Source organism: Urocitellus parryii, chromosome X (genome assembly GCF_045843805.1).
Source record: "Urocitellus parryii isolate mUroPar1 chromosome X, mUroPar1.hap1, whole genome shotgun sequence".
Lineage (NCBI taxonomy): Eukaryota > Metazoa > Chordata > Mammalia > Rodentia > Sciuridae > Urocitellus > Urocitellus parryii.
Window position 1 is genome coordinate 27,208,698 of NC_135547.1, and position 72,089 is coordinate 27,280,786.

At 37.8% G+C, this 72,089-nt stretch overlaps 1 protein-coding gene and 1 pseudogene across 5 annotated transcripts; one reads left to right on the forward strand and one right to left on the reverse strand.

Annotated features, from left to right (window-relative positions):
* Window positions 1–584: 584 nt before the first annotated feature.
* Window positions 585–45,298, reverse strand: Xiap (X-linked inhibitor of apoptosis). Of its 5 annotated transcripts, XM_077793797.1 has the most exons (8): window positions 45,154–45,298; window positions 32,039–32,115; window positions 21,284–22,192; window positions 19,459–19,558; window positions 18,049–18,127; window positions 16,956–16,998; window positions 13,110–13,310; window positions 585–5,065 (listed from the first exon to the last, which is right to left on the reverse strand). In XM_077793797.1, the coding sequence occupies exons 3-8, from the start codon at window positions 22,158–22,160 to the stop codon at window positions 4,872–4,874; spliced, it is 1,494 nt and encodes a 497-aa protein (XP_077649923.1). In that variant the 5' UTR covers window positions 22,161–22,192; window positions 32,039–32,115; window positions 45,154–45,298; the 3' UTR covers window positions 585–4,871. The 5 variants fall into 5 exon arrangements, with proteins under 5 accessions (XP_077649923.1, XP_077649921.1, XP_077649922.1 ...); XM_077793795.1 differs by lacking the exon at window positions 32,039–32,115; XM_077793796.1 differs by lacking the exons at window positions 32,039–32,115; window positions 45,154–45,298 and adding an exon at window positions 44,903–45,047.
* LOC113199640 (partitioning defective 6 homolog beta pseudogene) lies at window positions 26,168–29,492 on the forward strand (annotated as a pseudogene).
* Window positions 45,299–72,089: the final 26,791 nt, after the last annotated feature.

Consider the following 72,089-nt stretch of genomic DNA (forward strand, 5'->3'; position numbering starts at 1 on the left):
ACAAAAAATCCTTCTTTGCTCAATGCTTCAAAAGAGTAATTATTTTTTAGGTTCATTGCTATTCACTTTGTTGGAGCTTTGTTATAGTGACTATCCTACCTCTTGCAATAACCAGACTAATCTTTGTATGGAGAGGGGTGCTAAATATTGCTCTTATTTTTATAGATCTTTTTTTTGTTTTGGTGTTGGGGATTGAACCCAGTGCCTCACACATGCCAGGTGTACATTCTACCAATAAGCTACACTCTAGCACCCACTTTAGCAAAGGTGAGAGGGCCATTTTCTTTTCTTTCTTTCTTTCTTCTTTTTTTGGTAGTACCAGGGATTGAACCTAGGGGTGATTTACCACTGAGCCACACTCCCAGCCATTTTTATGTTTTATTTTGAGACAGGATCTTGCTAAATTGCTTAGGATCTCAATAAGTTGCTAAGACTGGCTTTGAACTCTCGATCCTCCTGCCTCAGCCTCATGGCGTGAGCCACCATGCCCAGCTTATTTTATTTTTTTTCTAAGACAGTACAACAAATGCAAAGTAATATCATTTTAAAGAATAGTACTTTATTGAATAAGTTTTATTCACAGAAAAATAAGCTTTAATCTACAACAAATGCCAGATTATACAGCAAAAAGCAATTTTCTTAGTTTTCCATACTGATGGAAAGGTTCCTACTAAGTGAAAAAAAAAAAGCCATAAAATTATATTCACAAATATAGTACTCTGTCTCAAAACATTTCACATGATTATTCACAATACTAATACAATATGAATCAGTCATTCTTGAGGTTAAGTATAACAGTAATAAAAAATGCAGAATCTAACAGAAATTATATCAAAGCCTTTGTTACATCAAATCAAAAATGCAAATTTGTTACTAAGGACAGACAAAATGGCAAAATATACTTGTACATTAATTTTAAATGTTACATTAACGATACATAATAAACGTAGTAAATGCCAAAAATCTGTATGCATATCTGCAAACGTCAGGCTTCAACATACAATTTTACCATCCAAACATTAATGTAGTATTGTCTAATTTGAAGACATATATATTTAAGATTGTCCTATGTATCAGTTATAAAGTGTCAATTAACATTTAGTGAAAATTAGGGCATAGCAGAAAGAATAGTTTGAAAAATAAACATTTGAGACCTCCCATCCCAGGACAAGTAGCTTTGGTGAATTTTCTCACCTTCAAACTATGTCCCAGTCAGGGCTCTGCCACTGATTAACTATGTAGCTTTGAACAAATTACCTCTCCTCTGAGTCTCAGTTGCTTCACCTGCAAAGTGAGGGGGACCTCTCTAAAATCACTTCCAACCCTGACATTATGAATTTATTATACCAAGAAAGAAATCTACATTGTGTTAAGCGTATAAGGTTCAAATTGAAATGGATTATTAGGGTGAGAATAAGTCAATTGTTTCTACTAGAAAAGCTCAACTGAATTTAATATTTTTTTTCAAAATACTTTAAAATAATTTAGATATTTAAATGGTTTGACCTATTATTTCAGTTTACATCTACATTATGAGAAACAAAAAAAGGACAAGAAACAGTTACTGAAGTTTTTTTCTAAATTTTAGTTCAAATATCTTATTCAGGGCAAACCTGCAGAGGGGTAAAAGGGTGTTAGGACAGGAATTAATGTAGCAGATGCTTTTACAGATATGGTCTCCTTGAACTCTCATGACCTTAGAAGATAGGTATTATTCTCATTTTATAGATGAAGAAATGGCTACCTTTAAAAAAAAAAAAAGACCAATTTGACTAAAAAGAGCTATATCTACCAAACAATTCCTTCCCATTCAAATGGCAAGGACACAACTTATCCAATTTATTCCACCCTCATTCTACCCCCTTCTCATTTGACATGTAAGAAATCAGAAATAAAACCATAATTTGGATCTAAAGGGAACAATGTATACAACTAATGCTGGGGTGGTATAGTTTCCTTTCAGAGGGTTCAAAACACATATTTTATCCACTAAAATGGAAACAGAAAAAAAACTATTAAAATTTAAATAACAACAAAAACAACAAAATATATCAAAATACACATGGCCAAATAATATCATATACACTCACTACACTCACCCCACCCAATCTCAGTCCCTAACCAAAGGGAGGGGGAAAAAAACAAATCTAGCAGGAAAGGTAATATAAAGCCACTAATTAATAAACTGGAATTTATTTTACAAATGTTAAACTCATTTCTTAGAAATTAAGCCAAGTTTTTGATCAGCACACTAAATTATTACAAATGAAGATGCCTATTTATTACAAATAACTTCAACCTTCACATGACTAAAATGTAGTAAAATAGGTGGTGACTTGAAAAATCTCAGAGTATATGTTGCACAGAAAACAAACATCTACATGTAGATACTGAGAACTGTGTGTGTGTGTCGGGGGGGGGGGATATTTAGATCTGGTTGTATTTTTGACCTTGCAAGTGACAAGTTTTTGTACAATTAGATGGAAAGGATCCAGTGCTTTTTTGTGATGCGGATAGAGACAAACTCTGGTAAGTCTCCAAAAATTTGATTAGAAGCTGGAGTGCTGAGTGATTTTAAGAACCTGAAGGAACAGCATTTCTAAACAATTCTTAAAATAAACTTGTTAGCCACCTCAGCTTCATGCATTAAATTTTACAACTCATGGAGAGAGAGGAAAAAAAATAAGAGGTCTTGCTTAACTCTAAACACAAATTTTAAAAGCAGAGTTATAATGAACTGAGGCTCCTAGAACAGGAAAAGCCTTATGTTAAAACAATTTAGTCCTTGGCTAACATCTAGATTGAGCTACCTACATGAATTGGAGCTTAAGTGTCCTGGAAAACATGTTTTAAAAACTTTAACACTTTTCTCCCCTGTTGAATGCCTTAAATGTACATTTAAATTCAAAGCTTAGACTATACAGATCTAATTTAACTTAATGACTATATCATCAAACCTAAGTAGAAGATAGTACAAAGGAGAATAACTGAGAATTTATATAATAAAACAGAAATAGGGCAGTCATTACTTAATTTTTAAAGTTCTTATTTTAATTTTCAATGCTTTAAATGAATATCACTTAACATAGTAGTGAACAGAGGTTTGGAGACTATAACAATACTTTCTCTTAGAAAATACAATGAAAATATATATCTTTAATAGTTTTACTCTCAAACTAATCTCTGCAGTAAAATGCCTCACTTGCCTCTATAATAGGTCTGTCATGATCATCTTATAATGTAAATCCTGGGTGTTCTATGAAGATTTTTAAAACTTTCATTTTTCACCTGTACCGACTCTTATTCAAGTTCTTAAAAATATTTTTAAACAACTATTCTTCTCTTGTCAGTATTTTATAATTTCCAAGAGTTAGAATTTCAAGAACATTTTTTAAGAAGAAACATTTACTACTATTACTAGTCAAGAAAACAAAAAAAATTAGGTAAAGACTAACATTTTGTCCTATATACATCTTAATCATCCTAACAGTAAAAACTCACATGAAACTTTAAGATACAAGATGATATGGAAACCTCAACATGGAAAGCTGTCACTATAACTACAAGCAGTGTACAAACATGCTTCTACCTTTACCTACAAAAGCTGACAGATGTTTAAAATACTGGGTTAACAAAGAATCTTTTAGTAAAGTGACTTAGGCAGGCTTAAACTAGCAAGGATTAAGGATGAATCCTTACTAATTAATTGGAAGATCTGAGACATATTTTATATTTCATTTTACAAAATCAGAAATATTTATTTTGAAACAAGATAAGAAGACATGGTCTGCCTGTCAGAAAACTACCACTCAGAAATATTTTTCATCCACAAGGCAGGTAAAACATAAAAACATTTAAATTTCACATTGGCACCAAAATGGTTAACTGCTCCGCCTTCTTGGATTAGAAAAACTAAAGCTGAGTGATAAGTAGTTTTGCAGGCGTTTGAACATGCCTAAGCCTTTAAATCAGTAAAATACTTTCTAAAAATTCTGATTACAAAAGTAATACATACTTATAAAAATTCAAACAGAACAAAATGAAAAAAAAAATAGAAAGTGAAGGGCCCCTAAAAACCCCTTTCGGACCCAACCCCCCACCCCTCAAGAAAAAAACACATTTAACAGTTTGGTACATCTTTCCAAATCTTTTGTTCTGTACAGATACAAAATATGCACACCTTGATTTGGCTCAGACTATACATAGTGTTTTGCCATGTGCATTTTATACTTAATATATCTTTGACATCTTTCCATGTCAGTACATGTTGGTTAGATGGTATTCTGTTATTAAACAACCTTTTAGAAATGGCAAAACCACTTTTTAAAAAAAAACATTCACATAAATGTTATAATTTTAAAAGAAAATGGACAGAATCCTAAAACACAAAGACAAACATCTAAATATAATCTCTATCTTTCCACCAGTGTGGAACAGCTCATTCCTTTTTCACACAAAACAAATTATGTGATTGGGGAGATTAACTCTAATCTCCACATTTATACAGAATGCTCCATTTGTTAAGCCTATCTGAAAAGAATGAAAAATTTGGATGATTAATTCACTTACACTTAGAAACTAAGTCAGTGTACTACAAATATACATTGTGATAAGTTTTAATATAATGCTCCTTAGTCTAGGGTTTCAATTGAATAACAATTTAAAAAAACTGGACAAATCATACAGCTAATAACCTGAAAGATCCAGATATTCAAAGTTTAGGTTGCCAACTAAAACACTGCTGTTAACATTTTTTCTTACTTGGTAAGCAGATGCTAATGGAATTCAATGCTGATTACCTAAAGTTCCTTCACATCACATATTCAATCAGGGTAATAAGAAGAACATAACATGCCCACTTCGGAGTTAGATTAAGACATAAAAATCTTTTGCTTGAAAGTAATGACTGTGTAGCACATGGGACATTTGTCAACAGCTTCAGCACACTGTTTACAAGTGACCAGATGTCCGCAAGGAATAAAAACTACAGCAATATTTCTATCCATACAGATTTTGCAAAGCTTCTCCTCTTGCAGGCGCCTTAGCTGCTCTTCAGTACTAATGTCTGCACAAAGAGAAAATAAATATACAAATTTTAGACTTTCTTAGTTGTTTAAATTCAGTGAACATTTATTGAACCCCTACTGTGTTCTAGACACGCAAGTGCTGAGAGATATCAGGATGACTCACACACGGCATGTGTTCTTAAATAGCTTGCATGCTAGTGGGAGAGGATGTGAGATGAGCTATAGAGGTAAGCACAAAGTACAAAGTGATAAGTGCTATAATAAAGTTACGTACAAAGTGCTCTGGGACAAGATGAACAAGTTCTATTCAGGCTAGTTGGCACAGGATTCATGGGAGGCGGGGCGGGGGGGGAGAGCAGAGGAATGCCATTTATGCATGGGCAGCAATTTGCCATGCAGAAAAGAAAGAGTTAGGTAAAAGTAGCAGCATGTGATAAGGCCATAGCATCCCAGAAAGGAATGGATTTGAGGGACACTTCTGCAGTGGGAATTCCAACTACTCCATAGGTTGAGGCAGGAGGACCTCAAGTTTGAAGCCAGCCTAAGCCAGCCTTGGCAGTTTACTGAGATCCTGTCTCAAAATAAAATAAAAAAGGGTGAGGCATGGAAATCAGTCATAGAGTATCCCTAGGTTCGACCTCCAGTATGAGAAAAACACAAAAAAAGAGGCATGAGTTTGGGATTTTCTGATATTTTTGAGGTGTTTATAGTACAAATAAAGAGTCAAAAACTTTGTGTGTGTGTGTGGTACTGGGGATTGAACCCAGGGGTACTAAACCACTGAGCCATATTCCCCAGCACTTTGGTTTTTATTTTGAGACAGGGTTTCGCTAAGTTTCTTTGGGCCTTGCTAATTTGCTGAGGCTAGCATTAAACTTGCAGTCTTCCTGCCTCAGCCTCCAGAGATGCTGTAATTATGGGCATGCACCACCATGCCCAGCAGAGAGTCAAATCTTGAAATCAGGGCCACACTGAGATCTGGGTGTCATCAGCATAAGTGAAGTACTTGCTTAATTTAGCTTTTCTCAAAATAGGTTTTGTGAAATGCTAACAAATATGCCACAAAAATGCATTTTGTGGTTATATATAATTATAACAGCAGCAGCAGCAGTCAACAGTAATAGAGCATAAATACTATGCACTAGGCAGTATTCCAAATGCATTACATATTTTAACTATCTTTTAATCACTGTATACAAATGGTTTCCAAATCTGACCTCAAATGAGAATTACTTGGGGCTTTTTTCTTTTTTGTGGTGCTGGAAATCAACCCAGGGCCTGTGCATGCTAGACAAGTATTCTACCATTGAGCCACATACCCAGTCCCTGAGGCATTTTTGAAATTTATTTATTGATTGATGGATTGATTGATTGATTGATTGTACTGAGGATTGAACTCAGGGGTACCTAACCACTGAGCCACACCCCTAATCCATTTTCTTTTTTATTATGACAGGGTCTTACTAAGTTGCTTAGGGCCTCACTAAATTGCTGAGGCTGACTTTGGACCCACAATCCTCTTGCCTCAACCTCCTGAGCTGCAGGGATTACAGGTGTGTGCCACTGTGCCCAGCCCCTGGGGCATTTTTAAATAACAGATTCCTGGGCTCCAATCACTGGGTCTACAATTCTTGGGGTTAGGCAAAACGGCATTTGAGAACCACTGTCATCAAGTGCAGTATAGTACAGAATAGTATATGACCCATCTTGGAAATATACAACACAATTCCTTATTTAAGGGAGCTTCTTTTTCATGACATCCCTTCTAACATCCTGTGAAACACTTTTGAAAACATGTTTGAAAACATATTAGTTAAATTTTATTCAACAAATACTTACTGAACACTTAATTAGCTTCTAGGCACTAGAGATACAATTAACAAATATACAGATTTCAGATCCCCCCAAGTTAATAGATCAGTCAGGAACACAAGTAAACAGGAAATTACAATTTGCCATGATAACAAAGGTAATTACAATGTGTTATGAAGAGCACAGGAAGGGTGTGTGCGCATGTGCGTGTATGCATGCACGCATAAAGGAAAGCCTCCTGGAGGAAATTATACTTAATCTAGGTCCTAAAGGATTAGCAAGAGAAGGTCTTGGAGGCCAGGGGCAGTGGGAGAATGGTGTTCTGGGCAAGAGAAATGGCAGAAGCAAGCTCAAGGGCAGAATAGAACATGGCCTATACGCTCACAGGTAAAGCATGAGCAAGGAACCAGAGGAGAAAATAGCATCAGATGAGGCTACAGAAGGTTAGAAATAGCTTGATCATGAAAGCTTTGGCAATCCATGTAAAGGAATTTGGACTTGATCCTGAGGGCCTTGGGAACTGGTGAAGGGTTTTAAACTGGAGAAACATTTATGCTTCAGAGAGATTTCTCTGACTAGAGGGTAGAGGAAAGGATTTAATATCCTTTTTTTTTTTGTTTGTTTGTTTTGGTGGGGAGTACTGGGGATTGAACCTAAGGTTGCTTTACTACTCAGCAACATACCCAGCCCTTTTCAATTTTTACTGCTAGGTTATTTTAGGGCTTTGCTAAAGTACTAAGGCTGGCCTTGAAGTTGTGATCCTCCTCCTTCAGCCTCCAAAGTCACTGTGATGATAGGCATGTGCCACCATACCTGGCTTAATATCCTTCTTAAAAAGCAACCTTTTGGGGGGCTAGGGTTGTGGCTCAGTGGTAAAGCGCTCACCTAGCACATGTGAGGCCCTGGGTTTAATCCTCAGCACCACATAAAAATAAATAAAATAAAAGTATTGACAACTACAACTAAAAAATAAATATTTTTTAAAAAGCAACCTTTTGGGCATAATGGATGACACAGTTCAGGAGTATTGGCATGTGGAAGCCCTGTATTCAATCCCCAGCACAAAGCCAAAAAGAAAAGTTTCTGGGGCTGAGGTTGTATCTCAGTGGTGGAGTGCTTGCCTTGCACATATGAGCCACTGGGTTTGATCCTCAGCACTACATAAAAATAAATAAAGGTACTGTGTCCATCCACAGCTAAAAATATTTTTTTTAAAAAAAAGTTTCTGGAGATTGGCTGCACAATGTGAATGCACTTAACACTACTGAACTATACATTTAAAATGGTTAAGATGGTAATTTTACAAATAAAAAAATAATACATTTAAAAAATTTAAAAAAGTTTAGAAATAAAAAAAGATGACAATTTTTTGGCAAAGTTGCAGTGGAATTCAGGATTGTGAATGCTATGCAAGTGCTCTATACTGTATTATATTCATAGATCTATGATGGTAAATTTTATGTATAACTTACCACAATTAAAAAACAAAACAAAACAAAACAACCCTCAAAAACATCAGACCAATCTGCATTCTACTCCCAACTATCTGCGTCATCTTCAGCAACAGCTCATCTGGCACTTCAAGTTTCTCACTTAAGTAATGAAAAATGTGACTTCTTCTTTTTTTTTTTTTTTTGTATTGGGGTTTGAACCTAGGGGTATTCTACCACTGAACTACATCCCCAGCCCTTTTTATTTTGAGACAGGGTCTAAGTTTTCCAGACTGGCCTTAAACAGCCCTTTTCTAGATCAGGAGGTTCCGGGTATAAGAGCAATAAAGTCAATATCTAGACAACTTTTGATGTTATTTGCTAATATGTTTACTACCTTATTTTATACCTCTTCTAAAATATATTAATGTTATTCATTTTATTATTAGAGCAGATCCATGTGGAAAGATAGGTAAGAAATGAATACAACTTGACTCTGATATTATGTATAGTAATACGTACATAGATAAGGATTAAAACAAGTGGGTTAGCGTACTAAGTGCTTTATCTCACACTGTGCAATTTATCTATCTATTTATTTATTTATTTATTTTTGATGCTGGGGATTTAACTCAGAGGCTCTTTACCATTGAGTCACATCCCCAGCCCTTTAAAAATTTTTTTTTAAATTTATTTTGAGCAGGATCTCACTGAGTTCCTGAGGCTGGGGGCCTCAAACTTGTGATCCTCCTGCCTCAGCCTTACAAGTTGCTGGAATTACACACTTGTGCCACCACACCTGGCATGATTTTTAAAAAAAGGCACTGACTTGGTACTATTTTTACATGATAGTTTAGTGGGGTATTCTCTGCCACACAGTCATTGTAGGAAAAGCTAGCACTGAATCTAGGATGTTTCAGTAAGAGACAGTATACACTTTTTATAATAACTTGCCTGCTTGACTTCAAATAGACCCATCCCTTTTTAAAAAAATAAAATAATTATCTGCCTCTCAATTTAGTGGACTAAGGAGAAATGGACCTAGGAATTCCAACCCTGCCTGCCCCCCAGAGCTGTCATTTGCTTAAGCCCTCCTTCCCACACCATCCTAGTTTGTAGTCTTAATGATAATAAGAACCCCACTGACTCCTGCTGGACAGAGAAAATACACTCCCCAATTCATTCTGACCCTTCTCTTCCAATTGCAACCCACTAAATACTTCTGTTGCAGACAATGTCTGCAACAGAGGTAAGTATAAATACTTATACTTACTTAAGCTTGAGTTGTATTTAAGATGTAGGGAGGTGCTGGGGTTGTGGCTCAGTGATAGAGTGGTTGCCTCACATGTATGAGGCACTGGGTTGGATCCTCAACACCATATAAAAATAAATAAAATGAAGATATTGTGTCCATCTACAACTAAAAATAGTTTTTAAAATGTAGGGGGAAATGACAATCGTTTGTAGTTCTATTACGGTAAAAAGATGACCAAGTAAATAGTTTATTTTACTATCACTGGAATAAGTGAAGCTTGTATAAGTTTAAATAAATGCATCTTCAAGGAAAAAGTAGTGGGATTTCTGTTAAATCTTTTATATCAACTGATATAATTTTATTTACATCATCATCATTAGTAGCAGTATTTGCAGTGCTAGGAACTGAACCTAGGGGTACTTTTACTACTGAGCTTTATCACTAGCCTTTTTTTTTTTTTCTTCAAATTTTATTTTGAGATAAAGCCTTGATCTTGCTATCCTCCTGCCTCAGCCTTCTAAATGACTGGGTTTAGTGTGCCCAACTGGCCATTAATGATATTTAAAACTATGTCAGTTAGTCCACTGTGGTGGTACACACTTGCAAGTTCAAGGCCAGCCTTAGCAATTTAGCAAGAGCCTCAGCAACTTAAAGGACTAGGGATGTAGCTCAGTGGTAAAGTACCCCTGGTGGTTCAATCCGCAATCCCCCCCCTCCAAAAATATATACATATATATACATAAAATATATATGTATATATATGATAAATGTTCATACTGCTTCATGACTCATGTAGTTATCTGAATAATGTTTCAAGAGCATTCAAAATAACAAAGATCAAAAAGTCTTTAACGTGTCAAAGTCAATTTTTAGGTTTATTAGAACTAAAAGAATTTTAATCTTTTGGAGGAAGATGGTCAAGAGCTTTATATACATGATTATAGATAAAGTACCTAAAAGTCCATTCAGTTTGAAACCTTTTCTTTAATCTTCACTGTTGCTGGCAAGTACTATAGTTTCCATCACCTTAAATGAAAACTAATATTTTTTTATCCTTTTCTTAAAAAGTAGGTTAAATGCATTTATTCTACATTATTTACTACACTTCCTATATATGATTTATAGTATTAGGGTGCCATTTATTCAAAGTTTATTTAATAAAATGACCCCTTCATATTTTCATATACAAAAGTTATAAAACAATCTAAAACCAAACTATTTCAACTACAAAACTTATAGATTCTACACACAATGATGTTAGACTCTGTTGTTCTTTGTCTCGAATAGAGTATAAATTCATTTTAATTAATAAATAAATGAATCTTATGGAGATTCTGATTAGAACAAGTCAATTGTGAAAATATTTAAAATGGGAATGGTTGGGGGTGTGGCTCACTGGTAGAGCACTTTACTATAGTGCCCAAGGTCCTGGGTTCAATCCCCAGCATCATGAAAAAAGGGGGTGGAGGGATAAAAACAACTGGTTTCAGATGATGTGATGAAATTACTGTTAATTTCATTTATTTATTTATTTATTTTTTTAAAGAGAGAGTGAGAGAAGGGGGGGGGAGAGAGAGAGAGAGAGAGAGAGAGAGAGAGAGAGAGAGAGAGAGAATATTTTTAATATTTATTTTTTAGTTCTCGGCAGACACAACATCTTTGTTGGTATGTGGTGCTGAGGATCGAACCCGGGCCGCACGCATGCCAGGCGAGCGCGCTACCGCTTGAGCCACATCCCCAGCCCTGTTAATTTCATTTAAGTGTGATAACAGTATGTTACAGCCAGGCATGGTGGTCCACAACTAAATTCCCAGCAGCTTGAGAGGCTGAAGCAGGAGAATTGCAAGTTCAAAGCCAGCTTCAGCAACTTACCAAGCCCCTAAGCAACTTTGTGAGACCCCATCTCAAAATAAAAAATAAAAAGGGCTGGGATGTTGGTCAGTAATTAAGCACTGGATTCAATCCCTGGTACCTATATATATATATACTTGTTAAAGCCCTAATCTTCAATTATAATGGTATTTGCAAAGTACAGTCATATACTACAGAAATACATTTCAGACAAAGGACCACGTATCTAGTAGTGGTTGTAACGGAGTTGAAAAATTCCTATTTTCTAGAGACATCTCAGCCATCCTAATGTGCAAGCACAATATATTACACTCATGTGTTTGTGGTGATGTAACATAAACCAACCTGCTTAGTTGCTAGTCATATGAAAGTATAGCATACACAATTAGTCACAGTATATAATACTTGATAACTTTTTTCACTATTTTAGGATGTATTCCTTTTACTTATAAAAATGTTTCATAAGGGGCTGTGGTTGTGGCTCAGCAATAGAGTGCTCGTCTAGCATGGGTGAGGCCCTGGGTTCGGTCCTTAGCACCACATAAAAATAAATAAATAAAAGTATTGTGTCCAACTACAACTAAAAAATACTTTTTTAAAAAAAGAGAGAGAGCAGAGAGAGAGAGAGAGAGATTTTTTAATATTTATTTTTCAGTTTTCGGTGGACACAACATCTTTATTTTATTTTTATGTGGTGCTGAGGATCGAACCCAGCGCCCCACGGATGCCAGGTGAGCATGTTACCGCTTGAGCCACATCCCCAGCCCTCTAAAAAATATTTTTAAAAAATGTTTCATAAAACAGTTTGGCATGTCAAACCCAAAGCAACCTCATATCAAACATTTCATATTTACCAAATCTCTTGATTGTATTAGTCGGCCATGTTGAGTGACTGACCTATACCATGTAGGTTTATATAAGTATATGCCTTCATGTTTGCAAAATGAGACTGCCTAAAAATATATTTCTCAGATTATATTCTCACTGTTAAGCAATGCATTACTATAATTAAGTTTAGATGAGGTCATGAAGGTTAAGAGCCTCCTGATGGGATTAATGTCCTTTTAAGTAGAGGAAGAAAGACTAGAGCATTTATGCACCACTCCGAACCCCTAACTGCCATGTGAGGACACAGAGGGAAGACAGCCATCTTCAGGGCCCTCACAGGGAACTGGTCTCCCTGATTTTGGACTTCCTAGCTTCCAGAAACGTGTGAAATAAATATCTGTTATTTAAGTCACTCTGTGATATTTTGTTACAGGAGACTAAGCCAACTAATAGACACAGTAAAAGTTACATTTAAAAACCATCCTTATCTGTTGGATATATATTGAAGTATTTATAGATCATGATATATAGGCTGTCTGGCATTTACTTTGAAGTACTGTAGCAAAAAAAAAAGTTGTGGAAAATATGCAACAAAATTGGAAAAGTGGTGATGGATACATGAAGGTTCATTACACTGTTATCTTCACTTTTGGTATATTTGAAATTTTTCATAATAAGAGATTAACTTAGCGAGGTTTTAAGCAACTTAGTGAAACCCTGTCTCAAAATAAAAGAGAGCTAGGGATGTAGCTCAGCGGTAAATTGCCCCTGGGTTAAATCCACAGTGGTCCCCTATGCTAAAGGGGTTGTGTGGGGGGGTGGTGGTGAATGAGCTAGAATCATATGAGATACTAAACAAAACTTATGGTTAGGTTTTTCTTGCTTTTTTAAAACAGCCATTCATACCTTTCTGCAATGACATTTGACTTGATTCATCTTGTGTATTTTCTTTCTGAGCACTCACTAGATCTGCAATCAGAACCTCAAGTGATATATAGTTGCTCCCAGACGTCTGAATTTTTTCCTCCATTATTTTCTTAATGTCCCTGAAACTGAATCCCATTCGTATGGCTTCTTGTACCATAGAATTCTGGAAGATGGTATCATCTGAAATGAAAATTGGGAGGTAAAATAATAGAATTAAAATAATTATTATTATTTTTTGAATTATTATTGTTTTTTTGTGGTGCTGGGGATTGAACCTAGGGCCTTGTGCATGTGAGGCACTCTACCAACTGAGCTATATCCCCAGCTCCCAAAATAAATATTATTAAAACAACCCAATAGTAAATTAGTTTAAAAAACTGAACAGCAAGCAACCAGGTGCAGTGGCACACACCTGTAATCCCAGGTTTGGGAGGCTGAGGTAGGAGGATCATGAGTTCAAAGCCAGCCTCAGCAACAGCGAGGTGCTAAGCAACTCAGTGAGACCCTATCTCTAAATAAAATACAGATATAGGGCTGGGGATGTGCTCAGTGACTGAGCACTCTGAGTTCAATCCCCGGTACCAAAAATAATAATAATAATTAAAAAAAATTAAACAGCAAGCAAAAAATAAAACAAACCAACAACTCCAAACCATTAAACCAAAGCTGCTTTGGAAGGAAAATTTTTCTGAAATATTCAGGCACTGAAGGATCACTTTCAGAATCTTATTAAAAAATTAACTGTAAATGCAGTAAGTATGTATTTTTTAACACTATGGATTATTCAAGTTGAGGATTTTAAAGACAGTGATAGGAGGCAGGAGCAGTGGAACATGCCTGTCATCCCAGAGGCTCGGGAGGCTGAGGCAGGAGGATTGAAAGTTCAAAGCTAGCCTCAGAAATTTAGCGAGGCCCTAAGCAATGCAGTGCTCAAAATAAAATACAAAAAAAGGACTGGGGATGTGGCTCAGTGGTTAAGTGCTCCTGGGTTCAATCCCAGGTTCCAAAAAAAGAGGACAGTGATAAGGCCGGGAATGTAGTTCAATGGTAGAGTGCTTGCCTAGCATCAGTGAGGCCCTGGGTTCCATCCCTAGCATGACAAAACAAAAACAAAATATTAAAATACAACAGTGTAAAAGAAGGCAAACAGGTAAGAAAAGTGTTTTGCAAAGCTGAATATTTTTCAAATCAGTTGTACAAATTAACCAAAGGTACTTAAAAAGTGATATTATTGCTGAGTCATTACCAATGTTTTTTTAAAAAGTCATGGAAAATTGGGGAAGTCCCAGTCTGTGACATCAAATGTCTGTTTGCTAGGTGTCAGAGTTAGTTTCTATCTAAGGGGGTTAGATTACATAAGACAAGAAAGTAAATGGAAATTCACTGTTCTAATACTCAAAGTAGAATACAGCATATATAGGGCAATCCTTAGGGAGGAGAACTGCAGCTGGACACAGAGATACATGCCTATAATCAATTTATAGGCAGACAGATTTCAAGTTCAAGGCTAGCTTTGGCAACTTAGTGAGTTCCTGACTCAAAATAAAAAAAAATAAAAATAAAAAGGGCTGGGGATGTAGCTCAGTGGAAGAATGCCCCTGAGTCTGCAATTCCCACTACTGAAAAGAGAGGGGGGGGGGCAGTTGTATTCATCAATTCTACTCCTGGTTATTAGAAACCAGTACATATCTCTGCCAAAGAAATGCACATGAATATTCATAACACCATTATTTATAATAACCCCAAACTGGAAACAATTCAAATGTCCATCATCAGGTAAATGAATAAATTCTGGTATATTAAAATACAACATAGAATAAAAAAGAACTACTGCCACGAACAACATGGATGAATCTCATAGATACAGAAAGCAAAATTCATTAAAATGATGAACCAGACTATGGTAATAGGGATAATTAATTTATGGTTATAGAAGCCAGAATATAACTTGTGGGTGGATACTGAATGGGAAGCAGCCTGAAGGATCTTTCTGGGACATGAGGCTAGTGTTGGCAACTCAAAAAGTGCTGGGGATATAGCTCAGTTGTAAAGTGCCCTTGGGTTCAATCTCCAGTATTCCCCACCCTAAAAAATCATAAGCAAGAAAAGGAAAAATTGGACTTCATCAAAATTAAACACTTTGTACATTGTACTTCTAAGGATACCAACAAGAAAATGAAAAACAACCTACAGAATGAGAGAAAATATTTCAAAATCATAAATCTGGAAAATACACACACACATATAAAGATATTCAACATCAATGGCTATGGAGCAGAAAATATGCAATGGTTAAATACAACATCAAAAGTATAAGCAACAAGCTAAGAATAAAGGTATATTCCTGTAATCCCAGACATAGGAAGCTGAGATATAGAGCATTTGTTCGTGGCAGTAGTTTGTTCATCTCCTTTGACCTTTTTTAGTTAGGTTGTCTTTTATTATTGAACTGATAGAATGGCTATAAAAAAGAGGACAGACAATAACAAATGTTAGCAAAGATGTGGAGAACTGGAACTCTTACACACTGCTGGTGTCAGTAGTGGGAATTGCAGAATAAAAAAAAATTAAGGTATTATCTATACAATGAAATATTTTTCACCACAAAATATAATGAAGAATGAAGTACTCATATATGCTACAACATGGATGACACCTGTGACCATATATCGCATGATTCTATTTATATTAAATTTTCAAAATAGGAAAAATCATGGAGACACAAAATAGATTAGTGATTGCCTGTGCCTGGTAGTAGAAGACTGGAGAATGACTGCTGAAGGGTCAGTATGGGGTTTACTTCTTTTGTGATGATAATGTTGTGCAATTAAATAGTGATGGTTGTTCAACCTTATGAATTTACTAAAAAACAGTGAATTACACACTTTTAATGGTGAAACTTATTTATTGATTCTTTCTGAATAACTTTAAAAATATATGCTATACCCTTGGGCTGTGGATATGGCTCAGTAGTACAGCACTTGGCCTAGAATGTTTGAGGTCCTGGGTTCAATCTTCAGTATCCCCCGATACACACATATACATTCACATGCTACACAGATTTTTTTTTTTTTTGGCAGTACTAGGAATTGAACCCAGGGTCTCATACATGCTAATTAATCTCTCTACCACTAAGCCACATCTCTGATAACTCTTTATTTATTTATTGGTACCAGGGAATGAATCCAGGGGTGTTTAACCACTGAGCCACATCCCCAGCCCTTTTTGTATTTTATTTAGAGAAAAGGGCTCGCTGAGTTGCTTAGGACCTTGCTAAGTTGTTGAGGCTGGCTTTGAACTTGTGATCCCCCTGCATCAGCCTCCTGCTGGGATCACAGGCATGCACCACTGTGCTGGGCTCAACATTCTTTTTTTAGAAAATTAATTTTTTAATATTATTTTTTAGTTGTAGTTGGACACAATACCTTTATTTGTTTATTTTTATGTGGTGCTGAGGATCAAACCCAGAGCCTCACACATGCTAGGCAAGCCTTCTACCACTGAGCCACAACCCCAGCCCCTAGAAAATTAATTTTTTTATATAGAATTGTGCTGACCCAGAATCAAGCAACCCTCTCACTTCAGCCTCCCAAAAAGCTAGGACTACAGGCACATGCCATAGTGCCCAGATTGTACTAATATTAATATAGAAATACCTGATTAAATTTATAAGCACTTCATTAAATTCTTAAATTTATAGAAATCTCATCTCTAACAAATATACTATGATATTATGAAAGACTATGCTTAGTTTTTCAACCCATAACAACTATAATAAGTTGGCAGTGAAATTAAAAGTATATTAATTTTAATAAGCATATTTACCAATTCTTTTAGTTAGTGATGGCATTTTTTCTCCAGTTCTTACCTAAAATAGAAATATAAATTGTAAATAAGAATTCTTTATGGTAGTAGGCAATTATCTCAATTTGAAAAGTTACATTAATAAAAAATTTGAAGGGGCTGGGGATGTGGCTCAAGTGGTAGCGCGCTCGCCTGGCATGCGTGCGGCCCGGGTTCGATCCTCAGCACCACATACAAACAAAGATGTTGTGTCCGCCGAAAAACTAAAAATATATATTAAAATTCTCAAAAAAATTGAAATAAATTGACGTTACTCCAATTAAAAATATGAATATTCAGAAGAGACAAAACTTGATAAAGTTAAAACATATCTAATCCAATCTTTTCACTTCACAAACAAGAAACTGAGGCCCAAGGAGATTAAATGACTTCATGGAGATAATGTAATTAAAGATGGAGTCATCCTAACAACTCTGGTCTCTCATTCTAGATCAGGAGTCTTTCCATGTATTACTAACATCCAGTTTATCCTACCAATTTAGACACCTTTTCTTTTTCTTTTTGATTTGTAGTACTGGGGATTGAACCCAAGATCTCACACATGCAAAGACATGTGCTCTACCACTGAGCTATACCCCAACTTTTGTTTGTTTTGTTTTGAGACTATTCTCACTAAGTTGCCCAGACTGGTCATGGACTTTATGGTTCTTCTGTCTCAAGCTTCTGAGTAGCTGGGACAACAGGCATGTACCACCATACCCAGCCTAGATACATTTTGAGATTTTAAATATTATCTGCAAAAAGGTTAAAACTACTTATGAATGCAAAGTATATTATACAAAGATAATTTCAAGAGAGTAAGGGACGTCAGGGACTTCAATATTTTGGTTTTTCAATCCCATTTTTGTCTACAGTGATACTCAAAGTTATTTCATCCCAATCCCCTTTTCACAAATTTGATTCAAGAATATAAATCTCCCCTTGAGTTCTCCCCTTTAAATTTCACCACACATTATTAACTTATGATACTATACCGAGAATTTTACATGAGGAAACAATTGTAAAACAAATTATACACTATTCAAAAATACATATTATATAACAAGGGACTTACCAGAGTCTCTTCAAGTGAATGTGTCAAATGGATATTGTTTATGTATTCTTGTCCCTTTTCTTCCAACAGATATTTACACCTAAACAATATAATAACACTAAACTTTAGTAGCTGATAAATTAGTAAAGATAGAATCTCCATCATGTTAATTCCATTAATTGCTTTCTGTTATTTCTAAGGAGCCACAAAAAGTAAAAGGTTGCCCAATGCCCTAGCCAACTGTCATTTTAAGGTTAAAAAATTTTTCCATTTCTTATGTTACTTATGCTAATAGATAAGACTTGGTAGAACAAAAAATACCAACCTGAGAACTTTCAACTTTTAAGCATGAATTATTGAATTAGCACCTTGACTTATTTTTTAAAGTTTAAAGTTGTCACTCCTTTTAATAGGCCTTTATTTAGAGGATTAACCAGTTGTATGTACATTTAAAAATCTTCATTTTCAAGCTTTCCTTTTAAGGTCGTTTAAGGGTAAGGTGTCTTTTCAAATGATCACCCTCAAGTTTTAAGCTGTCATTTTGTGGGACAGAAATTCACATCACTTATTATACCTGAGTACATTATTTTAAAGAGGCAAGATGGAAAAGAGACATTTAGGGGTATATCATCATCCTAATATGCCACTTACAGTAAGAAGCATGATTATTTAATATACCACCTAAAACTGCTAATTAATTATGACCCACCACCAGATGTGTCCTTATTTCAGAGGTCTTAAAATAGTGGGGCACACCTGAAATCCCAGCAGCTCAGGAAACAGGAGGATTGCAAGTTCAAAGCCAGCCTCAGCAAAAGTGAGGTGCTAAGCAACTCACTGAGACCCTGTCTCTAAATAAAATATAAAGTAGGGCTGGGGATGTGGCTCAGTGGTCGAGTGTCCCTGAGTTCAATCCCTGGTTCCCCCCTCCCCACAAAAAAAAGAATTAGGGAAATCCATTAGTATTTCCTAGGGCATATGATAGCTTCTTCAGGACTCTCCTTGGCAACACAAGTTCTCTTAAGCCTCTCATAAAAGAGCCTACTTCCAATAAATAAAAAAGTATACAATTTCTAATTTGGTGTTTAGAAATGGGACAATCTGAATGTCACAGATATTCAGACATATATGCAGTGAATATTTTGGCCACAAGAGGCAGCTTAGGTAATTTTTTTAATAATGCAGGTGATCCCACTTTAATAAACATTGTACAGATTTCAAGCCATACACAGCAAAGGCAAAAATAGTTGAGGTGAAAAGTAAATCAAGTCTTTCCATTGTATAATGTCCAACTTGCCTGTTACTGAATGAACAGTTAAGCATCTTCCTTGGGGCTGGGGATGTAGCTCAATGGTAGAGCACCTGACTAGCATACATGAGGTCCTGGGTTACATCCCAGGCATCACATAAAAAAATAATTAAACATCTTACCCTGGATACCACTTGGCATGCTGTTCCCAAGGGTCTTCACTGGGCTTCCAATCCGTTAGCCCTCCTCCACAATGAAAGCACTTTACTTTATCACCTTCACCTAAGGAAACACCAGTACAAATACATGTATTTGTGCATTTAGAAGCTTATACAAAAATATCTGTTCTAACACCTACAACTTGAACATATCTAAATTACATAAAAATCTCAGCACTTTCATATTTGCATCTAAGTAGTAGATAAGCCCCACCCCCCCAGTACCAGGAATTGAACCAAGAGGCGATTCACCACTGAACTATATCCCTAGTCCTTTTTATTTTGAGACAGGGTCCCATTCAGTTGCTGAGGCTGGCCTTTAACTTGCCATCCTCATGCCTCAGCCTTCTAAGCCACTGGGATTACAGGCATGTACCACCATGTCAGGCTGATCTTTATTTATTTTAGGAGGAAATACACATGGAACTCAATGAGTTGATCTGAGATATTTAACAAAAGACAACTAAAAAATAAAAGTGACCATTTTTTTTTTTTGGTAACAGAATTGAACCCAGGGGAGCGTCACCAATACACCACATCTCCAGCCCTTTTTATTTTTTATTTTGAGACAGGGTCTCACTGATTTTCTTAGGGCCTCACTAGGTTGCCGAGGCTGGCCTCAAACTTGTGATCCTCTTGCCTCAGCCTACCAAGTCACTGGGATTACAGGTATATGTTACAGCACCCAACTAATACTGACCAATTTTTATGTTAAAACTAATTGTTATATTATTTTTAATGTGTGTTACTTGAGCTATTAATATTGCATTTATTTTATCAAATTATAAAACTTTAAAATAAATTATGTTCCAAGCATTAATAACAACAAAGTTCAGCAATGAAATTACAAGATAAGTTGCTCTAAGGTGATAGCTGCATGACACTAAGCAAACTTTTAAGACATATGATGATTACTATATAAATGAAAATTTTTGAAATAACTTGTATTTTGCATTTTGGCATTATTCAATCCTAAAATTAATGGGTCAGACATATAATAACCATAAAAAATATTTCTGGAACCCATTGCACTAATGACCCCTCCTGACACTTCCACAACATCTATCTGAAAAGCATTCATTTGAAGCAAAAATATAATACAGGGAAGCTTTCAAATATATAGTTGATATACAGGCTAAACAAAACTCTTTTTTTTTAGTTGTAGGTGGACACAATACCTTTATTTATCTTTTTATGTGATAATAAAATAATAATTATGCTGATAATCAAACCCAGCGTCTCGCACATACCAGGCAAGTGCTCTACCGCTGAGCCACAACCCCAGCCCCCAAAACTAAACTCTTAAATGTTAATTCTTTCTACAGGGTTGTCATGAAGCTTAGAGAAAATTCATGTAATATGTACTGAGCACATGTAGTAGATGCTCAAAAAATGATAGCTAGTGTTACTATTAGACCCATTTTATATCAGCGATATATATCATTTGCCTATTTTCACACTCTTAAAAAACATTTACATGACCATAAACATGATTCATAACATGGTAGTCTCTCTCTCTTTCTCTTTCTTATTTTTGCAGTACTGATAATTAAACCTAGAGACTTGTGTGTGCTAGGCTACTACTGAGCTACATTCCCAGCCCTCATGGTAGACTTTTTTTACATAAATTTAGTAGTGACATTACAGATTCAACATAAGAGAATAATACTGATATAAATAAGCACACCAGCTTATACCAAAATATTTACCAGTTCAGGGGGTTAAAGGCATCTCTTAATTTTTTAAGAGCCCTGGAATAGTTGGAAAGTTATTTATTGGTTATGTTTACCTAAAGCATAAAATCCAGCTCTTGCAAGCTGCTCCTTGTTAACTGAGTATATCCACGTCCCAAAAGTAATGATCCGTGCTTCATACTCTGCCATGGCTGGATTTCTTGGTGGATTTGTTGGATTTGGGAAATTCCTATCAGAACTTACAACATCAGATTCACTTCGAACATTAATGTTCCGGCCCAAAACAAAGAAGCAGTTAGGAAAGTGTCGCCTGTGTTCTGACCAGGCACGATCACAAGGTTCCCAATTTTTCAGTTTTCCACCACAACAAAAGCATTGTACTTGATCATCAATACCTGTGTAGTAGAGTCCAGCACTAGCTAACTCTCTGGGGGTTAAGTGGGCATAGTCTGGCCAGTTCTGAAATGACTTCAATCTAGCTTCTTCACTACACATGGCAGGGTTCCTTGGGTATATGGTGTCTGATATATCTACAACCTGTCCGGTTCTCAAAAGATAGTCTGCATGAGTCTCAGATGGCCTGTCTATACCAAAATGATTTCTGCTTCCAAGATAGTTTTCAACTCTGTACCGACCATTTTGGACACCAGGATTTGTAGGTTGTGCAGCACTATTTTCAAAATAAAAGCCGTTGATAAATCTGCAATTTGGGGATACTTTCCTGTGTCTTCCAATTGCTGAGTCTCCATATTGCCATCTATCTACTGCCGCATGACAACTAAAGCACCGCACAGTATCTCCTTCACCAGTATAAAGAAAACCTGCTCGTGCCAGTGTTGATGCTGAAACAGGGCTACTACTTGGAAAATTAGCAAAAGTTTTTAATCTATTAAACTCTTCTACAAATTCTTCATCTTTATTGATGTCTGCCGGTACACAAGTTTTAGATCCTTCAATACTGTTAAAAGTCATCTTCTCTTGAAAATAGGATTTGTCCACCTTTTCTAAAAAGAGAACATTACATTAGGAAATCCAAAATGTGAAACATAAGCAATATACTTTTGATATTAGGAGCTAACAAATTATTGACTAAAAATAACTACACAATCACTAAAACACTTTCTAATTCTAAATACTAGAATTCTACATTACCACATCATTCAAATCATATAATCTGGTATTTATTTTTTTCTCTTTCTTTTTTGGTGATGCTGGAGATTGAGCTTCATACATGCAAGATAAGCACCTTACCACTAGAGCTACATCCCCAATTATTTTTTTTAATTCTCTCTGTTCTTTCTAGACATGCTAGGCAAGTACTCTACCACTAAGCCACATCCCTAGTTCTTTAGTATTTTTGAGACAGTCTTTCTAAATTGCCCAGGTGGGCCTAAAATTTGGGATTCTCCTACCTCAGTCACCTGAGTAGCTGAGATTACAGGCATGTAATCTGTACCTGGCCTGTTTTCTCTTTTTGAGGAAAGTAATATTTAAGCAAGAAGAACTATTAAATTCTTATTTTTATATAAATATGAAAACTGTGATACAGAATATATTATAATTATTAAACATCTAAAATCATTTTTAATTAGGAAAAACACGAAAGAAGCACAAAATATGCAGATTCTTAAAGTCTATGCATAACTGTTATAATGGATCATTGTATATTCAAGGCATCAAAGTTCAGTTTTTACAATTGAAAGAGAAACGAATGTTCAGAATGTTAATGAATTAATTTCTAATATTTCCTTACTTTTTTGCTTAGCAAAAAATAAGGCATTCACAATATTGGTTCCATTATTTAAAAGCATCAAATACTCCTAATTTTTCTGCATAAATAAACAAGAGTCCATTTTTTTTTAATATTTATTGTTTAGTTTTCGGCGGACACAACATCTTTGTGTGTATGTGGTGCTGAGGATCGAACCCGGGCCGCACACATGCCAGGCGAGCGCGCTACCGCTTGAGCCACATCCCCAGCCCACAAGAGTCCATTTTTATTGGAATCAGATCACTCCAGATAGCTATAGATATAGCCATATAAAATACTGCCCTCTAGAGGGTGGCTCAAGAAAAATCCTAAGTATTTGCAGACCTTAATTGCAGGCAGTTTTGCTACCAACTTCCCATGGCCAAGGAACAATCTGTTCAAATAGGAGAGAATTTGGCAGCCTCATTAGTGCTGCTAAATTACAGCTGTGTAATATTTAACCCAGATAAAATACTAAAAGGAGCCACTTTGGTTATGAGAAGGTAGCAAAATAATTTATCCTCCAAACCTGGACACTTACTTTGAAAGTGAAAAATGATGCTACTAATAATTATATAAAAACAAAAAGCATTTATCAGGTTTTCCCCAGGCAAACCAGAGTAAGTAGTCACTCCAGCTATGAGGTAAACCTGGTTCTCCAGAATCTTCCACTTTGCCTGATACTGTGTTCAGTTTATTCTTGTCAGATGAAAAAGAAAAGGGTCACAAAAAAACTCAACAGCACAAAATAAAAACAAAACAAAAAACCCAACAACCAATTAAAATATGGGTGAATGACCTTAATAGATATTTATCAAAAGAGGATATACAAACAGCCAACAAGCATATGAAAACATGTTTAACATCACTATAATCATCAAGAGAAATGCAAATCAAAACCACATGAAAGGCTGGGATGCAGATAAGTGGCAAAGTGTCTGCCTCACATTCATACAGCTGTGGGCTTGACCCCCAGTTCCAAAAGACAAAAAAAAAAAAAAAAAAGATAAAAAAAACACACATGAAATATCACCTCACACCTTAAGTTAGGATGGCTATTAACTAAAAGACAAAAAACAATAAATGCTGGTGAGGATATAGGGAAAGGAGAACTCTCACTGTGGTGGAAACATAAACCAGTATCATTATGGAAAACAATATGCAGATTCTTCAAAAAAAAAAAAAACAACAGAAACAGATATACCATATGGTCTAGCAATCTTACTACTGGTGAAATCACTATGTTAAAGAGACTTGCAGGTTTATATAGCACTCTTCACAACAGTCACGATATGGAATCAACATAGTTGCCCATTGCTGGATGAATGAACAAAAATCTCTCTCTCTCTCTCACACACACACACACACACACACACACACACACACACACACACACCTCACAGGGTACAATTTGAAAGGAGAAATAACTTCTAATGTTTTATAGGGTTAACATGGTACATAACAATTAGCTGAATGTTTCAAAATAGCTAGAAGACAGGATTTTGAATGTTTCCTATGCAAAGAAAAATAAATGTCTGAGATGACAGGCAATTTTCCTGATCTGATCATTACACATTGTATACATGTAGTGAAATGCCATACTATACCCCATAAATACATCAATTAAAAATTTTAAAATATATTAAAAGGAATGGTTACAATGACTGTCTCTACTTCATATGTACAATGATTTCTTAGAAATAATTATCCATATCTCTTCAATGAACTTCAGATTTTCTGAGCCTTGTCAATTTACACTGGGATTAATCCATATATTCCTCAAGAGCTAAGTTCAATCTGCATAAAGTAGATAATGACTTTTCATTAACATTTTACAGATATCTGAAAACATTCTGACATTAGCTTCAAAGTCCTTTGTTGAATCAGCAATAATAAACTGGATGATAAAAACCAAGATTCAAAGGAACAAAGACTGGCTGGCTGGCTAGTGAGATAAAATTTAATAGGGATAAGAGTAAAATCTTATATTTTGCTTTTACTTTTATTTTTTTTAAGAGTGAACCATACATCAGTTTACTGCATTGTCAATTACAATATTCTGCTTCAATAAAAATCTACAGCATAACTAAGGAAAATGGAGACTTGATTTGGAACAAAGTCATATGAAGGCAAACCTCCAGATTAAAAACCTTGGGATTTTAGTTAATTACAAATTCATTATAAGCCAACATTACATGGCTGCTAAAAAACTTACAACTTCAGGCTGCATTAGTGTCCAGATGTGCAACATCCAGGTCCAATTCAGCTACACTGGAATATTATTTCCTGTTCCAAACACATTTTAATGTCCTTAGAGAGCAATCAGTATGATGAAAATGATATCATATGAGGAACAGTTGGAAGAGCTGAGAATGTTTATTCCAAAGGGGGAAACATTTCTGAGGGAAAGAGTATAGAGGATAGAATAACTACCTTAAGATATCTAAAAGGCTGTCATATGGAAAGAGGATCCAAATTCTGTGTAGCTTGAGGGCAAAATTAAGGTCAATAATTATAACCAGTACATTTTAACCCAATACAAGGATGAACCTTAAAACAATCAATAGTAGTACAAAATGGATTGGGTTGTCTTGTAGATTATGAGTTCCTCCTGTTACTGACAGGGACTTCAGACTAGGAGACTAAACATTTTCAAGTCTATAATTATCCTGAAGAATAAGTGCTCAATATAATCCAAAACATGTGAAAATTACCCTCCCTGAAGGGATAAGTTTTATTTCTCAGGTCAATCAAAATAGAATTATAAAATCTAAGATCTCATTTCATAATGGTCAATATTTTGTGAGGTTCAAGTAGTCACCCCATTTCAAATAAAGCAGATCAAATTCTATCATTGAACAGGAACAGGAGAATCTCTATCCAAAGCTTTCAAGAGGAGATGTCATCTTCTCGGGGGTTGTTTCTATGATATTAGTTTAAATTCCACTGTTTTGAAAAGCATGTATTTATTTAGAAGCACTCAAATGAATACTACATAAACTCTCCAAAGGCTCATGCTCTGATAATGTGTATGTTATTCATTTGAGTGCTTCTGAATAAAATTAAAAGTGAAAGGCAGAAAGATAACTGACAAAAGATTGAAAACTGGGGCTGGGAAGGCACCAAAAGAAAGGGGTGGGAAAGAATAAAAAAAAAGGATCCAAGAGACAAGAAGGTAGAGAAATAATATTGCAGACAATGAGTATAACAGAGGGTACAGAATGTGAAAATGGAAGAAAAATGGGGTATGACTATTGGAGGAGGGTTATAAAGACTTTGGAAGTGAAAAAGTCTGAGTGCAATAAAGTATGCTGACATAACTTAAGGCTTCTCTGTGAAAGCATATTTAGAATATATCCATTAAGTAAGTTGAAGGGTAGGAAGTCAGGGAGAAAGATGTCAAAGAAAGCTTTGCCATGGGGTGGGTAGGCAGCCAGGAATCTTGAGAGGAACAGTGGTTGGGAAAACTGCATTATGAAAGCCAGCAATGGTACAAAAAGGACCAGCAAGCAATGGTGCATGCTATATGAAGGGTTTGGAAGATTTTAAGATGGTGATATGTTGTGAGGACTTAAAATACACATGTACATACACACATTTAGCCTAGTCAATTGTGTGAAGAAAGCTATGGGCAGGTGACAGAGAGGGTTGATTGCTAATTTAGAAAGAAAGTGGGAAGGTTGTAGGGAGGACAGGCAGAGATAAACCCAGAAAATTCACCTAGCTGGTACCTGCACACAATAAAAAGTTTCTGTTTCTCCCAACTTCTTATTATTAAATTTTACAAACATGTAGCATAAAAGTTATTTTAATGGGGAAAATGATATAAAGTAGGATGTACACCAGACTGCCACTGTGTTAAAAGATGTACTTATGGAGCTGGGGTTGTGGCTCAGTGGTAGAACACTTGCCTAGCATGTGTGAAGCACTGGGTTTGATCCTCAGCACTACATAAAAATTAATAAATAAAATAAAGGTATTGTGTCCATCTACAACTAAAAAATAAAAATTTAAAAAAAAAGATGTACTTATGGACAAGACCCAGAGAGTGGTATTTTAAAAAATGGAAAAATATGTCAAAATGGCCAGGCAACATCTGGCATGGTGGTACATGCCTGTAATCCAAGACTCAAGAGACTGAGGCAGGAGGACTGCAATTTTGAGGCCAGCCTCAGCAACTTAGTGAGACCCTGTCTCATAAGAAAAAAATAAAAAGGGCTAGGGGTATAGCTCAGTGGTAGAGCCCTCCTCTTACAAAAATAAAATAAAATAAAAAGATGGCAAAATTACAGGTAATCTCTATCTCCAAAATGCCTTTATTAGCACTGTTATTTAAAACCTCTCAAGCTGGCCCACTTGCCTGGGTGGATGCCCACCAAATTGTAGGAGAGGTGGCAGAGAGCAAAGAGGTAGATGGGACTGCCACCCCCCCTAGCCTCTTAGCCAAGGCCATACAGAAGGGCATGCATTGGAGAGCTCTTGGCCCAGACCCAAGTTGCCTCTGCTGGTGCTCAATCTCATGGATTGTAGGTGCCTAGGCCACAACACATATGCAAACTAGCTCACTAGCTCATACCCCCAAGAGGCAGCCCAGCACTTAACATGAACTGTTGCCACTGTGGTCAGCGGCACCTGGCTTCCTAGAGATGAAGAGCAGGTTTGGTGCTGAATTTTGTTGGCTTTCACTAGAAAAAGCAAAATTTGTAAGTTTTGAGTTTTATGAATTACTGTAATATGTTCATAAGTTATATAATGTTGACATTTTAATTTTTGTTTTCTTTTTTATTTTTGGTACCAGGGATTGATTCCAGGGGCACTTTACCACTCAGCTACATCACAGCCCTTTTTTATTTTGCTTAGGGCCTCACTAAGTTGCTGAGGCTGAACTTGCTATCCTCCTGCCTCAGCCTTACAAGATGCTGGGATTACAGGAGAGTACAGCATTGCGCCCAGCTTAATGTTGAAATTTTAGTAGACTATGGAGACATCCAGTGAGACTTAAAAAAAAAAAAAAAAAAAAAAACGGGGCTGGGGATGTGGCTCAAGCGGTTAGCGCGCTCGCCTGGCATGCATGCGGCCCGGGTTCGATCCTCAGCACCACATACAAAGATGTTGTGTCCGCCGAAAAACTAAAAATAAATAAATAAATAAATAAATAAATATTAAAAACTCTCTCTCTCTCTCTCTCTCTCTCTCTGTTTAAAAAAAAAAAAAACCCTATAGGGCTGGGGCTGTGGCTCAGCAGTAGAGTGTTCACCTAGCACGTGAGGCCCTGGGTTCAATCCTCAACACCACATAAAAATAAATAAATAAATATAGATAGATAGATATTGTGTTAAAAAAAAAACACCTATAAATAATGAAAGGCTATGACTGTGGCTCAATGGTAGAATGCCTGCCTAGAATGGCAAGGGTATGAATTCAATCTGGAATATTGGGCAGGAGTAAGAAACCCTATGATAACTATCACAAAGTTGTTTCAATAGCCAACCCACTGTAAAGATTTTTCTAAAAAAGAAGGAAAAAAAGCAGGCAACAGTGCCTTTGATACTGGCATATTAATAGAGAAGATAAATGCTTTAACTGCATTTTGATTTGTTAACCACAGAAAAAGGCCATATATAATCAATGGTATGCCCCAAGACTTTAGACCTTCTATTAGAAATGTGGATATTCTTTTTTGGTACTGGGGATTGAATCCAGGGGTGCTTTACCACTGAGTTACATCCCCAGCCCTTTTTATTTTTTATCATTTTGAGACATGGTCTCACTGAGTTGCTTAAAGCCTATCTGAGGCTGGCCTCAAACTTGCAATCCTCCTATCTCGGAGCCTCCAAATTGCTAGAAATACAGGCATTCACCATTGAAGATGTGGCTGTTCTCCCAGAAACTTATGGCAGGGTTCATCTTTACAAACACAATGCTAAATATTCCCTAGAACTCCTCATCTGGGATGGTTTCAGCCTAAAGGAGATATCACATGGCTTAAAGAAAGTCTCAGGGATCTTTATCTTGGATTGTTACAAGAGGTCTGGCTCATTGAACAGAGCGATTAACTGTTAATGATGACATTTTAGAAGTTAATGGTATAAAATCTTAAGGGAAGCATCTCAATCAAGGAACAGCCAGGATGATTGCAACCAACAGCAACCTCATCCTAACAATGAGACCAGTAAACCAGAATAACATTGCTGGGAACAGTTAGCCTTCTGGCGGCTGTTGCTAATCTACTACTGATAATAGCCCTTTTGGCCATCCATAGCAAATTGAGCCCAACTTTGAGCCAAAGGATGAAGACAGTGATGAAGATGACATTATTATTGAAGATAATGGTATGTCACTGCTAAAGCTGTTCCAACTGAAAGAAGCCTGGAATCTTTAACACAAATAGAACAAATTGTTTTGAGTCTGGAAAGAATGGTTTTATTCCTTCTAATTAAGTGAGCTTAGCAAGTGGTGCAAACATAAAATTTGAAACACATGCTCCAAATCACAAACTCCCAGAAGACGAACAATCACAACATGAAACCATCTTTTCAAAGTTTTCTAAGTAAGAATCCACAGGACTTATAAATTACGCTAGTATAAGAGCTTTTAAACCTCTGAGCCAATGACCTAGAATAGGCACGAGAACAACAATATTGCAACCTTAAAAATATATATTTTTGTACCAGGGATTGGACCCAGGTGCACTTAACCACTGAGCCACATTACCAGCTCTTTTTTAAAAATATTTTTATTTTGAGTCAAAGTCTCACTAAGTTACTTAGGGCCTCAATAAATTACTGACGCTTGCTTTGAACTTGTGATCCTCCTGCCTCAGCCTCTGGTATTACAGGAATGCACCATCACACATGGCTTTAATATTATTAAAATAAATAAAATAGAAAGAGGACTAGAAGTTACCTAGGGCTGGGGAAGGGAATGACTGAGGAACAACTGCAATGGTTATAGGGTTTATTTCTGTAGTAATAAAAATGTCCTAAAGTTAGATAGTGGTGATGGTTGCACAACTCTGAATATGCTAAAAAAGGCACTGAACTGTATGTATGCTTTAAATATTTTTATTATTTATGTATTTATATTGTTGGTGCTGAGGATTGAACTCAGGGCTTCAAGCATGCTAAGCACATGTTCTACCACTATGAGACATTCACAGCTTTGCATTTATGCTATAATGTATCTTATAGTATTTGAGTTATATAGCTAAATAAAGCTTTTAAAAAACAGCAGTTTAATTTTTTTAGTAACCCTTCTTTTAAGGGTATTAGGGATAGAACCCAGGAGCACTTTACAACTGAGCTGCATCCCAGCCCTTTTTATTTTTTATTTTCAGACAGGTTGCCTCAAAGTTGCCCAGGTTGGCCTCAAAGTTGCTATCCTCCTGCCTCAGCTTCCCAAGTTGCTGGGATTACAGGTATGTACTACTACATCCAGCTAGTATAACAAGTCTAAAACAAAAGGGCCTTTGCTAATTAAATTATGTGCTTTTCATTTGGAAAATATGATAGTACAACATTTTCATAATTATGTGAGAGGACTAGGTTATTTCTGTTTGAAGCCATTACACATTGTTCCCCCCCACCCCCGGTACCAAGGATTGAATCCAAGGATGCTCAACTGAAATATATCCCCAGCCCTTTTCATTTTTTAAAAAATTCTGAGACAAGATCTCATTATGTTGCCCAGACTGGCCTTGAACTTGTGATCCTCTTGCCTCTGCTTCAGAGTAGCAAGGATTACACAACCTGTTTGAAGCAGTTACATTTTTAACCTGTTTCACAGAGCCCAGTTTATTTGTCCTTTAACTACATTCTTTAAATTCTAATGTAAAAAAAATTTGATTGTATCTCTTTTGGTACTCTGATAACCTTGATTCTCATATTCCCAGTATTTTTATTTACAAATGTAGTTCTTCCGTTGCTAATAGCACAAATCATGCTTTTTTTTTTGGCTTTTTAAAAAAATTTTGATTTGTTATATATGACAATTGAATGCATTCCAATTCATATTACACATATAGAGCACAATTTTTCATATCTCTGGTTGTACACAAAGTAGAGCCACATCCTTTGTGTCTTCTTACATGTACTTAGAGTAATGATAACCATCGCATTCCACCAACTTTCCTACCCCTATGCACCCTCCATTCCCTTTTCCCCTTTGCCCTATCTAGAGCTTTTAAACCTCTGAGCCAATGACCTAGAATAGGCATTTGTTCATTTAACGAATCACTCTTAAGTGCATTTTTTCTTTATATTTATTTATTTTTTTTAGTTTTCAGTGGACACAACATCTTTATTTTTATGTGGCTGAGGATCGAACTCAGCGCCCCGCGCATGCCCGAGGAGCGCGCTACCCACTTGAGCCACATCCCCAGCCCAAGTGCATTTTTTTCTAGCTTCTAAGAAATCAAAACAATTGGCTGCTTTTAAGGAATAGCTTTCCATGTTAATGAAGCCCTGAAGCTATGTTCCTGAATTATGAAGTCCTAGATAGTTGTTCACATTGGTGTCTACCCTAAAGCTTATATGTTTATAAACTATTAGGTAAAATTTGTTTAAAAAAAAAGAAGGGCCAGGTGTGGTAGTGTGTGCCTGTAACCCAGCTACTTGAGAGGCTGAGGCAGGAGGCTCCCAAGCTTGAGGTTATCCTGGGCAACACAGTGAGACCCTATCTCAAAATAAAATAAAAAGGGTTGGGGATATAGTTTAGTGGTAGAGTGTAGCTGGGTTCAATTCCTAATACCAAAACAAACAAGCCATTAATTTCACTGCCTCTGGTAATGTAAAAGCCTCTCTCCTTTAATTTTTGTCCTTATTCTCAGTCTTACTGGAAAGCATTCCTTTGTGTATGTCTATATGTACGCTGGGGTGCTATTAATCTTTTAACCTATAGTATTCCAGTAGTGTGAATATTTTGACACAAGTTCAAGGCTAGCCTTGCCAATTTAGCAAGATTCTCCTGTCTCAAAACAAATAAAAAGTATAGAGATGTAGCTCAGTAGTAAATTGCCCCTAGATCAAATCCTCATTCAAAAAAAAAAAAAAAAAAAAAAAGCAAAAACAACAATGAAAAAGCATGGTGTGGTGGCCCATACCTGTAATCTCAGCAACTCAGGAGGCTGAGGCAAGAAGATTTCAAATTTAAGGTCAGCTTCAGCAACTTAGCAAGACCCTGTCTCAAAATTAAAAAAGAAAAAAATGGGTTGGGGATATAGATCAGTGGTAATGTACACGTGGGTTCTATCCCCAGTTCAAAAACAAGACCCCTCATTTTAAAGGACATTTTCTCTATATGTTAAAAATATATTAAGAAATAGTCTTATGTGTAAAAAATAAAACAGCTTTGATTAAATGAATTTTAAAAACCCCTCTAATGTTAAGCAATAGAAACAAATTCCCATGCACAGAAAAACTTAATATTAGAACACTACTCAGAAATGTATTTAAGTATTAAGCTTCCTCATAAAAAATCTGCATTATTTGAAATGAAGATGAAAATAACAAGATGGGCAAGATGGTGTGCTCTTAATAGTATCAGTTACTCTGGAGGCTGAGGCAGAAGAATCACTTGAATCCAGAAGTTTGAGACTAGTCTGGGCAACACAGTAGATCCTTTCTCAAAAAATAAAATGATTTGGTCTGGGATTGTGGCTCAGTGGTAGAGTGTTCACTTACCATGTGTGAGGCCCTGGGTTCAACCCTCAGCACCACATAAAAATAAATAAATAAAATAAAGATATTGTGTCCAACTACAACTAGAAAATAAATATTTAAAAAAATAAAATGTTTTAAGAGGGATGGGGGTGTAGCTCAGTGATAGAGCACTTGCCTATGCAAGGCTGAGTGTGATACCCAGCACTGGAAAAAAATTAGTTAAAAGATATTTGTGAGTCAATTACTATTGGCTTAAGCAACTTTAAAAAACAATCTAGGGCAGGGGTATATAGCTCAGAGGTAGAATGCTTGCCTTGCATTCAGGAGCCCTGAATTCAATCCCCAGTACCACACACAAAAAGTCTATTTTATAATATCATGAATTTCAGTTATCTTAGCATCTTAGAAAAAAATTAAAAAGTAGTTTTTATATATGTACCAGATACTGAAGAAAGTAATTTTCCCCCCCAGTGGTAGGGATCAAAATCCAGGGCCTAGTCAGGTATGGTGGTTCTTTCCTGTAATCCCAAATTCAAGGCTAGCTTCAGCAACTTAGTAAGACCCTGTCTCAAAATAAAATTAAAAAAAAAAAAAAAAAAAAAGGTCTGTGAACATAGCTCAGTGGAACAGCGCCCCTGGGTTCAATCTCCAGTACCAGGAAAAAAAAAATGACAGGAGTTATGTAAGAAACATAATCCGACTAGTTTACATTCCATTACTATTATGCTGACTGAAATACATTATGTAATTAAAGGCATCTGTTTAAAACTCAGAAAACATGTATTTTAAAAAACTCATCTATGACATTTTTGCTGATTTTTCCTCTCAAAACTCTGGTGAATGAGGAGCTAAGGCGGTAGCTCAGTGGTAGAGTGCTTGCCTCGCACATGTGAGGCACTGGGTTCTATCCTCAACACCACATACAAATAAATAAATAAATGAATATATTGTGTCCATCTACAAAACAACAACAAAAAAATTAAAAACAACAACAAAAAACTCCAGTGAATGACAACTCTTTGTACCTTTAAATATCCTCTACATAGTTTTCTGATTACCCAAGTTATGTGAGAACAAGATTTGATCATTTCTGCATGTGCATATGTTTGCATGTATGTACATAGATATGTATGTGTATATGTCTTTGTTGCATTGAAGATCCCTTATGCCAAAGGCTACTATATCTTATAACGTTTGTATTCCTAATGCCTATAGCAATGTATGAAATACAACAGTGCTTAATAAATGTTAGACAAAATAACAAATATTGAATCACCTGTATAAGGCCACTGTTATCCCACATCCAACCAACCATCTTCCCTGGACTCTTGAGACTGCTGTGGATACTAAAAGTTGTATGCTACTGTTCCTAGGAAATGTGATCAAGTTAGCCCCCCCCCCTTTTTTTCCAGTTCAGGGATAGAATCCAGAGTCCCTCCACCACTAAGCCACATCCCCAGCCCTTTTTGTATTTTATATAGAGACAGGGTCTCACTAAGTTGCTTAGGGCCTAAATTGCTAAGGCTGGCTTTGAACTTGTGATCCTCCTGCACTATGCCATCACACCCATCAGGAAATGTGATCAAAATAAAGAAATATGGGAAGTCCAAACAAACACTGTAATTCTTTTAGTGATAAAAACCTATAATAGTGTCACATTTCAAAAATATTACAGTATTTAATTGGGTATGTTAGTGTGCACTTGTAGTCTTAGCTACTTGGGAGACTTTGGCAGGAGGATCACTTGAGCCCAGGAGTTCATGGCCAGCCTGAGAAACACAGTAAGACCTCATCTCAAAAAACAAACAAAAAAACCCACTTATATAGTATTCATAAATTTTTTCATAGTAACATAAAAAATTTGTACACTTAATCAAAAATCCTCATATAACTTAAAATTTATCTTGACATTTTTTTTTGCTCATTACTTGCAGAAATAATACAAGTTTTGCCCTCAGCTTCTTTCTTCCCTGTAGAAGATCCAGGGTAAAGACACTTGACAAATAAGCAGCATTCTCCCTGACCCAATGGAGGTTAATCCCTTTTTTAATGATCTTAAAGTATTAGTCATGGACAGTTCCCTGTTAGGAAACAGCATTTTGATTTAGAGAGTACACACTGTTCCCCAGTACCACCACCAAAAAAAGTACTTTGTTGCAGTTATCTGGAAAATCTATCTATGGAAATAAACAATAACATAAAAGTTGGATTTTTAAAAATGATATGCCCTGGAGCTGGGGATGTGGCTCAAGCGGTAGCCTGCTCGTCTGGCATGCATGCGGCCCGGGTTCGATCCTCAGCACCACATACCAACAAAGATGTTGTGTCCGCCGAGAACTAAAAAATAAATATTAAAAATTCTCTCAGATATCTCTCTCTCTCTCTCTCTCTCTCTCTCTCTCTCTCTCCTCTCTCCTCTCTCACTCTCTCTTTAAAAAAAATGATATGCCCTGAAAAACAGGGTATACATATCATTTTAAAAATTCAGCTTTTGGGTCTTGGAGTTTAGCTCAGTGGTACAGCATTTGCTTATAGCACATGTGAGGTCCTAGGTTCAATCCCCAGGAACACTAAAATAAAGGGAGGGCATTTTTACATGATATATTTACATGAACAAAAACTTTAAGGCAAATTATTTTTTTTAAGAGAGAGAGAGAGAGAGAGAGAGAATTTTTAATATTTATTTTCTAGTTCTCGGCGGACACAACATCTTTGTTGGTATGTGGTGCTGAGGATCGAACCCGGGCCGCACGCTTGCCAGGCAAGCGCGCTACCGTAAGGCAAATTATTAATACAAAGGATATTTCCTTTTAACTTTGGTCAACAAAATATTTTTAAGGTTAATTACATTTAGTCAAATCAAAAGCTATTTCCCACTCTTACCACAAACAAGGTAATAATCCAAGATGGTGGACATGTTAATTTGCTCTGCAGTAATCATTTTATTATATATACAGAAACATTAAGTTGCATATTTTAAACATACACACACACAAACATATAAATTAAAAATTGGCTGCGGGTATAGCTCAGTGGTTGAGCCCTTACCTACCTTGAGTTCAATTTCCAGCTACTTGGTAGGGTGGGACTGTAAGGTTGAAGCCAGCCTTGGCAATTTAGTGTGATCCTGTCTCAAAAAGTAAAAAGGGGTAGGGATGTAGCTCAGTGATAGAGCACCCCAGGGGTTCACTCCCCAGTATTGTAAAAATAAATACATGCATAAAAAGGGCTGGGGATGTATCTCAGTGATACAGTGCCCCAGCTTCAAATCCCCAGCATCACATACATATATACAAAAGTAAATAAATACATGTATATAAAACAAAAACATTCTTTCTTTAAAATTAAGCACTAAGCTGGGTTTGGTGGCACATGCCTGGAATCCCAGCCACTCGGTAGGCTGAGGCAGGAGGATCACAAGTTCGAGACAAGCTGTGGCAACTCTGTGAGACCCTGTCTCAACAACAACAAAAAAAATAAAGGACTGGGGATATAGCTCAGTGGTAGGGCCCCCCTGGGTTCAATCCCCAGTACCACAAATAGATAAGCACTAGATCCATTAATATAAATGAATGGCATTAATAAGCATTTAGCCCACAAGCTCAGTAACATAAAGGAATCAATAGTACAGCATACAATATATGCTTGATCTTTAAACATGCTTCTGCAAGCTTTTGAAAGGGCACACCGAGAACCAACAAAGGGAATATTAGTTACATGGTCTATACCTAATTTAGAAAATCATAACTATTCAAATTTGTTCAGATTCCCTTCGATCTTTGCCAACTTATTTATTTATTTTTGAGAGAGAGAGAGAGAGAGAGAGAGAGAGAGAGAGAGAGAGAGAGAGAGGGAATTTTTTAATATTTATTTTTAGTTTTTAGTTTTCGGAGGACACAACATCTTTGTTTGTATGTGGTGCTGAGGATCGAACCCTGGCCGCACGCATGCCAGGCAATGCGCTACCTGAGCCACATCCCCAGCCCTTGCCAACTTATTTATAATTACCTCCACAGATACTGTTTCCTTGGGACAGACACAGAGTAAGGTATTCACCTAACTTCAACAGATTCTGGGACACATTCCCCAACAGATACTGTTTCCTTGGGACAGACACAGAGTAAGGTATTCACCTAACTTCAACAGATTCTGGGACACATTCCCCAAAAGAATGTTTTCCATGAATAATACATAGGTTTCTGGCTCAAGAATTCATTACTAATTACTATTATATCCTATTCCATTTAATTGAAAACTGTTCAGAACTTTAGACAATTTACAACAATCATTAAACAGTTGTCACTGATTCCAAAACAAACCATTTACAGTAAAAACAGTGGAACCATAACACCACTTATGCTTATTCAAAACTCAGTTAAAAACCATTGTTAAAATCAGAGCAGGTAGAAAAAAAATCTCAAGAAGGTTATTAACCCAATCTTTAATACAAACAACTGTTGTACTTTTTAATAGAAGCAGGGAGAATCCTACAAACCAGACGTTCAATACTTTAGGAAATATCCTTCAAGAAACTTCTCTGGCTTGGGAGGCTGAGGCAGGAGGATCACAAATTCAACACCGGGCTCAGCAACTTAGCAAGGACTTAAGCAACTAAGCAAGACCCTATCTCAAAATAAAAAATAAAAGGGTCTGGGGATGAGGCTCAATAGTTAAGTGCCACTGAGTTCAATTCCTGGTACAAAACAAAACAAACCAAACCCTATTTGTATGTTCCTACACATGCTTTTAAAATTTATTTATTTATTTATTTATTTATGTACTAGAGATTGAACCCAGGGGCACTTTACCACTGGGCTATATCCATAGCCCTTTTTAATTTTTTTTTGAGACAGATTTTCACTAAGTTGCTGAAGCTGGCCTCAAACTTGCAATTCTGTCTCAGCTTCCCTAGTCACTGGGATTATATAGGCATGCACCACACGGCACCCATCTGATGCCAGTAATAGTCTAAAGAAGAAGCATACAGCAAGGCCCTAAACTTAGTGAAACCGTGTCTCATAATAATAAATAAAAGAACTGAGGTTGTGGTTTAGGGGTTAAGTGTCCTGGGTTCAATCTCAGATACCAAAAGAAGTCTCAGCATGAATACATTTACAAATCTTAAAAAAAAAAGATGAACACCTTGATAGAAATAGACAAATTTATGAATGTGAAGTATGAATGGTCAGCAACCATACATAAAAAATATTAAATTTCATAAGTGATGAAAGAAATGAGCATTTGGGCTGGGGTTGTGGTTCAGTGGTAGGGCGCTTGCCTAGCACGTGCAAGGTCCTGGGTTTGATCCTTAGCACCACATAAAATAAAATATTGTGTTCAAATACATTTGAAAAAAAAAGAAATGAACATTTTAAAAGATACCATTTTTATTCTATTTAACAAAGATGACCTTTCACTATCAACAAAGAACAAATCACAAAGGCACTTTCCCCTGATAGAACTAAAAATTGGTACATCTCGGGGTGGGGATGTAATTCAGTGGTAGAGTGATAGTCCAGTATGCATGAGGCCTCGGCTGTTTGGTCCCCAACACCCAACAATCACTGACAAAAAAAAAGGAATACAGTTTTTCTAGATGTAATCTGACATTATATTCTTTTTTTAATAGTGCTATGGATTGAACCCAGGGTCTTGCTTGTGCTAGGCAAGTGCTCTACAACGTCCCAGCCCTAATTTTCTAAATTTTATCCAGCATATACATATCCTAACCAAAGGAAATAAGCAGCTGGGCACAGTGGCATACTCTTATAATCCCCGCATCTTGGGAGGCTGAGGCAGGAGGATTTAGAGTTCAAAGCCAACCTCAGCAATTTAGCAAGGCTCTAAGCAACTCAGTGAGACCCTGTCTCTAAATAAAATTCAAATATAAAAAAGGGCTGGGGATGTGGCTCAGTGGTTAAGTGCCCCGGGTTCAATCCCTGGTATGAAAAGAAAGAGAAGGGGGGGCAGGGAAAGGGGGAAAGGGGGGGGGGGACAAACAAAGCTGGGTACAGTGGTGCAAGCTTGCAATTTCAGTGATTTAGGAGGTTCAAGCAGGAAGATCACAAGTTTAAGGCCAGCCTCAGCAAGTTTGCAAGAACCTGTTTCAAAAAAACATAAAGGGCTGGGGATATGGTTCAGTGGTAAAGCACTCCTGGGTTCAAGCCTCAAAAAAAAAAAAAAAAAAGCAGCAGCAGCTGGACTCTTCATTAGTAAGGGGACCCTTGTACAGTCCTTCCTATCAGACTGGGAGCATTATCTGGCTATTTGCCTTGTCACAATGCTTTCTTCATCTATGAATTCATTAGCTTAGTAAACACTGTATATCAGGGCCTGGTATTGCAAGGTTTTCGATTTTCTTTGACTGAAGATAATTTTCATATATTACAGCAAGGAGGAGGACAGATATGCTCTTTGGTTCTTATCTTTTTGTCTACTATTGAGAATTTCTCCCAGCTTGCTACTTAGATAACTACCTCTGAGCAACTCAAATGAGAGAGGAGCAATTGTAAATTGACGTTGACACTGTTGATCATCAGGTTTTAAAATAGAAGGGGGGATTAGGTGAAGTTCCGGATTTTGTTGAAAAATATTTCTGAGTGATGGCTATCTCAGGAGGTCTGACCGGTTCATTCAATGCCTTGTAAAAATAATGAATGTGGAGCCTAGCAAGAACAAAAGAGTCTACCCACCTATGGCCTAAAACAATTCTTGGAAAAGGGGCAGGTTGCTCAGAATTAAGTAAACTGAAAAAATAAAAATATTATATTTTATAGACATAAGCAAAAAATTTTTCACAATAATGGACTATGTTTGTGCTAAACAGGAGAGCAGAAACCACTCTTTTTATACATTTATAGAAACTAAGGCATATAGAAGTTTAAGATCTGACTAAAGCAATAGAGCTGATTACTGGCACAGAACTTATTCTGACAGACTGATTAGGATACAGTACTTACAAGGAGATTGTTCCACAAATGCCATGCTGAGGTTCTTTTAAAGGATGACTCAGTAATTGGGTAATATCTATCCTACATAATTCTCAGAATGAAAGTATTCTTTTTTTTCTTTTCAGTACTGGGAATTGAACCAAGGGCTTTGCCCATGCTAGGCAAGCACACTTTGACTGAGCTACATCTTCATCACTTTTTATTTTGAGACAGGGTCTCAGTTGCCAAGGCTGGTTTCAAACTTGTGATCTTCCTGCCTCAGTCTCCCAAGTAGCTCAAATTATAGGTATACTGTGCCCAGCTGAAACAAGTCTTTTTTTTTATTGGTGCATAATAATTATAAAGAAGAGTGGATTTCATTGTGGCATATCTGTACATGTACATATCATCATTTGATCGATTTTATTCCTGGTACCTCCACTTTGCTCTTCCCCCGACCCTCTTCCCCTATCCTACCAGTCTCACTTTCATTAGAACAAGTTCTGGATAAGAGCCTACATCTTTTCTTTTTTCATATTAAAAATATTTAGCTCTATCTGAATGCCATTCTTTGTCTATATTTGAACAGTTAGGTTTGTTTTCTACCTAGGCAGAATTTTAAAATAAACAAAGTAAATTGTACCACAATAAGAGATTACAAACCAAATTAAAATAGAACATATTTAATGTTCATGAGTATCAAACACTATGTACAAACGAATATTCATTTTCCTTGGTCCCATGTTACAGTTAAATATTTAGCTACATGTAAATATTTTTTGTAATCTACTAAGCATGCTAAAAATTTCCAAAATTCAATGGATAGGTTTGGATAATTATATAGCCCATCCTCTTTTCACCATATTACCCTTTGATAATAAATAAAATCTGAAATATGTTTTACTTTTGTTTTGTAGTATTGGGGATTGGACCAGGGCCTCACACTGCTAGATAAGTACCACTGAGCTACATACATCCCCAGCCCTTTTAATTTTATTTTTGAGACAGGGTGTCACCAAATTGCCCAGGCCAGCCCCAAACTTCCAATTCTCCAATCTCAGCCTACAGAGTTGCTGGGATTATAGGTATCTAGCTCAACAGCTTTTAACACAGTATAGAAACATGTATTACTTATACCTCTAACAAATTAAAACTTAAATACCTAGCATGTGAAATTTATTTATTTTTATTTTCTTGGTGTGCTGGGTACTGAACTCAGGGCTTTATCTATCTAACCAAGTCCTCTACCACTAAGTCACATCCCCAGTCCTAGTACATGAAAATAAACCTCAAATTATCAAGTTTTGTATCTCTACCTTTTTTGAGTGTATGATACTGGGGACTTAATCTAGGATGCCCCACCACTGAGCTATATCCCTAGACCTTTATATTTTTATTTTGAGACAGGGTCTCATTATATTGCCAAGGCTGGCTCCAACCTGCAATCCTCCCACTTCAGCCTCCCAAATAGCTCCAATTACAGACATGTGCCCCCATGCCAGGCCTCCACCTTGTTCTTAATTTTTTTGACCCTTTAAGATATTTACTATAGGGCTGGGGTTGTGTCTCAGAGGTAGAGCGCTTGTCTAGCATGCATGAGGCACTGGGTTCAATCCTCAGCTCCACATAAAAATAAAATATTGTGTCCACCTAAAACTAAAAAAATAAACATAAAAAATATATTTACTGCAAATAGATTTGATATTGTTAAGAGACTTTTTGTGGGAGAGACAGGGTCCTGCTTTGTTGCCCAGGTGGTCTCAAACTCCTGGGTTCAAGTGATCCTCCAGTTTTAATCTCCTGAGTAGTAGCTGGAACTGACATAGGCATGTGCCATCATGCCCAGTTCATACAAGGCATTTTAGAAAAATAAAATCTGAGATAATAAACGAAAAAAAATAATAGATTTTGGATCTTTGAAATTGAGTACATTAAATCTGTTATTTTACAGGTGGTACAGAGAATAATATGTAGGATAAAAACTATTTTTGAAAGGGTTTTTTGGACAGGAAATGTTCACTACAGAATGCTGATTGGGAAAAAAAAAAAGAATCAAAACAATCTATACACAGTATGATCTTAATTCTTGTCCTATTCCAAAGTTCATAAAGTTTCTATAACAACACATCTCTTTTATAACTTAAAAATATTCAAATACCCTTTATATGTTTTGAATTCAGTAGAATAAACATATCAAGTTGTGAAAGGAAAAGAAAAAGAAACATGAAAGTGCTAAGAAACACAATTCTATGGCTAACTGAAAACAAAAGTCAAGACAAAAACATAGGTCCTGTTGCATTTTATCCAAGGTACTTTCCACTATATCATATATTTGTCCAATTCAATATAACTTTATTTTTATTTTACCAATTCTGTTTCAGTCTCAAGTCTATTCACACAGTGACCTTAAAAATTGCTAACAGATTACATTTTATAATACCATTACCAGATTACCCCACAGAGATAAAATTTAAGAATAGACAGCTAATGATTATCTTGAGTCTCAAGATAACAAGGACATCTATTTTACCATATTCATCTTGGAAATTCTACCAAAAAGCACAATGCCCCCCCAGTAGACGCTTAGTAAATTTTATTCTATAAATAATAGCTTCCCCCGCCCCAGGCACTAGCTACGAGACTTAAATATTAAACAAAAACAGCAAAATCTCATTATTTTATATTTGGGGTGTCCAGGCATTTAATATAGAGTATTTTAATTTTATAATGTAATGTCAAGGGAACATTTACATTCATAAAAATATTTCAAGCACTATACAAATGAACTGGTACATTAATTACAATAATTTTTGCCCATTGAAATTGGCCTAACCTTCCCCATTACTTTGTTAGACTAGCTGGAATCACTGAATGCACTAGAAAGCAATAAAATTACAGGTATAGTACCAGGAGCACCGGACTAGAACCTAGACTCTAGTCTAAGTTTCACTAATAATCAGATATTATTAATTATTTATTATTAACTTTGGGCAATTCACTTTTTTGTCTTTGAATCTTAATTAATATATTTGAAAAAGCAAGAAAACTAAACTCCTAATCACTGTGCATCTTTCCAGTGTTAACTTTCTTTTCTTTTGGTGGTACTGGGGCCCAGGCTTTGCATATACTAGGCAAGTGCTCTACCACTGAGCCACATCACAAGCCCTAAATCATTTTAAAAATTAATTCTTATCCACAAAGATTCTATAATTCAGACTTCTTTCATGATGTCAAATTTGATATTCTGAATGTTAGTTTGCTTCATTTCATTTTTAAAAAATTTGAAATTGAGCATTTTGTAAAGATACATATTATTAATGTATGTATTAAAAATACGTATCATTTTTGCTATGTTATATTAACAAGGAACAATAAGACAAAACAGAAGAAACATGAGCACCCCATAATTGAACCTGTTTTGTTAGCTGAGCTGACATAAACCGTACAAATCATTAATATACTAATACATATGAATATATGCATACATACACGTACATAACAATGGCATATACTTATTTATGTTGATATGCATATAGATGTGTGTGAATTTTAAAACTTGTTTTAAAGAAATTTTAAACATACATTAGGGGGCTGGGGATGTGGCTCAAGCGGTAGTGCGGCCCAGGTTTGATCCTCAGCACCACATACAAACAAAGATGTTGTGTCTGCCGAAAACTAAAAAATAAATATCAAAAATTCTCTCTCTCACCTCTCTCTTAAAAAAAAAAAAAAAAAAGTACATTAGGCCACATGTGAAGTGCAAAGTTTCCCAACCTGTGTGTCTTCCATAAGTAACCACTGTTAACATTTTTCCTGTGTATCTTTCAAGACATTATCTGAACAAGTATAAGTATACATATGTGTATGTGCCTGTGTCTATGTGTATATCTTAACCTAAATTTTTCACTTCAAAAAAAAATCTGGGGCTGGGGATGTGGCTCAAGCGGTAGCGCGCTCGCCTGGCATGCGTGCGGCCCGGGTTCGATCCTCAGCACCACATGCAAACGGGGATGTTGTGTCCGCAGAAGACTAAAAAAAATAGATATTAAAATTCTCTCTCTCTCTAAAAAATAAATGAATAAAATATTAAAAAAAAAATCTGAGCACCAGCTTCACACTCATGTTAAATACACTGAAGGCAGAGAAGTCACTGGCACAAAGTAGTATACTTTTGAGAACTGTTGACTTGAATACATTTTAATTTTTGTGCTTGGAGGCTATGTGAAGCAATAGCACAGGAGTGGTGGCCAAGGAACCAGACAACCAGGGTTCTAATTTAACTAGAGTAGCCTTAGGCAAGTAATGAAAACCTGAGCCTTATTTTCTGTTTTGTAAAACAAAAGGGTTGAGCTAAGATCCTTTTCAACTCTAAAATGTTATAATTCTAAAATGGCCGTCTGGAACAGTGTTCTCTTGAACTGGCTGTTAACAAATATTAAGGGGAAGAAAAGGAAGAAGAAATAAAGGAATATAATTGCAACCTCCTGTTTTACTAGAATAAATAATTTCTATGAGTTATTAACTATCAAGGTATAGTGGAAACAGAACTACTGACATAATTATATTTGAAGGCAAAGTAGTAGATTATTAAAATCGAATAGGTTTTTACAAAGCTTTGATTGACGTTTTTCTTTTTTCTTTTTGGTGGGGGATGAAGAGGGCTATTGCTTAGTTTGGGCAACAACTACTCCCCTCCCTCAAAAAAAAAAAACAATTTAAGTGAATTGTGGAATTAAAATACTGAAAATGAAAGTCAAATTGACATTTTGTTTCAGAGAATATGCTAGGAAGGTGGCGAGGACAGCAAAGGTTGGAAAGAATTACTAGCTAATTTCCTCTTCCGGAAGCTCTTTGGCCTCTATTCTTTCTGTTTCACAAGCCCCCGCCAGACACGCTCCACCCTGCTCCATACGTGCCAGACATCGACTGGAAAGGGGGGGGGGGTCCCTTTGATCATATTTTTTAAAAAGTTCCCAGACTTCATCTACCGTAAATGTCTAGGTTTCAAGGACGCCAACCCCAAGGCATGAAGTTACCCACCCACCAACCCACCGCCTTCCTTCCGTGGTCCTGGGAACTCGGACCAGGAGCCCCAGTCGGGCATCCCCCGCGGGCTGGCGGGCGCGGCCTTCCCGCCCTCCCTAGCAGCGCCTGGCCCTAGGGGAGGGGAAGGGTGGGGAAAAGGGAGGGGAGGGGAGAAAAGGCAAAGGGGGGGAGGAGGAAGGAAAGCCCGCACAAGCAGTACCCACCGCGCCAAGAAAGCGGGCCCTAACCGCCGGCGGCGATCAGCTCGGTCCTGAGGGGAGGGTCCCAGAGGAGGGGCGGCCCGAGCCCCAATCTGGAAATGCCAACTCCGCTCTGCGGCCGGGCCCCTACCTAGAAGGAAACGGAAGTTCCTTCGAGTCTCTCACTGGCCTTCACCAGCTAGCCCGTCCCTCGGAGAAACCGCGAGTCGGGGAACCCGAAGTGTGTTCACTTCAGGGCCTCCAAGAGGCCTCGGGCGCAGTCCGTCCTCCTTGGCCAGGCTCTGGCCACTGGGCCCTGACCGTCTCCTTCCCACCTTCCGGCTGGGAGGTCAGCCTTGCAAAGCTCCTCCTTCTTCCCCCCTCCGCCATTTTCGAACTTACCCCTCCGGCCCTGGCGTCCCTCGATTAGCTCCGCGCCCGCTCAGGACGCCGCCAAGGTCCCTCCACTTCCCGAAGCCGGAAGGGGGCAGCCAGAAAAAACGAAGTCCTCTTCACCCCCCACTCCACTCCCCCCCCCCCAAGCTGGAAACCAGAACCTGCCCAAGCGGGCGCACATGCGCAGTGAGCACCTCGCAGTCCCCGCCCCTAGCTCCCCCGTTTCCTCTTTTAGCCTCGAGGATTTTTTTTCACATGCCTCATTACCTGCTGGACTCTAGGGTTGAGGAATAAAAGGAAAAAAGGATTGAAAAGAGAAGGGAGAAGAGGTCGAACATGTTCAGTTCTTACTGTAGACCAGGCACTATGTGCTAGGCATATAGCATGTTCTTTGTTGTAATTTTAACAATCCTGTTATTAAACCCACTTTACAGAGGAAACTGAGGCCCAGAGAGACTAACTATCCCAGTATCGCCTGGCCAATAAATAAGGAAATTGAGATTTGAATCCCATGGGGACAAAAATGAAAGGAATGACAAGAAAGGAAGAGATAGGAGTTAAGAAAAAATTAGAGGAGAAAGAAGAAAGAAAACAGGAAGTCATTGTACATAAAATGCTGATCATACCCCGAGTTTATTTCAAATATAGGACTGTCAGATTGACCTATAAGTTTATGTTTGAGGAACTTGGACTCTTACAGGCGAGTGTATGAGTTGTGAATATTTTAAGGGAAATGTCGTAAGTACCACTAGCATGTTAAATGATGCTGCCCTTCATGAAAAGGAAACTTGGAGGACAGAGGAAAGAATTTCCTTTTTGGTCCATGGGATTTTTGTTTGTTTGTTTGTTTTGTTTTGCTATTGAGGATTGAACCCAGGGATGATAACACTGAGCCGCATTCCCAGTACTTTTTTATATTTTATTTGGAGACAGGGTCTCACCCAGTTGCTTAGCGAGCGGCCTTGCCATTGCTGAAGCTGGCTTTGAACTCGCGATCCTCCTGCCTCAGCCTCCCCAGCTGCTGGGATTACAGGCATGCGCCACCGCACCTGGCTCCTCCGTGGGTTTTTGCTAAGTTATTATCCCCTCTGATCTTTTCTTACTGTCAGTGCTGGGCATCTCACGTCTTATTTATTGTAATAACAGTAATTGCAAGCAAATAAGAAACACTATTAAATCTCACAACAATCTTATTTAGTATGAATTCATTATGCCCCTTTATTTTTTTGAGATAGGGTCTCACCATATTGCCCAGGCTGTCCTCAAACATCTGGGCTCAAGCAATTCTGCCTTAGTCTCCTGAATACCTGTGACTATCCATTATCTCCCTTTACAGTCAAGAAAACTGAAGCTTACAGAGGTTAGGTGACTTGTGGAAGCTGAAATCTTAATTCAGCTGCAGTTCTGTCTGATCACAGATCTGTCTGACCATTATTCACCTATTCATTGACTTCTCTGTCCATAGTCTGGTTCTTCCAATCCAGCCTGCACAAAGCTATCTGAGTTAAATACTCCCAGACAATATTAAAACTCTTGCTGGACTCAGTGGCACTATCCTGTAATGCTATTTACTGGAGAGGCTGAGGCAGGAGGATTGCAAGTTTGAGGCTAGCCTTGGCAACTTAGCAAGGCCCAAAGCAACTTTGGAAGACCCTGTCTCAAAATAAAAATTAAGAAGTGCTGTGGTTGAATGTTTTCTCTGATATGTGGAAGCTAACCCACAATAAGGAGGGGGGATTTAAAAAAGAATAGAAGTTCAGTGGAGTAGACAAAGGGGAATGAAGAGAAGGGTGGAGGATGGGAAAAGGAAAGACAATAGAATGAATCTGACATACTTTTCCTATGTATGTATATGAGTATACCACAGTAAATCTCACCATTGAGTACATCCACAAGTAACTAATTTAAAAAAATAAGTAGGGTAAATGACAGAAAGGTCAGTAGAAGCAAGAAAGTAGGGGTAGGAGGAGTGAAGGTGAAGGAGAGGTATTGGGAACTGAATTAAAACAAGATATATTACATGCTTTTATATTATGTCAAAATGTATTAAGGGGCTGAGGCTGTGGCTCAGTGGAGAACCCTTGCCTACCATGTGAGAGGCACTGGGTTAAATTCTTATCACTACATACCAATAAATAAAATAAAGGTCCATTGACAACTAAAAATATATTTTAAAAAGTATTCTGTCATGTATAACTAAAAAGAACCTATATATATATATATATATATATTTTTTTTTTAAGGGATGGGGAGAGCTGGGGTTGTAGTTCAGTGATTGAGTACTTGCTGGCACTGGGTTCGATCCTCAGCATGAAAGAGAGAGAGAGAGAGAGAGAGAGAGAGAGAGAGAGAGAGAGAGAGAGAGAGAGAGAGAAAGAGAAAGAAAGAAAGAAAGAAAGAAAGAAAGAAAGAAAGAAAGAAAGAAAGAAAGAAAGAAAGAAAACATATTGTGTTCATCTACAACTAAAAAAAAAAAAATTTAGAAAGGGTTGGGGATGTGACTCAGGGATTAAGCCCCGCTGAGTTCAACCCCTGATACTCCCCACCCCCCACCCAAAAAAGAAGAAAGAAAGAAAAAGAAAAAATATTAAAACTCCTTAAAGCCTAGGTGGTGACACACACCTATATTCCCAGCAACTTGGGAGACTGACACAGAAGAATTGCAAGTTTGAGGTCAGACTTAGGCTGTTACACAGAATATAAATAAATAAATAAATAGATAGATAGATAGATAGATAAATAAATAGGGCTTGGGATGCAGTTCAGTAGTAGAGCACCCCTGGGTTCATTTCCCAGTACCCCCCCCACACACACACAAAAAAAAAACAACACCTCTTTAGCTTTATGTTTACTCTCACCTGTCTTGTTCCCAGGGTTCCTGCTTTTCATTATTTTGTTCAAACTGCTCCCTTTGCCTATGTCTATTCTAGTCTATTCAGCCTGTCCCTACACAAAGTCTTCTCTAATTCCCCTGGCTAAAGATTATCTCTTCATCTTCTGAACTATTTTGGCACTTGAATTTTTTTATAGAATCTTTTTTTTTTGTAGTTGTAGATGGACAGAATCCTTTATTTTATTTGTTCATTTATATGCAGTGTTAAGGATTGAACCCAGTGCCTCACACATGCTGAACTATAGCCTCAGCCCAGCATCATTTTTATTATGGTAACATGCACATGAAATTTTACCATTGCAACATATTCTTAAGTGTACACTTCATTGACATTAAGCACATTTACATTGTTGTGCAACCATCTCCACCAAATGTCTTCAGAACTTTTTCATGTTACTCGGCATATAAGTTTGGTCCTTTATTATGGAATACATTGCTTTCTGCCACGTGGTATAGTTACTGGTGTATGTGCTGTTAGCATAATTGCAGCCATCTTCCTTTTCCCTACCCCCACTTTATGAATACTGTTCTTATTCCCAAGAATAGAAACTAGCCTGAGATAAAACCTGCTGCCCTGGAGACATGCCAGTCTCTCCCTGTCCTCTCACTGAGAGATAGGAGACAACTTACTGGCCCCTGAGATGGGGACGTACTGGTTTCCCTGTTCTTTCCTTGAGAAGATAAAGGGACATGGTGGTTTCTCTGTTCCCCCTCTGAGAGATAGGAAAACTGCCTGTCTATGTTCCCAAGAAACAAACTTGCCTTCTACAAGATCAAGGGAGGTTTATTATGTCAGTCAAGACTAAACCCGCCCCTAGCGCACAGCCATGATTCTAGCCTATAAAAGGCAGCATTCAAAGAGGGGTTGCTGCTGCTCTCCCTCCTTGCTGCTGCTGCTGTCCCTCTCTTTGTGCAGAGCACCCTTGTCAGGCTCCTGACAATAATCCTGTTTCTTATCCCAGGTGTGTGTGTGATTAGTCCTGCACTACCTTTCTTTCATGTGCCCTCTCTCTTCTGTGGTGCAAACTCATTTACAGCAAGGTCTATATCAAATTCATTATTATAATTCTTCCAAAACCTTTGGGGCCATCCCTAATTCCTTTCTCTCATATCACACTTCCAGTACATCAGCAAATCCTATAATTGCTACATTCAAAATATATCCTGAGGGGCTGGGGTTGTGGCTCGGTGGTAGAGCACTTGCCTAGCATGTGTGAGGCACTGGGTTCGATTCTCAGCACCATGTATAAACAAGTAAATAAATAAAGGTCCATCAATAACTAATTATATATATATATATATATATATATATATATATATATATATATATATATATCCTGAATATCACTAATTCTCATCAACTCCACTATTACTTTTCTCCATCAAGTCATCTCTCTCTTGTGATATAATAGCCTCCCCATTGGTCTTCCAGCTTATTTCCTTGTCCCTCTCCTATCTATTCACACAGCTAACAGAGTTATACTCCTAAAACATAAATCAGATAATTTCTCTGCTCAGATTTCTTCATTAGCTTCCCATTTCACTCTAAGTAAAAGCTATAGGTTTATAATTACCTAAAAAAGGTACAGTGCTGGCTACTGAGATGACCCCTAATGTTCTTCCTCTCTTGCTAGTCATGCTCTTGTGTATTTATTTTCTGCATTGAACTAGAGCTGACCTGTGTTAAGTTGTAGAATATGGTACAAATGAGTGCAAGTGAGCTGGGTGTGGTGGTACACATTTGTTATCCCAGGTACTCTGGAGGCTAAGGCTATCCCTGAGTCCAGAAGTTTAAGGCCAACTTGGACAACAGTCTATAAAAATATAAAAATAGTTTTAGTTTTAAGTTTTATTTATTTATTTATTTTGCAGTACTAGGGATGGATCCCAGGAGCACTGTATCACCAAGCTACACCTCCATCCCTTTTTATTTTTATTTTTTTTATTTTCAGACAGGGCCTCCCTAAGTTGCTGAGGCTGGCCTCAAACTTGTCATCCTATTACCTCAGCCTCTTGATTTGCTGAAATTATAGGCACATGCCACCACATCTGGCTTAAAAATAGCTTTTAGAAAGGATGTTACTACAGCTATTAGACAATAAGGTTTTTTGGGGGGTGTGGGGAGGTGGAGGTATTGAAGCTAGGTGTGCTTTACCACTGAGCTACATCCTCAGTTCTTTTTATTTTGCAATAGAGTCTTGGTAAATTGCTGAAGTCAGCAATTTTGAATTTATGATCCTCCTGCCTCAGTAGTCTGAGTTGCTGGGATTAGAGGCATGCTTTACCATGCCTGGCTATATAGCAATTTTTCTGTATTCAGAAAAAGTAGCAGTATCTTGTCCCTCACCATTTTTGTTAAAATCACAGAAGGAAAAGTAAAGCATATTTTTGTCCACAGAGTTCATTAAGTAAGCCAGGATCATGGACTGGGGATCCAACTTAGTGGAAGAGTGCTTGCCCAGTGGGTGAAAGGCCCTGGGTTCCATCTTTGGCACCACATAAAACAAAAACAACAAAAATGAAACTAGTCTGGGCACCATAGTGAGACACAGCCTCAAACAAGAAAAAATACTGGTGGAAGCTATGTTGTGTGACTTACAAGGCTAGGTCATAAAAAGCATTGTGGTTTTCTGCCTTCTGTCTGTTAGGTTGGTTACTCTGGGAGAAACCAGGCATCATGTCATGAGGATACCCAAATAAGATGTGAAAAGGCCCACTCAGGGAGAAACTGGGGTTTTCCCTCTCTTCTTCTTCCCCTCCCCTAACAGATACCACCAGTTTGCCAGCCCTGTGAGTAATCCACATTAGAAGGGGATCTTCAGGCCCAGACCTCAGATTACTGCAAACTCTGGAGACCCAGAACCAGAACTAATAGCCAAGCCACTCTTGAATACCTGTGAATTGTTTTCTTTTTTTTTTTTTAGAATTTTAATATTTATTTTTTAGTTATTGGCGGACACATCTTTGTTTGTATGTGGTGCTGAGGATCGAACCCGGGCCTCACGCATGCCAGGCAAGCGCGCTACCACTTGAGCCACATCCCCAGCCCTGTGTATTGTTTTCAATGGCTAAATTTTATGGCAGTTTGTTATACAACAATAGATAATTAATATAAAGACATTATTATTAATAATATTAGAGATTGAGCCCAGGGGCACTTTACCACTGAGCTGAATCCCAGCCACTTAAATTGGAGGATGGGCAGTTGGTACTGGGGATTGAACTCAGGGGCACTTGACCACTGAGCCACACCCTCAGCCCTATTTTGTATTTTATTTAGAGACAGGGTCTCACTGAGTTGCTTAGCACCTCGCTTTTGCTGAGGCTGGCTTTGCTCACAATCCTCCTGCCTCAGCCTCTTGAGCTGCTGGGATTACAGGCATGTGCTACCATGCCTGGCTAATTTTTTTCCCTAAATTTGAGATAGCATCTAAGTTGCTTAGGGCCTTGCTAAATTGCTCAAGCTGGCCTCAAACTTGAATCATCTTGCCTCAGCCTCTCAAAGTGCTGGGATTATAGGCCTGCACCACTGCACCTGGATGCTACACAGTCTTTATTTTTGTTACCTTTATATCCTTATCCCCTCCCCCTTGGTCCTTTAGCTTTCCTGCCTTAGTGCCTTTGCACCCATTGTTCACTCTTCCACAAACACTGCCCCCAATATATCCATGGTATGTCCCCTCCTTCAAGTTTTTGCTTAATTGTCACCTCCAAAAGGCCAACAGTGGCCATCATATTTAAAATTATAGTCTCTAGGGCTGGGGATGTAGCTCAGTTATAGAGCACTTGCCTAGCATGTATAAAGTCCTGGGTTCAGTCTTCAGCACTGCCAAACCAACAAATGTGCAAAACCAATGAACCAACAAATGAATAAAATTACAGCTCCTCCTCCCATCAATCCTAATCTCCTTTTTCCTGTTCTATATTCTCCCTTTTCCATGGCATCTACCACTTTCTAACATGCCATATGGTTCTCTTACTTATTTCTTTATCATTTATCTCTCCTTCCCACTTCTACTAGAATACAAGCTCTAAGAGTGCATGAGTCTTTGCTTTGTTCCCACCCATATATTCCAAGTGCTTAGAATAATGTTTGACACAGTATATGGGCTCAGAAGTATATGTTGAATGAGCGAATAAACATTTCATGAACATGCTAGACTCTTGGTTAATACTTGTTGGGTGAATTGTCAATAGAGATATATAAACATACCTGGGGAATGGTGTCTAGGTTTATTTTCAGGGAGATGTATAGGTGTGAGATGAGGGGAAAAAAAACATACACAAGGATATTTGGTTGTAATTGTTTTTGTCTTGTACACTTTACAACTAATCTACATCCACAGTCCTTTATTTTTGGTACTGGGGATTGAACCCAGAGTTGTGTTACCACTGAGCTATATCCCCAGTCCTTTTAATTTTTTAAATTTAGTTATAGGTGGACACAATATCTTTGTTTTATTTTATGTGGTGCTGAGGATCGAACTCAATGCCTCACGCATGCCAGGCGAGTGCTCTACCTCTGAGCCACAACCCCAGCCCCTTTATTTTTTTTTTATTTTGAGACAGGGTGTCACTAAATTACTTAGTACCTCCCTAATTTGCTGAGGCTGACCTCAAATTTACAATCCTCCTGCCTCTGCCTCCCAAATTCCTGAGATTACAGGTATTCACCACTGCACCTGGCTATTTTTTTGTTTTGAGATAAGGTCTTGCTAAATTGCTGAGGCTGGCCTCAAACTTGCAAACATTTTGCCTCAGGCTTTCCAGTCACTGGAATTACAGGTGTTCTCTACTAAACTGCTGTGATTGGTTTTGAATGAGGAGAAAAGACTAGATGCATGTCTGTAATTCCAGCTACTTGCGAAGATGAGATAGGAGGATTGCAAATTTGAGGTCAACCTGGGCAATTTAGCAAGACCTTGTCTCAAAAAATAAAAAGAGTTGGGGATTGGGGGCTGGGAGTGTGGCTCAATGGTAGAGTGCTTGCCTATCACATGTGAGGCACTGGGTTCCATCCTCAGCACCACATAAAAAATAAATAAAATATAAAGTTATAAAAAAAAAGAGAGCTGGGGTTAGTTCAGTGGTAAAGTACCCCTGGACTTAGTCCCCAATATCAGCGGGGAGGGGGGAGAGGAAAGAAATAGAAAGGAAGAAAAAGACTGAGAGGTGTTAGATTAAAACATATGAAAATTGCCAATGTTCCAATACCAATGTTGCAAACAGCAATTTAATATACTTCCACATAACTGGAGAAAGGAAAATTGATGGCATAAAGGCTTAGAGGAAATAAGAGATGGAATGAAGCTTGAATAGAGGCATTAACCATGAACAGAAGAAAGAACATAACCTTAGAGATTGAAGGGCACAAGATGTAATAAGTCGAGAGGAATTTGAGGGTGATCACCACACCTCCATGCCAATTGGATTCTATGGAAAGAAAAAGGTGTAGTTATCTACTAAGGGAAATAACAGAGGTTTAGCACTAGAACCCTTTTTACAAAAAAGGGTTTAACTTATCATTGTAAGTTAAAGTCCAAATAAACAGAGTAGATAAGCACAGCTACTTCAAGTGAAGGGGTGTGGTGTGAGCTCTAACTTGCAAACCTTACCCTCAGAGCCATTGGCTTGATGCACTTCTTGGCACATAGGGTTGCATTCGTGCAGAGGATTGTTCCTGACTCATCAGTCAGAGAACAGCCTTTGTAAAGATATTTCATGTCAAATAGCTTCTATGTGCAGCATCTGCCTCTCAGTCTCGACTTTTACTCTAGTGTATGGATCACTGACCTCTCACTCTTTCCTTGCTGCCAGAAAGAATGCAGCTGTAATTTCCTCTCCTTGTGTAGTCATAAAATGTTTGCCCTTATCTTGTGCTACTAAAACTAGCATCTGCAGCCAGCCCTCGCTTTCCTTTCTCTGCCTTTATCTTCTGGGGACCCTGTCATACATAAGAGACTTGTTGATTGTTTGAGTGGTGGCAGAAGAGTACACCATCATATCAAGCTAATGGAAACTTCCATGTGGAAAATGACAAAAAAATTTTCTCTCCTTTCTTCCTTTTCTCTTCCTTCTTCCTTCCTTCCTTCTTTCCTTCCTTTTGCAACACTAGGGATTCCACCTAGGGCACTCTACCACTGAGCTATACCACCAGTCATTAATTTTAAAAAAATTGAGACAGGGTCTTGGTAAATTTCCTAGGTTGGCCTGGAACTTGCCTCAGCCTCCCGAGTCCCTGGGATTACAAGTGTGCAACACCATATCCACCTTCCTCCTGGGCTTTCTATATACTAATCTATTCTTATGGTTATAGCCAATCTATTCAGTGTGCAAAAAGTCAACAATCCAACAACAATGTCAGTGTAAGAGAATTGTCATCGTGTATGTGGAGTTGCCAGGGGTGAAAGCTAGGTCCAGTGGAGAGGTTGGCATGTTGGAGGAATGCTCACTTAGGATGGTAGTGGGAGGAGTGTTTAGAGAGGTAGACTATGAGCCAGAAGCCAAAGACCCGAAAGGATTCAAGGGAGTGTCCTGAATATGGATAATGATAGTAAGTATCTGAGTGTTTACCATATGTCAGGCACTGTCTTAAGTGCTTGGCACACCTTATCTCTCATAATCTTCTCAGTAACTCTATGACCTGTGTTCCTCTTATTCTTGTTCTTTTTTTTTTCACTAGGGATTGAAGCCAGGACACTCATTCTACCACTGAGTACATGCCCAGCCTTTTTGTTTTTGTTTAGCTGTACTGGGGGTTGAATCCAGGGCTTTGTATATGATAGGCAAAAGCTCAACCACTGAGCTATATCCCCAGCCCTAACCCTTTTTATTTTTTCTTTTTAATTCAGATCTTATTAAGTTGCCCAGGCTGGCCTTGAATTTGAGATTCTCCTGCCTCAGCCTCTCAGAGTGCCTCAACTACAGTATCTGGCTTTTATTCTTGTTTTGATTCAGAATCTAGAAGGGTGCTTGTATATAGTTGGTACTTAAGCCACGTCAGGTTGCTCCTCTATCTAAATCCCTGCAGTGGTGGGTGCAAACACAGGAAGGAGGCAAGAACAGGGCTGTGGGAACCAGAGCAAGGGCCCAGGGCCCAGATCAGAACTGTCTCCCCCAAAGATTCCATCTTTTTCTTTTTGATTTTTCTTTCTTTATTTGTGGTGGTGGATATGGAATCTAGGGCTTCAAGCATGCTAGGCAAGTACTGTACCACTGAGTAACACCCCAAGAATTCAGACTTGAAGGACAATCAAGAGTTATTTATTTATTTATTTATTTTTAATTTTTTTTTTTTGAGAGAGAGAGAGACAGAATATTTATTTATTTTTTTTAGTTTTCGGCAGACACAACATCTTTGTTTGTATGTGGTGCTGAGGATCGAATCCGGGCCGCACGCATGCCAGGCGAGCGAGCTACCGCTTGAGCCACATCCCCAGCCCTCAAGAGTTATTTAGACGAAGTAGTGGGAGTAAAGCATTCTAAAATAAGTCAGCATGTGCCAATGCATAGAAGTGGAGCAAAATAACATGCAGTGGGAAATGGCAGTTAATACCTTATGGAGCTGGGCTTGGTGGCACATGCCTGTAATCCCAGTACTCAGGAGGCTGAGGCAGGAGGATCCCAAGTTTGAGTTCAAGACACTATCTCAAAATAAAATTAAGAAAATTGAAAGGGCTATGGGTGTATCTTAGAAGTAGAACTCTCCTGGGTTAAATCTCTAGTATTACAAGGAAAAAAAAATCTCAGTAACAACAACAACAAAAACCTTATGGCTGGAGTGTAGCTGCTAACATTTACTGAATGTTTATTATGTTTATTATGTTCACAGTTTTTTAAATGTGTTACATAGTGAAAAAGACTCTCTCCTTGACCAAACCTGAGTCAGACTCTTCTTTCTTTCTGACCTGGCTTTGAAATGAGACTGTGTCCTAGGTCCACTTAGTCCAGTTTTCTGCTGAGTCTGTTTAGTAAAAATACCACACCCTTAGCAGCAGATCACCCTCGATATCTGATCAAATTCCTCATCCCCTGTGGAGAGCAGTGATTTGAATCATAGTTTGTCTGATTTTCGTGGCTGTGTTTGTGCTGGGAGCTGCCTGTGCCAAGGTGCAGTTCAAGATGCTCCAGTTACTATGGCAACACTGGCCAGGGGTGGCTACATGCAAAGGCACATGGCTCTATCAGTCAAGGCCTTGAGTTCACCTTCTCTCAGGGATAGAGGATTCTGAGTAAAACAAGATGACCCTTATGTCTTTCCAGGCCTGCATCCTTCATATTGCCTGCTTTGCTGAAACTTTTCCACAAAGTTTTTTTTTTTTTTTTTTTTTTTGATGATTAAACCCATATAATAAACTTGCTGAGCTAGTTCTGAGTCAGTCAAGCCTCACCAGGGCTTGGCTACCCACCTGGCCCTAGATTTTTCTCCCTATGTGTATCTGTCTTTTCTTTATCCCCATCACTCCTGCACATCTGGTATCTATCTCCTTAATTTATAGCCACAGCTGAAGGGGATGGGAGGGTCACAGCCATCTCCTACTCATCACTCTGGTCTACCTCCAGCAGGAATCCTGTTGCATCTACCTAGAAAAATTCCTCTAGTATTAGTATGTCTTCTTGGTAATTTTCTATCCACTGACCCCTACAACATTTCCTTATTTATTTTTATGTGGTGCTGAGGATTGAACCCAGTGCCTTGCATATGCTAGGCTGGCGCCCTACCACTGAGCCACAGCCCTCTACCCCATTTCTTGTCTTTCCACTTTTCCTTGCTGTATTTGGAATTTAATGTAATCTCTCCCCTCTACTGAAAATCCCATTGTAGTTGTTCCTATACATATTGTGATAGTCCTGAATAAAGTATATTCTTTAACAAATATGAAAAAATTTTAACAATAGACAGTTACCCTTAGTCCTCATGCAAACTTATAAGGGAAGTAATTTGTTATACCCATTTTACAATAAGAATACTGGGGATAGAGAGTCTAGGTTGCCCAAGGTCTCAAAACAAGAAATTGGTAGTGGTATTAGTAACTGATGCAGGGATGAAAAAACTTTGATAGGGAACTAAAGCTCTAGAGAGGTAGTCAAGACAAGGGTAAAATTCTTCTGTCTTAGTTGTTTGGGCTACCATAACAATAGACCAGAAATACTGTAGCTTAAACAACAGAAATTTATTTTGTCTCAGTTCTGAAGTATGGAATTATAAGATCAAGGTGGTAAGATGACTTAGGAGACCATTGCAGTGACCCTAAAAATGAGGAAGATTCCAGAAGAGACAGTGGCCGTGTGAATGAACTGTAAAGGCATGTTTTTAAGAGTTATGGGAGGAAGTAGAGGAAGGTATAAGTGAAAGAGCAGATTTACAATCTAAGCCAGGACCCTTTAAAGATGCATCCCAAAAGCCTTATGGAATTTGCACTTATCATTGGCTACTCCTAGTTACAAAGAAGAATAGAATGGAAAGTGTACTCTTTTTGTTTTGTTTTTTTTTGCAGTGCTGGGGATCATTCAAGGATTTATGCATGCTAGGCAGGTGCTCTACTGCTGAGCTACATCTCTAAACACCCAAGTGTCTTTTATCTGGCCACATTACCAACTAGAATAAATCAATACTTTGGGGAGAGAGAAGGGAAATTGCATGGAAATGGAAGGAGACCCTCATTGTTATACAAAATTACATATAAGAGGATGTGAGGGGAAAGGGAAAAAAATCAAGGGAGAGAAATGAATTACAGTAGATGGGGTAGAGAGAGAAGATGGGAGGGGAGGGGAGGGGGGATAGTAGAGGATAGGAAAGATAGCAGAATACAACAGTCACTAGTATGGCAATATGTAAAAACGTGGTTGTGTAACCAATGTGATTCTGCAATCTGTATACGGGGTAAAAATGGGAGTTCATAACCCACTTGAATCAAATGTATGAAATATGATATGTCAAGAGCTTTGTAATGTTTTGAACAACCAATAAAAAAAATAAATCAATACTTTTTGGTTTTTGTAAGGCGTGGGGAATTGAATCCAGGGGGGCTCTTAACCACTGAGACACATCCGTAGCCCTTTTTTAATATCTTTTTTTTGGGGGGGTGCTGGGGATTGAACCCAGGGCCTTGTGCAAGCAAGGCAAATATTCTACCAACTGAGCTATATCTCCAGCCCCCTTTTTATATCTTATTTAGGGACAGGATCTCACTGAGTTGCTTTAGTGCCTTGCTAAGTTGCTGAGGCTGGCTTTGAATTCATGATCCTCCTGCCTCAGCCTCCCAAACCACTGGGATTGTAGGTGTGTGTGTGCCACCATGCCTGGCCAGAATAAATCAATATTCTGTTGAGAAGGAAGAAATTATGAATTTTGGATAGGTAACCAGCTGTCTGCCACAATATTTATGGATTGGCAAACTTAATATTATACAGATATTTTCCTCAGATGAATCCAAATAAACATCCTGCATAATAGTAATAAAAATTTCAAAGAGACTTTAACAAAATTTGACTAAATAATTCTAAAATTCAAATGGAAGAACAGACAAGAATAGCCAAAATAATTTTGAAGAAGAGGAACAAGGTGGGGAAGACTTGCTGGATAGCAAGATTATTATAAAAGCTACAGTAATTTAGACAACACGGTGTAGCTCAAACACAGGCAAATAGACCAAACAAACTAATGAAGCAGAAAGGAATGCCTGAAACAGACCCACGTGGAAACTTGATATATGACCAATGTGCATAACAAATTAGTGATGAAAGAATGGGTGAGCCAGTCAAGAAATGTTGCTATCTCACGATCACATGGAACATTCTATAGGAGAGGTCATATGATAGGCCACAAAACAAGTCCCAACACATTTTTAAAAATTGAAATCACATCAAGAATCTTTTCCAGGGCTGGAGTTGTGGCACAGTGGTAGAGCACTTGCCTAGCATATGTGAGGCCCTGGGTTCCATCTTCAGCGAGTTGAAAGCTATATTCAGCAAAAGTAAGGCACTAAGAAACTCAGTGAGACCCTGTCTCTAAATAAAATGCAAAATAGGGCTGGGGATGTGGCTCAGTGGCTGAGTGACCCTGAATTCAATCCCTGGTACTCCCCCCCCAAAAAAAAAACCTCAAAGATTCCATCAAATAACTGTTAAAACTAATAAATGAATTCACCAAATTTGCAGGATATAAAATTATCATAAAAAGTAGTAGTATTGCTATATGCCAATATGGAATTATCTCAAGTAGAAATCAAGTAAGCAATTCCATTTGCAATAGCTATAAAACAATAAAATATCTAAGAATAAATTTAACCAAACAGGAGAAAGAAATATTAAAAGAGACATTGAAAATTGTAAAATATTGATGAAATAAATTGAAAAGTACACAAGAAAGGATGGAAGGATATCCTGTGTTCATGGATTGGAACACATAAAAATAAATGGAATAGGCTAGAGGCATGTGTCCATCTACAAATAAAAAATATTTTAAGGAAAGAAAATAAAGGGGAAATTCTTCAGGACATTGAAATGGACTAGAATTTTGTTGACAATACCCCAAAAGCACAGTAAACAAAACCAAAAATAGATAAATGGGATTACACCGAGCTAAAACTCTTTAGTACAGCAAAGAAAATAATCAACAGAGTAAAGAAACAACCTACAGATTGGGAGAAAATATTTATAAACTATACATCTGACAAAGGGTTAATATCCAGGATATATAAGGAATTTAAAAAGCTCAATAGCATAAAACAAATATACTGATTTTAAAAATTGCAATAAGCCTAAATAGACATTTCTCAAAATAAGACATTTGAGTAAAGCTGGTTGCAGCAGGGCGTGCCTGTAATCCCAGAGACTTGGGAAGCTGAGTCAGGAGGATCGTAAGTTTCAGGCAAGCCTCAGCAATTTAGTGAGATCCTATCTTAAAAATATAGGAAGGACTGGGGATGTAGTTCAGTGTTAAAGCTCCCCTGGGTTCCATCCTTAGTATACCACAAAAACAAACAAACCCATAAAGAGATATCACCTCTGTCTAGTAAGAATGGCTATTATCAAAAAAGACTAAAGACAACAAGTGCTAGCAAGGATGTGGAGAAAAGGGAATTTTTTTTGAGTGGGAGGCACCAGGGATTAAACCCAGGGGTACTTCACTACTGAGCTACATTCCCAGTCTTTTGTTAAAAAAAAAAAAATTAAATTTTGAGATAGGGTCTTGCTAAGTTGCTTAGGGTCTCACTAAGTTGTTTATGGTCTCACTTACTTACTTAGGGCCTTGGTAAGTTGCTGAGGCTGGATTTGAACTTGTGATCCTCCTCCATCAGCTTTCAAGTCACTGGTATTATAGGTATTAACCACTGTGCCCAGCAAAAAAAAAAAAGGAAATTCTTGCATGTTGTTTGTGGGAATGTAAATTAGTATGGCCATTGTGGAGAAAAGTATGAGGCTCCTCAAAAAATTAAAAATAGTATTACCATATGACCCAGCAACCCCACTTATAGATGTATATCCAAAGAAATTGAAATCACTGTGTCAAAGACACATCTGCACTCCCATGTTCATTGCAGCACTCTTCACAATAGCCAAGAAATGGAAACAATTCAAATGTCCATCAACTGATGAATTGATAAAGAAAATGTGGTCTGTATACACAAAGGAATACTATTCAGCCATAAAAAGAAAGAAATCTTGTCATTTGCACCAATATGGATAGAACTGGAGATCACTTATAAGTGATATAAACTAGGCACAGAAAGACAAATATTACATGACCTCACTTACATATGGAATTTAAAAGATTAATCTCACAGAAGTTGACAAAAGAACATTGGTTACCAGATGCTGGGTAGATTGGGAAGGGGGTGGACAAGGAAAGGCTGATGGATGTGTACTGTGTTACAGTTAGATAGGAGCAAGAAATTCTGTTACAGGAGGTTGATATTTTACTGTGGGCTGATCCTTAATCCTTGGGTGAAATGCCTGAAATCAGGGCAATTACCCTGGTGCAGAAACAGAAGTACAGCAAGACAGAAATAGTTTTTAGATCAGCTTTACTATAAGATGAGGGAAAGGCAAGAGAAGGTGAAATACACTCTGCAGAGATGGGTAGGGATAGAAATGGGCCAAAATGCCTAGGGTTTTTGCTTCCATTAGGACAGGGCATAGAAACTTGCAGTGGTGTGAAACCTTGGGGTGGCAGGTAGCCACACCTCTTTGGGGCTGGTACTTTGTGTAGCTGTTGCCCATTTGCTGTGTTAAAATGGTGTGGCCTGAGTACTTGAGTCAATTTGCCCTCTCTGGACTAGCGCCGCTAGTGGAAGGTCATATGACAGTCAATGACTCTTGTCAAAGGTTGTGGGTACATGTGTGACTCTGGGGACTTTTGTGTGCCCGTAGCCCGTAAATCTATGGGAGATGGTGTTGGGTCTCTTTCTGGAATGTGGCGGAAGACTGATACTTCTGGGTCAATCCCCAGCCAGAGGCCCATAGCTGTTCTTCTCTCTCATCTCTGCCTTCTATTCCCAGTCATCTCTAGCTAACTAAGTCAACAGTGTGCTATTGCACAATGGGATGACTACAGGTACCCGTACTATGTATTTCGAAAAGCTAGAAATAAGATTTTGAAAGTTTTCACTATAAAGATATAAAGATTTGAACTATAAAGTTCAATCCCTGGTACCCCTCCAAAAAATGAAACCTAAACACTATAGTGTTTTGGTTACCACTATCATCCATGTAAAAATTAAGGAATACAACTTAGCAAAGCCCTAAGCAACTCAGCAAGATCCTGTCTCAAAAAAAAAAAAAAAAAAAAAAAAAAAGCTGGGCATGTGGCTCAGTGGTTAAGTGCCCCTGGTTCAATCCCCAATACCAAAATAAGTAAATAAAATACGTAAATTATGGGACTAAATTCTGTGTTAACAGCTAGGAAGTTTATATATATATATATATATAAAATTTAATTCTACTCCACCTCCCTATTCAATTTTATCTTTTTTTTTTTTTTTGGTACCAGGGATTGAACTCAGGGGCACTCAACCACTGAGACACATCCCCAGCCCTATTTTGTATTTTATTTAGGGACAGGGTCTCACTGATTTTGTTATTGCCTCACTTTTGCTGAGGCTGGCTTTGAACTTGCAAGCCTCCTTCCTCAGCCTCCAGAGCTGCTGGTTACAGGCATGTGCCACCATGCCCAGCTCATAGTCCTTTTTATTTTGAGATAGTCTCTCCCTAAATTGCTCAGACTGGCATTGAACTTCTAATCCTCCTGCCTAAGCCTTCAGTGTCTCTGGGATAACAGATGTGTGCCACTGTGCCCAGCTCCCATTATAGTATTTTAAAACAAAGTGCTTCTATCCTAACTTTAAGTACATTTTTTGTGCTTTAAATACATTTTCATTAAAACTTTGGATCTGCTGATTTCAGTTCATTCAATTTATGGAAAATGTCTACCATGTAATCTAATTGGCAGAGTCGGTCCTACTCTTAAAAAAAAAAAAACTGTCAAGTAAGACATATTGTTTTTAAAAGTCTGAGTGTTTGTTTTTCAATTCCAATAAAATATGTTGATGCATTCTTTGTAACAACTATTGCATTTTGAATTCTGAGATAGATGAAGCACAGAGTCTTGCCACTAATTTGTTGCCTGGATGAAATAAGGCTCTGTCACCTTCAGAATGTCTTACCAAAATGCTCTTGTTTTTTACTCATGGGCCTATCTCTCAGGAACAGAGAAAGACATAAGAGTTTTATTAGAAGAGGCTTTCTCAGCACCAGTAATTTATGTCCTTTCCCACTTACAATTAGAATTTTGTGATTTTCTTTCTTACCTGTCTTTCCTTCTACTCATCTCTTTATCCATCCACTAAACTATTTTGTTTTTATGCATTGAAAAGTATGTTTCAGATATTAATATTGTTTACTTCTAAATACATCAGCATGCAAATTATTTACTTTGCTCTCCCTTCCCACTACCATGTTTTGAAGGTAGTTGAGTATCAGTCCCACCCAGAAGCAATTACTCTTCTGATTTTTCCACTGGAAATAAGTTATCCTCATCTGACAATTTCATAAAAATACAGTATGTACACTTTAGAACATTAGTATTTTAATTTACCTCTTTGTTTGGCTCACCAGAGCTTTCACACTTGGAGTAATGAACAATACCGATTAAAGTTGGGAAAAAGTGATAGAAGTAGTTGTGCAAGGAAAGGTATGGGAAAGGAACCCCAGAATGAGGCCACCACACAGGCATTCTGGGATACTTCAGTTTAGGAGAAGAGGAGATATGGAGCTGGGTATGGTGGAGCATGCCGGTAATCCCAGTGACTTGAGAGGGTGAGACTGGAGGATCACAAGTTTGAGGCCAGCCTCAGCAACTTAGTGAGGTTCTAAGCAACTTAGTGAGACCCTGTCTCTAAAAAAAAAAAAAAAAAAAAAAAAAAAAAGAAAAAGAAAAAAAGACCGGGATCTGGCTCAGTGGTAAAGTGCTTCTGGGTTCAATCCCCAGTACTAAAAATAGAAAAAAAGAAAGAAAAGAAAAGAGGAGATAATAGAAGTTGAGGATATAGAAATCAAGTCCATCAAAGCCATTCATACACTTGAACTTCATAGACAGTCTTCTTAGTAACCCTTGGGATTGTGTACCTCAGATTGAATACCACTGTCTTAAATAGATGAATAAAGTACAAACTGTAAAAGAAAAAAATAATGAATTCAACTACATTAAAATTTAAAACTTCTGCATAAGAATAAACACTATAAACAAAGTGAAAAGACAAGATATTTACAAATGTAAGAGACACATTATTACTATCAGAAATAAGAGCATTAAGAAAAAAAGAATTAAGGACAAACAACTCAGTTGAAAAATGAACAAAGGATATGAATAAAAATGTACAAAATGAAATATGTGTTCTATAAAGATATGTTCAATTTAACTAGTAAGCAGTGAAATGAAAATTAAACAATAAACCAAAGAGAGATGAAAGGATATATCCACAAAAAGACTTTACACAAATATTAATAGCAACTTCATTCATAAAAGCCAAAAACTGAAAAGAGACCAAGTGTTCATTGCTGGAAAAATTCGTAAACAATATTCATACGATGGCATTCTAATCAACAGTAAAGGGGAACAAACTACTGATGGTGGCACATTTTGGCAATCCCCACAATTTTGGATACTGAGGCAGAAAGATCCCAACTTTGAGGCCAACCTCAGCAATTTAGCAAGACACTTGGCAATTTAGCTAGAGTCTGTCTTAAAAAAAAAAAAAAAAAAAAAAAAAAGGCCAGGCTCAGTGGCAAACACCTGTAATCCCAGCAGCTTGGGAGGCTGAGGCAGAAGGATCACAAGTTCAAAGCCAGCCTCAGCAAAAGCAAGGTGCTAAGCAACTCAGTGAGACCCTGTTTCTAAATAAAGTACAAAATAGGGCTGGGGAGTGGCCTCAGTGGTTGAGTGTCCCTGAGTTCAATCCCTGGTACTAAACAAAATAAAACAACAAACCATTAACAAAAAAGGGCTGGGGTTGCAGCTTAATGACAGAGTGTTCCTGGGTTCAATCCACAGTACCCCCCCAAAAGAAACTACTGATTAATGTAAGAACCTGGATGAATCTCAAAACATTATACTGAGTGAAAGAAATTACCTGCAAAAGAGTACATTTTATGGGTTGGGTTGTAGCTCAGTGGTAAAGTGCTTGCCCAGCACATGTGAGGGACTGGGTTTGATCCTCAGCACCACATAAAAATAAATTATTAAATAAAAGGTATTGTGTCCTTCTACAACTAATTATATATAGATAGTATTCAGAACAGACAAAAATAGTATATTCTGAAAAAATATATATATAAAATCCAAACAGTATTGTTTGATGGGATTGGGCTCAGAAATTGGCTGGAAGGGCAACTAGGTAATCTTCTGGGAGCAATGATAGTGTTGTATATTTTGATGAAGGTTTGGTTCATACAGTGCTGAGAGCCACAGCCGAGTCTGTATGGCCCCTGGCATTTTGCCAACAGTATTGATTGACAGGCAAGGCGTTAATATCCGCCTCTGCCGCTACTTTTGAGTTCTAGTGCTAATTTTGAGTTCTCGCGCTATTTTTAGTTCTCATGGGGATTCCCCGGGAGTTCCCATTGGTTGTCGAAGTGCAGGAGGAGGGTTTTCCCGGATAGTTATTTCCGGCTGGGGGTTGCTGGAGGAGCCTCGTGGCTTTTCGGGAGGATTCCCCAGGAGCGTGTGTGAGGTTTTTTCTTGCAGTAGAAAAAATAAAATTTGTTCCTGCTTTAGTGGCTCGTGATTTGTGCCCAGCCAGACTGCGGCATTTGGCGGCCCGGACGGGGAACGTCTGAAGCTTCGGGGTAAGTGAAATTGCTTACCCCTAAGGGAAGGCAAGAGAATGGGTGACCATTTTAAAAAACAATATGTTCTTGCTTTGATTTGTTTTGGTTTTGTTTCAAGCTGCCTATCCCTAGAATTTTCTCAGGCAGACTGGGAAAAATGGTTGGCTCAAGGTTTGAAGTTGTTTGCCCCTGAGGAAGAGATAGAAATAGACCACAAATGCACATGTCCAGAAAATAGGAAAATTGATACAACGATTTTTTGTTCCATTTTTGTTTCATTCTGTTTCGGTCTTGTTTTGTGTTATCTTTTTGGGTTGCGTTATCTTTGTAACAGATTAGAAATTAGTAAAAAACAAACTGAAAGAGTGTTAAATAAATTGTTAGAGGTTCAAACCATGGAGAAAGACAATTTAGATCAAGCAAAAGAGAAGGTCTCTCAAGCTAGTCAGACAGAGGAAGAAAATTTAAAGGAAGAAAGCTTAGAGGAGAAACAGCTATCAGGGGGGAAGCAACAACAGGAGGCTGCTACTAACACCGATCTATCACCAGAGGGCGTAATTCAGCCAACAGCTCCACCTATGGAGATAGCTGAGTGGCCCTCAACCCCCTCAACCCCCGTAGTTGATAGATGGGATCCTGAGACAGGACCTCAAAGATTAGCATGCCCTGTACTTGAGCAGGCAGGAGGGCAGCGAATTCACCGTGAGTTAGAGTTCAAAACAGTGAAGCAATTAAAGGAGGCTGTAACAACCTATGGTCCTCATGCACCCTTCACTGTAAGCATGGTCGAATCCATTACTAACTTGGACATGACTCCAGCAGATTGGGCTAGCATGTGTAGATCTGTGCTAAATGGAGGACAATATTTGTTATGGAAGGTTGCCAATGAGGAATTTTGCAGGGAGACAGCTAGACGAAATGCAGCAGCCGGTTACCCTCAAAGAAGTCTAGAGATGTTGCTAGGAAAAGGACCTTATGAGGGTCAGCGGCAACAAATTCAATATGATCCTGCTGTATATGCACAGATTGCTGCAGACGCAGTTAGGGCATGGAAGACTTTACAAGGACATGGAGATTTACAAGGTCAGCTATCTAAGGTAATACAGAGACCTAATGAACCTTACGCTGACTTTGTAGATAGGCTTATTCAAACAGCCTCCAAAATTTTTGGTGACACAGAACAAGCAATGCCATTTATAAAACAACTGGCTTATGACCAAGCAAATCGTTGCTGCAGAGAGGTCATTAGACCATGGAAACATGAAGATTTAAACACATATATTAAATTATGTAGAGACATTAATGAACAAGGACAAGTCTTGGCAGCAGTACAACAGGCTTTAGATGCCAGGCCAAAAACATGCTACAATTGTGAACAAACAGGACATTTTAAAAGGAGTTGCCCCATAGGAGGAAGGTATAACAAAGTTAGGTATCAAAGGAATAGAACACCAGATATTTGCCCACGATACCATAGAGGGAGACACTGGGCTAATGAATGCCGTTCTCAAACCACCATAGAGGGTACTCCATTATCAAAAAATGGACAAGGACCAGGTGGTTACCCACGATATCGTGGAGAAAGGCATCAGGCTCCATTGCCAAAAAACGGACAGGGGGGCCCAATGCTCCGGGGCCCACGACCACAAATGTACGGGGCACTGGAGGAACCCAGAAAAACCATGGAGGAACCCAGCAACCCCATCAGGGTAGTACCCAGGACACATTATCCATCCGATCTCTCATCAGACGAACCAGAGGGAGCGCAGGGTTGGACATCTGCGCCTCCGCCAGAGCAGTACTAACTCCAGAGATGGGAGTTCAAATCATTCCCACAGGAGTAAAAGGACCTCTTCCCCAAGGAACAGTAGGCTTATTGTTAGGACGTAGTTCTTCTACGCTAAAAGGACTTATGATAAGTCCCGGGGTAATTGATCCCGATTATGAAGGTGAAATAAAAATTATAGCTAGTTCTCCAAAGGGTATATCAGTAATTTCACCAGGAGATAGAATAGCACAGTTATTAATAATATCCAGCCTACATGATAAATTTTCCAGTACTACTATGGAAAGAGGTTCCAGGGGTTTAGGCTCCACAGGTGTAGATTGGGCTATGCTGTCTTTGAATTTAGATTCTCGCCCAGTGCTAAAACTAAATATTCAAGGACATGAATTTAATGGGCTACTGGATACAGGTGCAGACCTTAGCATCATATCTCGTCAAGAATGGCCAAAACATTGGCCATTACAACAAGCCACTCAAACGCTTCGAGGCCTAGGAGTGGCAACTAATCCCCATAGAAGTGCAATGGTCTTAGATTGGAAGGATCCTGAAGGATGTGAAGGAACTATACAGCCATATGTATTGGATCATCTTCCCGTAAATTTATGGGGACGAGATGTCTTAGATCAATTAGGTTTGACATTAACAAATAATATCAATCAAAATGCACCCACTATTATGGCTAGACAAGGTTTTAGGAAAGGAAAAAGATTAGAAAAACAAGAACAAGGTATAGCAGCACCAATACAAATAGATCAAAGAATAAATAGACATGGACTGGGTTTTCAGAAGGGGTCACTGAGGCAATAAAAATCACTTGGAAATCAGATAGACCAGTATGGGTTTCTCAGTGGCCCCTGACTAAAGAAAAGATACAAGCAGCCCATGACCTGGTCAAACAACAATTAGCGGAGGGACATATACAACCTTCTGTATCTCCCTATAATACTCCCATTTTTGTCATTAAAAAGAAATCTGGTAAATGGAGATTATTACAAGATTTAAGAGCCATTAATAATGAGATGGTTATTATGGGACCTGCTCAATCAGGGATTCCTCAATTGTCTGCTTTACCAAAAACCTGGTATGTTTTAGCTATAGATATTAAAGATTGTTTCTTTTCAATTCCAATTCATCCTGAGGATAGTCCACATTTTGCATTTACTATCCCTGCACTGAATCATGAAGGTCCTGATCAGAGATATGAATGGAAAGTGCTCCCTCAAGGGATGGCTAACAGCCCAACTATGTGTCAAATTTATGTTAATAAAGCAATCCAGCCACTTAGAAATCAAAATCCTGAACTACAAATATTTCACTATATGGATGATGTATTGTTAGCACACAAAGATAAAAACACATTGTTGGAATGTTATGCCACACTTACAAATTTGTTAAAAAATTATAATCTAGAGATAGCAATAGATAAAGTACAATTAAATTTTCCAATTAATTATTTAGGAGTTCTATTATCCTCAACCATGGTCCGTCCACCTAAAATTCAAATACGAGTAGATCAACTCAAATCGCTTAATGACTTTCAAAAGTTGTTGGGAGATATAAATTGGATAAGGCCTTATCTAGGCATACCAACAGGAGAGTTGGGACCTTTATTTGATATCCTAAAAGGTCCATCAGATCCAAATTCACCCCGCATATTAACTCCTGAAGCAAGAAAGGCATTAAAAATTATTGAAACATATATGGAAAATATGCATTTGGACAGAATTGATATAAGTTTGCCTTTATTATTCATTGTAATACCAACAAAAAATATTCCTACAGGAGTATTTTGGCAAGAAGGTCCATTATTGTGGATACATTTATCTTACTCTCCTAACACTATTCTTACTAGGTATCCTGAGGCTGTAGGACAATTAATACTGAAAGGAATAAAAGCAGCAAAGGGAGTGTTTGGAATTTCTCCCAATAAAATTATTACTCCATATACTATGGAGCAAATTGATGAGTTAGCTAATGAGTTAAATACATGGGCAATAATCATGTGTAAATCAAATGTTTCATTTGATAATCATTTACCATCTAATCCTTTGTTGTCTTTTTGGTCTAAGCATCCTGTAGTTTTTCCTAAAATGACAAGAAAAACACCTATCGTGAATGCTCCAAATATATTCACTGATGGGTCTAATAATGGTACAGCAGCAGTAGTTACCCCTGATCAAACTTTTACATTTTTAGTTCCCAAACAATCAGCTCAAAAGGTAGAGCTCAATGCAGTTTTACAAGCTTTTGTGATGTTTAAAGATTCTGTATTTAATTTATTTTCTGATAGTCAGTATATAGTTAATGCTATAATATCCCTTGAAGATGCTGGTAGGATTTCCCCTTCCTCTACTGTTTTCTCTTTGTTTTCCACTATACAAAGTCTAATCTGGGATAGAAAAGATCCATTCTTTATAGGACATATCAGGGCACATACAGGATTGCCTGGAGCCCTTAGTTTGGGCAATGATTTAGCAGATAAAACTACACATGATATACATATTTTTTCTACTGTAGAAGAAGCTACAAATTTTCATAAAAGGTTTCATGTTAATGCTAATACTTTACAAAAGCGTTTTAAAATAACTAAGGAACAAGCCAGGCATATAATAAAACAATGTCAAAATTGTGTGACCTTTTTACCACAAGTTAATCTTGGAGTCAATCCTAGAGGACTGATACCTAACCATATTTGGCAGATGGACGTCACACACTTGCCAGAATTTGGAAAATTAAAATATTTACATGTTACAGTTGATACTTCTTCCGGATTTTTGATGGGCTCCCTTCATGCCGGAGAAAAAACTAAAGATGTTATAGCTCATTGCTTACAAAATTTTGCCACTGTGGGTGTTCCTAAACAGTTAAAAACTGATAATGGTCCTGGTTACACTTCTAACTCTTTTAAACAATTTTGCTCATCTTTTGGTATTACTCATATAACAGGAATCCCATACAATCCACAGGGACAAGGCATAGTTGAAAGAGCTCATCAAACTATTAAAACGTACTTATTAAAGCAAAAAGAGGGAATTGGAAAGGGGTATATATCCCCCAAAGATAAACTTAAAATAACCCTTTTTACTCTAAACTTTCTAAATTTGGATTCATCAGGACTTAGTGCTGCGGAAAGACATATGTATCCGAAAAATGTACATAAGCCTAAGGTACTTTGGAAAGATATTCTAACAGGACAATGGAAAGGTCCCGACCCAGTTATTGTCTGGAGTAGGGGTTCCGTTTGTGTGTTCCCACAGGGAGAACAGCAGCCGATTTGGATTCCAGAGAGGTTAACCAAAACAATTTCTACAGAAAAAGAAGATGATTTGACTGAAATCCATAACAGCTGATATCCAGAGCTCCAGCTTGGCTATTCTTACATCTGCGACAGTGATTAACCACGGTGCCTTTTTTCAATATCTATTTTATTATTGCATTTTTCCCACATCATAAAGTTCTATTTTATTTTTTGAGCTCATACAAACCTAGGTTAATGTTTTTCTGATCAGTTTTGTTTTTTGACTGTGTTTTATTTTTTGACTGTGGAGTTTTTAAACATTGCAATGGAGATTTCACCTAGGTAAAGCAACAAGGCCTTTATTATTGTCTTATATGTTGTATGTTATGTGCGCACACTTCTGTTTTGTGTTGTATGTCTGTATGTGTGTATGTCCATATATCTTATATGAGGAGCGCTCATGAATAAATGGATCCGAATTTTTTTTTATTCACGTGATTTTAATGGTTTAATTTAGATTGGGTAAACAGCTGTTGAAAATTGTTTTAATATGTGAACAAATAAGGGGGTTAACAGATCTGTTTGTTTGCTTTCACCTTTCCTTCTCATTATATTTAATAATTCTGTTCAGGATAATGTAAATTGTTCAAAAAATTGTTTTCTTAATGCCTGTTGGAATGTTACATAATTTTTTTCCTAGCATCATTGCCAGAATTCCTATCTTCATCCCAGTGCCGGTGAAGACAAAGATAAAACCAAACTACAGCTTCTTCGGTAGCTATCAACAAACTGTATAAACTGATGCATCAGTGAATAATAACTCAACAAGTAATGCTCAATCAAGGAGTAGATTTACTTTGTGAAGAAATGGACATATTGACAGATTCCTCTACTTTGAACTGCTTGCAGAACTTGCCTGGACTATGTATCACTTGTATGCATTGTGAACTATCTGTTGGTGCAGCGAATTGTGGTAATGCTGGCATCTTTGCTGATGGTGTCACTGGTGGTACAATTTTTCAAAGGAGCCCTCAATTGGCTTGGTGTCATGGCATTTTTCATCCTCCTCCCTTCTACTAGTGATGGTCTAAAATTTGGGGGCCAACAGAGGTGAGGCAAAGAACCTCACCCCCCCATTGGCACCAAGGACAAGTTTGGGGGCCAACAGAGGTGAGGCAAAGAACCTCACCCCCCCCACTGGTGCAAAGGCCTATCCACAAGTATGGCTGTATGCTGGACCGGTAGTCAGTGACGGGTATGATCCGATTGCAGTGGTACCAACCTAAGACAGGAGGCTGACGCCTAGAGGTCAGTTCATCCGATGACGGGTAAGGACCATATGTTGAATTGGACTACCTAACAGGCACGGTCCCTAAGCCACATTACTTGTTGTTTATTTAAACAGAAGGGGGGAGATGCTGAGAGCCACAGCCGAGTCTGTATGGCCCCTGGCATTTTGCCAACAGTATTGATTGACAGGCAAGGCGTTAATATCCGCCTCTGCCGCTACTTTTGAGTTCTAGTGCTAATTTTGAGTTCTCGCGCTATTTTTAGTTCTCACGGGGATTCCCCGGGAGTTCCCATTGGTTGTCGAAGTGCAGGAGGAGGGTTTTCCCGGATAGTTATTTCCGGCTGGGGGTTGCTGGAGGAGCCTCGTGGCTTTTCGGGAGGATTCCCCAGGAGCGTGTGTGAGGTTT

Bases quoted from the DNA above. Each gene is read 5' to 3' on its own strand.
- Xiap (XM_077793795.1), bottom strand. From the start codon at position 22,160: ATGACTTTTAACAGTATTGAAGGATCTAAAACTTGTGTACCGGCAGAC. The intron at 18,128-19,458 runs GTAAGATGTTTA...TATATTGTTTAG, and splicing joins CATGCCAAGTGGTATCCAGG to GTGTAAATATCTGTTGGAAG. The intron at 16,999-18,048 runs GTAAGTCCCTTG...TTTCTATTTTAG, and splicing joins ATTCACTTGAAGAGACTCTG to GTAAGAACTGGAGAAAAAAT.